The sequence below is a fragment of the Somniosus microcephalus genome, chromosome 14 (assembly GCF_052327205.1).
Source record: "Somniosus microcephalus isolate GS21.2 chromosome 14, FLI_Smic_1.0, whole genome shotgun sequence".
NCBI classification, from domain to species: domain Eukaryota; kingdom Metazoa; phylum Chordata; class Chondrichthyes; order Squaliformes; family Somniosidae; genus Somniosus; species Somniosus microcephalus.
Genome location: NC_141000.1, coordinates 10,870,965 through 10,942,197, shown reverse-complemented (window position 1 = coordinate 10,942,197; position 71,233 = coordinate 10,870,965). Strand labels below are relative to the sequence as shown.

At 45.7% G+C, this 71,233-nt stretch overlaps 3 protein-coding genes across 5 annotated transcripts in view; 1 reads left to right on the top strand and 2 right to left on the bottom strand.

Moving 5' to 3' along the window:
• The window catches only part of ccdc191 (coiled-coil domain containing 191), a 73,342-nt gene extending 60,453 nt beyond the window's left edge, over positions 1–12,889 (bottom strand). Inside the window, exons 1-3 of the mRNA XM_086006239.1 lie at positions 12,751–12,889; positions 6,646–6,684; positions 6,392–6,533 (exon numbers count right to left, since the gene is read on the bottom strand). Of these exons, the coding sequence (XP_085862365.1) occupies positions 6,392–6,533; positions 6,646–6,684; positions 12,751–12,837 (268 nt within the window). The 5' untranslated portion in view covers positions 12,838–12,889. The remainder of the gene's footprint in view (positions 1–6,391; positions 6,534–6,645; positions 6,685–12,750) is intronic.
• Positions 12,890–16,694: 3,805 nt separating this feature from the next.
• On the bottom strand, positions 16,695–17,920 carry polr2k (RNA polymerase II, I and III subunit K). The gene has a single exon (XM_086006238.1). It carries the CDS (start codon positions 17,702–17,704, stop codon positions 17,528–17,530), a length of 177 nt encoding a protein of 58 aa, XP_085862364.1. The 5' UTR covers positions 17,705–17,920; the 3' UTR covers positions 16,695–17,527.
• A 41-nt stretch (positions 17,921–17,961) lies between these two features.
• On the top strand, positions 17,962–66,993 carry qtrt2 (queuine tRNA-ribosyltransferase accessory subunit 2). 3 transcript variants are annotated; one of them, XM_086006234.1, is made up of 10 exons: positions 17,962–18,038; positions 22,033–22,362; positions 25,052–25,107; positions 25,712–25,788; positions 27,057–27,266; positions 42,521–42,720; positions 52,742–52,893; positions 58,931–59,038; positions 62,313–62,412; positions 64,571–66,993. In XM_086006234.1, the coding sequence occupies exons 2-10, from the start codon at positions 22,109–22,111 to the stop codon at positions 64,800–64,802; spliced, it is 1,389 nt and encodes a 462-aa protein (XP_085862360.1). In that variant the 5' UTR covers positions 17,962–18,038; positions 22,033–22,108; the 3' UTR covers positions 64,803–66,993. The 3 variants fall into 3 exon arrangements, with proteins under 3 accessions (XP_085862360.1, XP_085862362.1, XP_085862361.1); XM_086006235.1 differs by lacking the exon at positions 17,962–18,038 and having other exon boundaries at positions 21,121–22,362; positions 58,934–59,038; XM_086006236.1 differs by lacking the exons at positions 17,962–18,038; positions 58,931–59,038 and having other exon boundaries at positions 21,120–22,362.
• Positions 66,994–71,233: the final 4,240 nt, after the last annotated feature.

Here is a 71,233-nt window from a genome sequence, read left to right as displayed (position 1 = left end):
AACTACTGAAACCATTTCAGATTTGATGGTCAGATTCAGAAGCACATTCCAGTGTGAGGGAGAGAAGCTGTCCAGTTATCTGCTGAGAATAGACAAACTGCTGCATTGTATGTTACGAAAAAGAGGGATTGAGTTGCCTGAAATGAATCGGTTCCGCATTGAACAGGTTGTGCGAGGTGCATTGCTCGAAGACGTGACTGCTCTTCGCATACGCATGACCCATAAGTTGCAAGATCCACCTACCTTCACTGAGCTGCTAAGGGAAGTCAGAGAGGAGGAGGATATGCTTCAGGCCCGGAATGTAGCAAAGAGTGCTGTGATGTCCAAGCTTGTGACTCATGTTACAGTTCCTACTCCTAAGGGTGATGTCAACCTTGAGATGGAACAGCTGAAGAAGGAAATAAATGTCATGAGAGCCGAGATGGCATATTTTCGGTCTAAGCCCAACACAGAAAGGGATGACGCACGGGTGCAAAAGGTTGAACACCCTGCGAAGTCTAACAGCAAAATGAATGATTCCTCTAAAGGATATCCCCATGAAGGAGATAGACCTGGAGTCTTTTGTTATAACTGTGGAAAGGATGGACATTTCAAGTGAGAATGTAGAGGTGAGGAAAATCTAAAAAAAGTAAATGACCGTCTCATAAAACTTACCAAGAAGTCGGGAAACTACAAAAGGGGCACAGTAACGGAACGGCCTGCTGTCCCTGTAGTTAAGACACGTTCCGCTAAGTGCAATAATAGACGAGGGGAGAAGAAAGTCATCGCAACAAAGGTTCTTGGAACAGTAAAGTGGTTCAACGTACGAAATGGCTATGGATTCATCAACAGGAATGATACAAAGGAAGATGTATTTGTACATCAGACTGCCATAAAGAAGAATAACCCACGGAAGTATCTACGCAGTGTTGGTGGCGGTGAAACTGTGGAGTTTGACGTAGTGGAAGGTGAAAAGGGTGCAGAGGCGGCAAACGTCGCTGGTCCAGGTGGAGTTCCAGTTCAAGGAAGCCGATATGCCGCGGACCAAAATCGTTGCCGTCGCTACAACCCTCGCCGCCGAGGGCCACCACGTAATTACCAACAGAACATTGACGCAGATGCTCTGTCTCGTCGCCCACACTACCAGAAACCAGAGTGGAAAGATGTTGCTTCAGCAGATGTGAAAGTAATGTGTCAGATGTCCGTGGTATCTGGACCAAAGAATTCATTTCATGCCCGAGAGATTGACCACTTGGGAGCGTCAATGCATGCTGTTCCCCAGGCATTTTGCAACCTTTCCAGTTTGGATGTACACAACTTACCCATGTTGTGTTCATCTGAAATATCCAAAGTACAACAGGAGGATCCCTGTATTCATGAGGTGTTTTCAGCTCTCCGTCTGGGTGATATTACACAGATCGACAAATCAAAACATCCTGACTGTCGTCTGCTCCTAAGAGAATGGGACCGCTTGGAAATTAAAGAGGGAGTGTTGTGTAGAATCACTCACCCACCAACTAAACCATGTCATTCAGTTGGTCCTGCCTGAAAAGTACAGGGAAATAGTGATGAAGTCTTTGCATGATGACGCAGGTCATCTGGGAGTAGATAAGACCTATGGGATGGTCAAGGACAGATTCTATTGGCCGCGTATGAAGTCTGCGGTTGAGGAGTTCTGCAAGTCCTGTGCACGTTGTGTCCAGAGAAAGACTTTACCTAAAAGAGTTGCTCCTCTGTTTCACATGCAAAGTGACTAGGAGTGCCAAGTGTAATGATAGCCCCTACGGTTCGATATGTTACCTCCCTTTATACATGGTTGGGAAGCATGCAACCACTTATGTGTAAAGTTCATTAGTCATGGGGACATGCCTATATTTGGTAGGGGGGGGGGGGGGAGTGTAATACCCACTGGAAATGTTATGTACGCTAAGTATGGTTATCAATCTTTAACTTAGACACTGTATTATCATTGTTATAAATCCCTGGGTTAAAGTTGCCATGTGAAGGTACGGCAAGAACTTTTAAGGACACAATGTGACTAAGAGCAGACTTTCCATAATTCCGCACCAGTATCAACTGTTGCAGACAGTGAGGCTGCGCAGTCTCCAGGCAGAAACCCCAGGAGGAAGGGGTGGAGTCGGGTTTTTCGAGCGGGAAAAGCTGCAGAGAGCGACTGGAAGAGGAGAGGGCAGGAGCTCTGAAAAGAGGGCTCAGGAGGCAAATGGCTGCCTCATCCCGTCCCGGGCTTCCAAACTCGGCCGCCGCCCTTCGTATTAGTAGCACTGCATCCTGAACTGGCTGGCTGCAAGTCACCAGTACCGGGGGATCGTCGTCTGAACCCAGATCTGCAAGGCAGAGGTCTGGGGAGAGCTGCTTGCCTCGTGCTGATGGGGAGCTACTTGGAAAAGCTGCAGAGAGAGAGAGAGAGAGTCACCAACTCCAGCGGCTGCTGTGTGCTCTGCATCCAGAACTCAAAGTGGGATTCAGTGATCGTGAAGAGAATTCAACGAAGGGGTTCGGAGTCGTAAGTCTTGCAGACATTATACATACCATGAGCTCCAACTTAAGCGCGCCAACGAAAGAGTGCACTCGAATTTGGACACAGGGACAGTCCTTTGAATCCATGTAAATGGAGAATGTATGTTTATTATGTCTAGAGTCATTCTAATGTATGCAAATGTCTAATTTAGTTCATTGACCTGTAATCTTCTTATACTGTCTGATGTTAAAACTATAAAGTAAGATAGTTAGAATTAAGCCATTGTAGTAGTGATCTCCTTACTGGACTATAGAATACTGTCTACAACAGAGACCACATCTCACATATATCTAAAGAACCGTGAAGGGGTTACACTAATAAGTATGATTATTTTTAGTGAATGGGGTTTCATACTGTCAAGTTGAACCTCTTGGCCATGTCTACTATTCTGGAAGGTGCAGTTAGATGTTCATTACTCAATATCTATTCGATAAACAGACTCAAAAATATTTTTGGAAAGGTTGTGGAGAAAAAGTGACGGAAGCAGACTCCATAATAGCTTTTAATGGCCATTATTTATCCCTCAACCAACACAGATTAACTGGTCATTTATCTAATTTTCTGCTTATGGGACCTTGACGTGTGAAAACTGGCAGCTGTCTTTGTCTACATTTACAAGTAACTTGAGGAAAAGCTCGAGGAACAGCATCTCATCTTTCGATTAGGCACTTTACAGCCTTCTGGACTCAACATAGCGTTTAACAATTTCAGACCATAACCTCTGCTCCTATTCTGTTTTATTCCATTCATTTTTTTACACAGCTCATCTAGAGCCATCTTTTGTTTCTTAGCTTGTCCCATTACCATCTCCTTTTGCCTTGCACCATCTCTTAATCTCTCCTGCCTTCCATCCTATCACAGACCTTCCCTTTTGTTCTTTCCTCCCATCATCCCTTTCCCTGCCCCTGCACTTGCTTAAAAACCTGTTCCATCTCCAGCTTTTTCCAGTTCTGACGAAGGGTCATCGACCTGGAACGTTAACCCTGTTTCTCTCTCCACAGATGCTGCCTGAGCTGCTGAGTATTTCCAGCATTTTCTGTTTTTATTTTAAAAGTAACTTGTTGGCTGTGAAGTGCTTTGGGATGTCCTGAGAATGTGAAAGGTGCTATATAAATGCAAGTATTTTTAAAAAAAAAGTGGATTTAAGAAATAATTGTTTTAAGTGAATGGGCCTAAATGGAGTTCATTGAGAGAGCTGTAACAGCGTGCTGGGCCAAAAGGTCTTCTTCTGCACTCCAGAACTGTGTGATCTATAAAGTGTGGGAAACTCTTACATGTTCTCCCAAGTTCTACTGAGTAGTGCTAAAAGTTTCAACGTTAATGTAATTGAAAAATCAAGTCACATGACCCACAATTTATTACTGAAATCAATAGTACCTTTCAAAATGAATAATTCCAGGAAAAACCATGGTTTAATCCATTTTGATAAGCTATTTAAATGTTTGCCAAATTCAATGATAATAATGTGAATATTTTAACAATTTTGACAAGCATTAATATACTGTTTGTTAATAATGGGCTGGATTTTGTGGTAAAAATAACGGTGAGTCCAACAGCGCTCACCGTTATTAATGTATAAATTGGACAGCAAGTTCCAGCGACCGCACATGTGCAGTTAAATGTGTAAATCAGGAAGTTGCTGTCAGAGATGCCCCGCTCCTCTAACAGCAGTGCAATAACGATATCTCACCATCTGACTTGCCGCTCAAATACACTGAACGCCGTGAGGTTTCTGTACTTACCTGATATATATACACAAAACTCGCCAGAAAAAGTTAGGGCTTGTCCATTCCAGTACAAGTACCTTTTAATGCCGTAAAATGTTTTAATTACTGCCAAACACCCTCTCTGGCGCTGAAAATTAACTTTAACAAGTGTGGAGTCTCATTCCTTCAGATTTAAATGATTGTTGCAGATTTTTAAAAAATAAACATTTTAAAATATTTTTTTTTAACTTTTTAGTTGTCTCTTTTATCTCTCTCTCTTAATCCAATCTTTCTTTCCCCCTCTTTATTTTGCTTTCTGTACCTGTTTTGACTTTAAATTAAATGTTCCAACTGACACTTCCTGGTTCAGACTCTGCGCTGCTCATTAACAATTCTTCAATCTGATTGGGTAAGGAGGTACACTGTTGCGTGCCCTGTTCACACAGGTCCCAGATACTCTGTAGATGGTGCTTTTTCAATAGATGGCCGAGAGGAATTCCACTACAAAAGCCCATAGAAAGTATATGGGTAGGTGCAAGTGTAACGAACGGCTAGCGCCATTTGTTCGCCACGGACCACAAAATCCAGCCCATTATCTTTGTTCAAAGAGCTACAGTAATCTTTGTAACATAAACATCAAAGCCCCAGCTAGGTGGTGCTGGCAAAATCTGGCTGGACATGGCTAGGTGAAAGTGTACTGAATTGACTGCCTGAAATCGTGTGGTCAGGTCATTTGAATAATTAGCATAAGCTCACAGCTCAACTTTGGGCTTGCATCAGCAGGTAGCCTAATGAGGGATGCAGAAAATCTGACCCTGTTCAAATTTAAAGGGATGTGCCTGTGTAAATGTAAGTGGCTGCATATGTGGCAAATATCATTACAGTCCTTATTAAGGGTCAAAATGGATTTTGAATAATTGTCACAAAATGTCAAGGGGGTAGTCGAAGCTCCAGATAAAAATTTAGTGAAAGGAAACGCAACCAAAAGGCATGAAACAGAATCTGTTGGGCAAATGATGGAGCGGCATAGTACCCCTTTGCTTGTTTGATGGAAGCATAATGGACATGCTGCTACATGAGATAGGTGCCACTTCAGGGCACCCTCAACAGAAGACAGAAGTGCACCTTGCTAGTCAGGAAATGGTGCCAGGTCTAACTGTCTGCACAGTACACAGCTGCTATCCACCATGCTCTGCCCTCCTGGGAACCTTCCCGCCCAGGAAATGTGTTGTGCTCTATCAAGGTCATGCCTCCTTTCCATAGGCAAAGTGATGAATGTGAGGCTCTTTGCAAATAAGGCATCTGTCACTTACTTGATGCATCTGTGGACATCCCAGTCGTAAGCTGCTGATAGCAGCTGGAACAATCTGCTGCTGCCAAAATTTAATATAGTAGTGACCTTTATGCCCATGGAAAGAGCTATCTGCAGGTTTGCCTCCACAAAATAGTAGAGCTACCTTTGTGAAATGTAAGCCCCAGTCGGGCCTCTTGATATGCCCAGAAAGGACTGGGCCAATAACTGCAGATCCAGGGGTGAAGTTATAAAGTGTGTAATATAGTCAGACCTGTTTGTCTCTTCAAGAACTTCGCCTCTTCCAAATCTAAGGATAGCACTGGAACTCCCGAAGGAATTTCCATCTTACCGAGTTGCAGCTGGCAGTAAGACAGTTTTAAGAAAAGTTGAAAATTAAAGGCTTGGAATGCAAAAACTTAGGCCTGCACAGCAACAAAAATTAATGCACCATTGAAAATGCAGATAAAGCAACATTATAGGCAATAAAGATCTAGCATTCCAACCAACAATTTATAAAGTGTTATCCACCTTTAAGAAGCCTACTCCTATAGGGCAGGCCATCCACGCTCTGCACCCCTACATAATGGCCGAGCAGCACTATTAGCGAGAAAGCTGCTAAACCCAGCGTGGGGCCTATTCGTGTCTTTGATGAAGCTTGCGCTGGTCCAAAGCCGTGACATGTAGTGTGCTGCAGATCGCGTGTGCTAAACTGAAAACGTGATCTTGTGGCTTGATCTCACACTTAGCAAGGCCCCACACAACCAGTGGATCCTTGAAAATTGGGGCTGTAAGAAGTACTTTACAAAACCATCTCGCCTTTTGTGATTTAGTGAGAGGCTCATCACGGAGCCATACAATCAAGGGTGACCTTACCTTCAGAATAGGCATCATCATGATCATGAACCTGATCAATTGTCTCCATGGCCATAACATATCCACTGGCTTTTGGATTTGTTTTTGACTTTTTTGAGGGAAATACTTCTGCGACAGCACATTCAGATGCCCGCTCAACTTTCTATTAAAAAAAATGCATAATTTAACTAGTATTGTCCACATACATTTTTTTCCCAATTACAGTATTTAAGCAATTCACTAAACCATATTTGCCATCATGAATTCATACTTACTTTAATCCAGTCTTGGATATCATCATGATCCATGTTTGGCTACAGATAAACATAACAGCATTGTCAATATCTGTACAATAATTTAACAGATAATGTATATATACTGCAAACCAAGTGTATTTTAGCCCTTTTGTAATCAATTTTACTTTACTAATGCTAAATTTTGTAAAGTTAGTGATGAGAGAGACTCCATCGAGAGTAAAAGCTCTAATATTTTTGAATTGCATTGATATTTGAGGAGACTTAGCCCAGGTCAAATGTTCACAGATGAAAAATATAGCCCTGCACACTCAGATGACCATTCTTTACCTGTGCTGCAATCCTGGATAGCTCTGATTATTAGTTGTTATTAGTGCAAAGGGGAACTGAATCACCAAAACCAAATTTATGATCCAACTCCTTCTTTGGCACTATAACCTGAAAAGTCAAAGCACTTGGAGTAAAAGACCCACACCAGGTTTCACTTAATTCAAGCCCTCTAAATGTGGAGCTTCTGGCAGTACATGCGTTGGCTGGCTCCATTCTGGAATCTGCATGGGTGAATGAAGATATCTACCACTGGCCACCTGCCTAGGTGCTCTTCAAGCAATTTCAATCAGACCTATTTTTTTTGTAGCTACTCTTCACTCTCCATGTGGCTGGCTGAAATGCATGTAGTCTTCATTATTGTTAGGTTAAGAACGGTATCTGTTAAATATTCAACTGTGCCCTCCTATCAATTGAATTCAGCAGACTAACCTTGTCATTTTAACCTGTGTCGATGGATGTGCTTTCAGACTGCGTGTCGTTGTGCTGGTTTGAATGATGGTCTAGCATCTGTGAATGAATTGCTGGAAGTATTTATTTCGGCCCAGCTGGTAAATTGTGGTATAGGGTTGGTGTTACTATCATGGGGTAAAACAGCACAGTTGCTTTTATGTTATGAAGCTTGATGGACGATCCCAACTTCAAAGAGGACAGTATTTTTAAAAGAGCATTGTGTTTCCAGCATATTGGTGACGTTCTTGGTCTCAAAGTGTTGGGAGTAAGTAATGAAACCTATGGCAGTCACATGTCCCAGAACCAAAAGACTGGGCTTCCATATGTTTGCTGGCAACACCTGCTCTACCTCTCAATGCCATACCACTCTGTGCTGTCAGAATACCTGTCCAACATCATCTTGGATAAGTCACAGCTTCCTCCAACTGAACATCAGGAAGACCAAAACCATTGTTTTTGGTCTCCAACTTGCCACTGACTTCTTCCGCCTTCCTGGACACTCACAGGCTGAACCAGACCATCCGAAAACCTTGGCATGCTGTTTGACCCAGTGCCGTGCTTCAAAGCACACAGCCTATTCTTCACCAAGACTCGCTATTTCCATTTGCACAAGATCGCTGGCCTCCGTCCCTACCTCACCTCTCTGCCAACGAAACCATTATCTGTGTTTTTGTCACCTCGAGATGCGATTTGTTCAAATGCAGTCCTTGCCTCCACAAACTTCAACGCGTTCAAAATTAAGTCACTTGTATCTGGACCTCGTGCCCATCAATCTGATTCTCACTGACCTATACAGGCTCTCTATCTCTAAAGGTATTAAATTTAAACTTTTCATCCTTGTCTTCTAATCCCTCCACGGCCTGCCCCATCCCATCTCTGCAATCTCCTCCAAGCTTATATCCCCTCCTGCACCTTTCATTCTTGACTCTAGCCTTTGTGTGTGTCCCCTTACTTTGCTCCATCGGTTACGGCACTCTCTTCAACTCCCTCTCCAAGCCCTTTGCTTCTCCGCTTTTCTCCCTCCTTTCAAAATCTCTCAAAACCTATCTTTTTAATGAAACATCTCATTACACAGCACCTCTCTTCCCTATCTGTTTCCATTTGTGAGGTGCCTTTGGGACTTTTTTTATTTAAGTTGTAAAATCACTGCATAAATGCAACAGCGCTCGCCTTTCATCATGCTGACAGCTGCCCACAGACTTTTTGCGGGCTTTTGAGCGGCAACTTGCGTTATTTAGAGATTCTTTCCAGGGGATCTGTGGCGTGTATGAGCAAGAAAAGCAACAGCGTGGCTCTTCAACCAATCAGATTGAAGAATCCTCAGAGTCACGCAGAGCTGGATTTTCTCAGCGGTGTCGGGATGGTGGTGGGAGAGCTGGATTCCGGCTTCCGGGTTCCAGTCCCGCTCTCAGCTGCAGCCACTCTGTAAACGGGATTTTCCCGTGATTGGCCTTGTTAAGCCCGCCATGCGGGCTTCCCGGCCAATTAACAGGAAGCGGGTCTGATGACATCATTTGATGACACGTCATCAGCCGGTTTCCTTAAAGGGACCACGGCCACATTGAGTTTGACAGTTGTTCTGTCATTGAGGTGCTGCAAGCACTGACGAGCACTGCACAAAGGTGGACGCTTGCACCCAGGCTCTCCAATGACTCCCTCCATATGCTTATGGAGGGAGTCACAGCAAGCAGGAAGGTTCTCTTCACTTCCAAGGGCGGAAGAGACCTCCCCAGGACACCAACGCAGCCTGGTTGCACATTGCACAGGAGGACAAAAACAGGGATGTCGTCAGGGGTCCCTGGCTGTAGTGGCACCAACCTTTCAATGATCTCACTGAATCACGAACCGTTACTGCAAAGCCACACTCAACTTAAGTCACCCTGCTGTGCCACTCAACACATCCCCATCACTCTGCCTTCCACATACCCTTCTCCTGCACATCCTTACTCACACCACCTCCACCCAACCCTCTCCTATCTACATTATCACTTCCCCATCTCACTAGCCACCCCTCACACTCACCCTCACCCTCATCCCACTGCAAGCATACCAACCAACAACACACAAGGGTAGGCACTTGAAAGGTTTAGCCAATGTCCATGTGAAGTTTCTGGTAATGTGTTGTCATACAGTGAAATCTATATTTTCAACACTGCCCCTTATTGGACCGATCTGTGCCCACCTTGAGAAGTGTCTTATTGAGTTCCAGTGAATGATGAGACATAACTACCCCTCCCCCCCACCCCCACTATAGTGATGAGTGTGCATGGAATGACTTGGACATTAAAGGGATGCATTACGGTGCTGGTGTGGGATGGTGTATACCTGGCGCATTATGTGGCAGCCAGGGTTTACACCGTCAAGTGAAGTAAATCTGGCCATGGTGATGCCATCGCTGGCCTCCCGGGCAGCAATGCTGTGTGGGGCCGATGCCCTGTGTCCTATGCAGCATCAGGTGGTGGCAGAGAAGGTTGGTGATGTTGCTGGTGAGCCTGGAGATGTTGGTGTTGGGGCTGATTATGGAGGGATTCAGAGGACGAAGGTCTGATTTTTTCAAGGGCACCGATGTTGCTGCAATAGATGGCAGCTGCAGGTGAGATGACAGAAGCGATCGGTCAATGGCGAGAGAGGTTGTTCCAATGAGGTGGCATCCGATGTCAATCTTTGCTATTTTGACAATGGACCCGCCTCCAAACACACCCTCTGAGCGCCAGCAAAATTCCTCGAGACCGGTGGGCGCCGCGGGGACTGGAGTGCATCATCACCCCGGCAAACCAAATTTTAGTTTAATTTGTTAAGTTTTATTAAGTTACAGTTAATTTACAGGTAATTTGGTTCAATAAAAAGAGGACCAGCAAAATTCTTGCAGCAGAATCTAAACCAGGAAGCACAAATTAGATTTAGACAGAAAGAAAAAGTAAAAAAAAAAGTTTAAAAAAAATCTCCAACACTAAATTCTGAAGGAATGAGGCTTCACACTTGTAAAATTTAATTTTCAGTGCCAGAGAGGTTGTTTGGCATTAATTATGACTTATCGCGCTGTTAGAAATTCACGTACACCTGAATGCACCAGCCCTAACTTTTTCTGGCGTGTTTAGTGGGTAACAACTGCAACTTCACGTCACGGCGAGGCACCAGTATAGTGCAGCCTGTGAAGGAGTGGGGTAACTCGGACAGCAATTTACAGATTTCCACGTTTAATTGCACATATGCGGACTCCAGAAGTTGCTGTCCAATTACTCCATAATAACGGTGACGCTGATAGCCTCACTGTTATTCTCAATGCAAAATCCGGCCCAATGTCTGTCCGTCTGACACCTGTCCATTTTGAGCCACCTCATTAGTCTGTAGTAACCATGTGACTGGTTATCAGGTACCAATCAGTTCAAAGTGCTCTGTTCCCCAGCCCGCCTGTGAAGCATTACCTGACCCACCTGTGCTAAACTACCAAGCCCCCATGACTCACTACCTCGTAGGCAGTTTCTCTCCTGCCTGAACATCTTGCACAAACTCCCAGGTGTGTTAACTCGGATTTGAGCCATAGCTCCAGGTCTAGCGCGACAGCAACTTGAAACATCATTTGACCCAGGGTATAGCACAAGCCAGTCCGCTCATCTACCTCAGCCTCCTGCTTAGACCCGGGCTGCCCTATAACCTCCATAGCCACATTCTCTCCTTCATATCCGGGCAGAGCTAAGATTATTTCGACAGCAACCAGCAGTCAGAGCCACGTCTCCGCCTCCAGGTCTCTGTGGGAGACGAGATGGAAAAGGTGATGACGAGAAAGGGAAAGAAAGTAGAGACCTACAGAGAGAGAAAACGCAAGTTTCTGACAGGCAAAGAGTGAGAAAAGAAAGACTTGCATTTATATAGCGACTTTCACCACCTCGGAATGTCCCAAAGCGGTTACAGCTAATGAAGTACTTTTGAAGTGTGGTCACTATTGTAACATAGGAAACACAGCAGCCAATTTGCTCACAGCAAGCTCCCACAAGCAGCAATGTGATAATGACCAGATGATCGGTTTTAGTGAAGTTGGTTGAGGGGTAAATATTGGCCAGGGCACTGGAGAGAACACCCTGCACTAATTTGAAATAGTGCCGTGGGATCTTACATCCACCTGAGAGAGAGCAGACGGGCCTCGGTTTATTATCTCATCCAGAAGAACCACTGAGGAAGGAAAGATCAACAGAAGGAATGAGAAAGGGGAGGCAGCAAAGATATGGCTGGCATTGATGTACTGCCTTTAACATGGCAAAGAGAGCAGGAGTACGATAACCAAATACTGCAGATGCTGGAAATCCGAAATAACAACAGAAAATGCTGGAAAAACTCAGCAGGCCAGGCAACATCCGTGGAGAGAAAATAGAGTCAACGTTTCGGGTAAAACCCTTTGTCAAGACTGAAGAAGCACAGGAAATGAAATAGATTAAAAGGCCAGTATGGGGGCTGGGAGAGAACAAAAGAGAAGTGAAGAGACATTAAGAGGTATTCAAAACGAGACGAGATGGTGATAGGACTAGTAAAGAGACAAAAGACGGCTCTAGATTAGGTGTGAAATGCGCTGGCAGAATGAGACAGCTACCATGTGGGAGAGAAAAAAAGGGGGGGGGTGGGAAAGGGCCAAAACAAAGGTGTGGATAAAAAACATAAGTAAAAATGTAATGGGGGTCGAGGTTATGATCTGAAATAGTTGAACTCGATATCTAGTCCGGAAGGCTGTAAAATGCCTAATCGGAAGATGAGGTGCGGTTCCTCGAGCTTGCGCTGAGTTTCCGTGGAATAATGCAAGAGTACGAGTACAGTGAGGTCCGAGTGGGAATGGGGCGGTGAATTAAAATGACAGGCGATCGGAAGCTCGGGGTCACCCTTACGGACTGAACGGAGGTGTTCCGCAAAGCGGTCACCCAATCTGCGTTTGGTCTCCCCAATGTAGCGGAGACCACATCGTGAGCAGCGAATACAGTATACCAGGTTGCAAGAAGTACAAGTAAATCGCTGTTTCACCTGGAAGGGGTATTTGGGGCCCTGGACAGTGGGGAGGTATAAGGGCAGGTGTTGCATCTCCTGCGCTTGCACGGGAAGGTGCCGGGCGAAGGGGAAGGGGTGCTGGGGGTGATAGAGGAGTGGACTAGGGTGTCTCGGAGGGAGCGGTCCCTGCAGTATGCTGAAAGGGGAGGGGAAGATGCATTTGGTGGTGGGATCACTTTGGAGGTGTTCTGCAAAGCAGGAGTGTTTGGGGGAGAGAAGGCCAGACTGACGGGTGTGGGCAGAAAGTACATTAAAAAAACAATGAGTTGCACTCGGTTTCAAAGTTGGTGCGTTTAACGAGCGCTGCTAAACTACCTTGGGTCCATTTTTGTTCTTAGTAAGACGCTTCCAGCGGAAAAGCCCCGACCTGCCGTGCTCCATCGCCGTGTCCTGAACCAACATGGTCAGCTTATTGATTGCCGGCGGGCCACACTCCGCCGATCACCCCGGGCCGCGCTGGGAGTTGTAGTTCTCTGGCTGCCGCAGCCCGCTGTCACCGCTCGGCAGGAGCCGGCGGAGAACTACAACTCCCAGCAGTCAACGCGCCCAGTCCGGGTTGGCGTTCGCCGAAGGGCCAGTCGTCGCCATGGCAACGGCCAACGGCTGCTTTGCCGCATCAAAAAAAAACATAAATATTTAAATTTAATCCGGTAAAACGGCCCATGGCAATAACTTGAAATCGAAATCTGTCAGGGTGAATCTGGTTTTCACTGAAATTAATACATATATTCTCAGGTGTCAGCTCTCGCCTGAGTCAGAAGGTCAATGGGTTCAAGTCCCACTCCAGAGACTGGAGCACACAATCCAGGATGATTTGGACAGGTTGGGCAGATGCAATATAATGTGGATAAATGCGAGGTTATCCACTTTGGTGGCAAAAACAGGAAGGCAGATTATTATCCGAACGGCAATAGATTGGGAGAAGGGGAAGTGCAACGAGGCCTGGGTGTCCTTGTTCACCAGTCGCTGAAGGTAAGCATGCAGGTGCAGCAGGCAGTTAAGAAGGCAAATGGTATGTTGGCCTTCGTAGTGAGAGGTTTCGAGTACAGGGACAAGGATGTCTTGCTGCAGTTGTACAGGGGCCTTGGTATTGTCTGCAGTTTTGGTCGCCTTATCTGAGGAAGGATGTTCTTGCCATGGAGGGAGTGCAGCGAAGATTCACCAGGCTGATACCTGGGATGGCAGGAATGACGTATGAAGAGAGATTGGGTCGATTAGGTTTATATTTGCTAGAATTTAAAAGAATGAGAGGGGAATCTCATTGAAACTTATAAAATTCTAACAGGACTAGACAGACTAGATGTAGGAAGGCTGTTCCTGATGGCAGGGGAGTTCAGCACCAGGGGTCACAGTCTGAGGATAAGGGGTAAGCCATTTAGGACAGAGAGGAGAAATTTCTTCACCCAGAGAGTGGTGAACCTGTGGGATTCTCTACCACAAAAGGCAGTTGAGGCCAATTCATTAAATATATTCAAGAAGGCGTTAGATATATTTCTTAAGGCTAAAGGGATCAAGGGATATGGGGAGAAGGCAGGGACAGGGTACTGAATTTGGAAGATCAGCCATGATCGCCTTGAATGGCGGAGCAGGCTCAAGGGACCAAATGGCCTACTCCTGCTCCTATCTTCTATGTTTCTATCCAGGCTAACAATTCAGGGCAGCAAGGAGGGAGTCAAGAGGTACCATCTTTCAGATGAGTCATTGGCCCTGAATTTGTGCTCGGAGGCCGACCCCGCAAAATATTTCCGAACTTCCCCTTTTGGGCTTCGGAGACTTCGGGTCCCTGGGTCGGCAGGCATACGCCTGCGTAAAGGCCCACGGATCCCAGGCAGTTCGAAAACCGTGGCTGGGATCACCGGGGGCATGTAGAGGAGGATTCCACTGCAGTCATTTCCAAACGGAATCCCCACATAATTAAAGAATTTAGACAACTCTGATAAAAAATAAATGTTCTCATTTTCAAATTTAATTAAAAGTCCTTTCAATATAAATACAATAAAAATGTAATTTTTTGAAAAATAATTTTAAACATTTTAATCTAGGCCAAAATTTTAAGTGTGTGTGTGCTTAGTTTTTAGTTTTAATGCAAGATCTAGATTAACCCATACGCTGGTGACAGCAGGCCCTATGCCTGCTTTTACCAGCCGTAAGAGTTTCGTGGGCAGTAGTTGGGCAAATAACCCAACTCTGCCAGCAAAAGTGATTGCTCAGTCGGTCAGTCAAGGCGTACCTTGACAGATCGCAAGTTCTGGGTTTTCGCGCACGTGCAAACCCGGAACTTGTGGGGCCTTTCAGAAGGCTTACGATGGCAGATGCCGTCATCGGGAGCGCAAATCCCAGGCCATTAAACTGTTAAAAGATCCCACGGCACGACAATGTCAAAGAACAGCAGGGAGTTCTCCCCGGTGTCCTGACCAATATTCATCCCCCCCCGCCAACACCCCGAAACAGATGATTTGGTCATTATTACATTGTTGTTTGCGAGACCTTGAATGTGCACAAATTAGCCGCTGCATTTCCTGCATGAAAAAAGTGACAACACTTCAACAGTAGTCGCTTAGTAATCTAGGTGCTGTGTGACATCCTGAGATCATGAAAGGCACTATATAAGTGTAAGTTATACATGGATATCCACACTAAGGTATTCCTAGAGGGCTGTTTTAACTATATTTAAAATAATAAAATCAAGTGTTGTCAGCACTGGTTACCCCACCGATAAATCAGGATGATACAGCACAGCAGATGGCAATTAAGCCCTGGTGCCTGTGCCAGCTCTGAGCTATCCACTTAATCTTATTCCTCTTCCTCATAACCTTTTTAAATGTTTTAACTATCTTTCCACTTCCCTGTTAAAACCTTTAATAGATACTTGTCCACCATTTCCGATAGGGATTGTTAAGAGCTGGAATGACCCGATAACCTCTCCCTTTGGTTTGTTTTTGGTGGTGATCCAAAATTTATGTCTTCTCGTTACTAAGAAACAAGTGGGAATATTTTTTCCCTATTTATCTTATCAAAACCCATCATAATTTTGAACACAAAAGCAAAATACTGCGGAAGCTGGAAATACTCAGCAGGTCAGGCTGTGGAGAGAGAGAGAGAGAGACAGAGTTAACGTTTCAGATCGATGACCCTTCATCAGAACTGGAAAAAAGCTGGAGATGTAACAGATTTTAAGCAAATGTTGGGGGGGGGAGGAAAGAACAAAAGGGAAGGTCTGTGATCGGATGGAAGGCCGGAGAGATTAAGAGATGGTTCAAGGCAAAAGGAGATGGTAATGGGACAAGTTAAGAAACAAAAGACGGTTCTAGATGAAGTGTAAATGGCACTGGCTAAATGAAGGACAGCTGCCACATGGGAGAGAAAACATTTTTTTTTTTTTTTTTGAACACCTCTATTAGACGCCCTTAACCTTTCCTGTTCTAATGAAAAAAGAGCCCTAGTTTCTCACCTGGGGTATCAACCTAATGAATCTCGTCTACACTCTCCCCATAACCTTCTTACCAAAGTACAAATGCAGAATTGTAACTGGCGAGTGTCGGGGCTTAAATAACTTGATATTTCTTATTTAAAAGCAGGCTTAAAGATGCTCAAACCTTCTAACCCACAAAAATAAAATCATGTTTAAGAGATATGTTGGCAAGTTGATGCAAATCAAGCCAAGCATTTATTTTCATACATTAATTTACATGTTTTACTTCCCCATATTAAAAATCCACAACCTGACGTGTCAACTTGAACTTAAAAACTGCAAACTAGGAGAAATTAGTATTTACTGCCATTATCAACCACAGAGAAAAGAAATCAGCCAATTTCAGAAGTGGGTAGGTTTAATTTGCACTCTGAGCTCCTCTACTATACATACTCCGACAGGCACACACGTCACTTCTCAATGTCTCGCTGACCTCAGCATCTCAAAACATGAAAATCAGTGACGTTAATCCATGTCCTATCAGTACAGCATGCTGCCATGCATTGGGCTATACTTTGCAGTTTTAAAGATTAAATTAGTGTACCTAAGTAAGATGGTACCCTTTGCATCTAGATAAGAGGGGGAAAAAAAAAATCACACCACTCTTTGACAACACACCCACAACCCATGTTCTGGAATGGGATGGGCAATTACTTGTTTACATAAGAGGACCCAAACTTACCAGTACAAAAGCCAGTTTCTGTCAAGGCTTGAGTTTGCAGCTTTTTTTTGATGTTGTACTAAAGTCATACTTTGAGTTCTGGACAAGTGCATCACACAACACAGGTTATGCAACAATACATTTTATTACTGAAGACTGGAGCCATTTTCACTGCAAGTTAGTTATAACATTCTTTTTAAAAATCTGTTAAAAACATAACTTGCATTCACTTGTTGCAATATATATTCACACAATACATTGTCATTCACTGAATTAAGACTAGTTTAAGGAAAGTCGGGACACTAGGGCACATTCTAATCAGTATGTAAAACAATTATATCCAAACAACTTCTCGTCTTTTAACACGGAAAAACACCACAGGCCAGTAAGGGTTTGTAAATAAAGTATGTGAACTTGGGTGTTTTCTGTAGCGAATATCTCCAGTTTTACACATTCTGTATTGTGAAGTAAAGCAAATCATTATTTTTTTTAGGTGAAGTCTGCAGAGCACAGTACAAAAGTCATGAAAAGTTTGCACGGAACTACACAGCAAAATGTTTCCTACATTTCAACAGTGACTGCACTTCAGAGCTGTAAATCGCTTTAGGACGTCGTGAAAGGCGCTATATAAATGTATGTCTTTCTTTATGTACAATTCGGGAAGGCCTGAAGCACTATAGGAAACATGCTGACAACATATACAGCTTTACTATTAACTTAATTCATCGTCTTCCGGATGCCTATGCCAGAACGACACCAGTATACACACAGGCACGTTTTATCACCAATGTTAAGAGTCAATTAGACGCTAATGTAAATGCGGGCTTTTGAAGTAAACAGAGTTAACGAAACGAGACAATACGGCAAAAGTAAAGAGGCGATGCAGTCAGTGTGTTCACGATGTCCAGTCTCAGCAGGAGCATTGGAGGAGGAGGAGGAGGAGGAGGGAGGGGTGCCCGTTACCGAGCATCAAACACCACCAGCCTCTTGGTCCTCTTCTTGTACATGATCCGGTAGCCGCACTCTCTGCAGCGGATCGGGTCTCGGGATTTGATTTCGTTTTCAGTGTGGCACTCTCCGCAGATGTACACCATGGGCTGCTGCTTGGGCGGCTGCGCGTCCTTCTGCGCCTCCATGGCACCGATTCACTAATCCCTGGCCCGATGGACCGCTGCCTGCCCGGCCTGCCGCGTGTGTGTACGCCGGGGTCCGATTCACAAATCCCTGACCCGATGGACCGCTGCCTGCCCGGCCTGCCGCGTGTGTGTACGCCGGGGTCCGATTCACAAATCCCTGACCCGATGGACCGCTGCCTGCCGCACGCGCTCGCTGCGGGATCCGATTCACAAATACTCAAGGCCCGGATCACGTGGCCAGCCTCCCAATGACGCCATCACGGCCGGGACCGCTTCCGGCCGTCTGATTGGTTGGGCGCTTGGAGTGACTGCCATTTCCGGGTAACGTGTGCAGGTGAGCGGTGGGGGGATCTGTATTCGGGGATGTTGCTGGTTTGGTACTCCCGGCAGGAGATGCACTTTTATCGTTCGCCTTTAAATTTAGAGAGTTGCGAGCATCTGGCATCGAAAAGAGCCCTCTCCCCCCCTAGCGCTTCTGACCAGCTTAATGACAGGGTCCTGGGTATGTCCCACTGCACTCAGGTGGGCAGATTGGGAGCTGGGCATAGTTAGAGTTGGTGAATTCTGCACGTTTGGGATCTGAGCCCACGCCCAGCAGGGGCCTGTATACTCTTTTTGATGCACACTTAAACAAAACATACTGGAACAGTACCCATGGATTGGAGGGTAGCTAATGTTACCCCACTATTCAAAAAAGGGTGGTAGAGAAAAAAAAACAATTATAAACCGGTAAGCCGGACATCGGTAGTGGGGAAAATGCTAGAGTCCATTATAAAAGATGTAATAGCAGAGCACTTGGAAAACAGTGACAGGGTCGGACAAAGTCAACATGGATTTACAAAAGGTAAATCGTGCTTGACTAATCTACTGGAATTTTTTGAGGATGTAACTAGTAGAATAGATAAGGGAGAACCAGTGGATGTGGTGTATTTGGACTTTCGGAAGGCTTTCGATAAGATTCCGCATAAGAGATTAGCATGTAAAGTTAAGGCACATGGGATTGGGGGCAAGGTACTGACTTGGATAGAGAACTGATTGGCAGACAGGAAGCAAAGAGTTGGAATAAACAGGTCTTTTTCCGAGTGGCAGGCAGTGACTAATGGGGTACCGCAGGCATCGGTCCTAGGACCCCAGCTATTCACAATATATATTAGATCTAGACGAGGGAACTAGATGTAATATCTCCAATTTTGCAGACGACACAAAGCTGGGTGGCCGTGTGTGCTGTGAGGAGGATGCCGAGAAACTCCAGTATGATTTGGACAGGTTGGGTGATTGGGCAGAAGCATGGCAGATGCAATATAACGTGGATAAATGCGAGGTTATCCACTTTGGTGTCAAAAACAGGAAGGCAGATTATTATCTGGATGGCAATAGATTGGGAGAAGGGGAAGTGCAACGAGACCTGGGTGTCCTTGTGCACCAGTTGCTGAAGGTAAGCATGCAGGTGCAGCAGGCAGTTAAGAAGGCAAATGGTATGTTGGCCTTCGTAGCGAGAGGGTTCGAGTACAGGAACAAGGATGTCTTGCTGCAGTTGTACAGGGCTTTGGTGAGACCACATCTTGAGTATTGTGTGCAGTTTTGGTCGCCTTATCCGAGGAAGGATGTTCTTGCCATGGAGGGAGTGCAGCGAAGATTCACCAGACTGATACCTGGGATGGCAGGAATGACGTATGAGGAGAGATTGGGTCACTTGGGCTTATACTCGCTGGAGTTTAGAAGAATGAGAGGGGATCTTATTGAAACTTATAAAATTCTAACAGGACTAGACAGACTAGATGCAGGAAGGATGTTCCCGATGGCCGGGAAATCCAGAACTAGGGGTCACAGTCTAAGGATAAGGGGTAAGCCATTTAGGACAGAGATGAGGAATTTCTTCACCCAGAGAGTGGTGAACCTATGGAATTCTCTACCACAGAAGGCAGTAGAGGCCAGTTAATTAAATATATTCAAGAAGGAGTTAGATATATTTCTTAAGGCTAAAGGGATCAAGGGATATGGAGAGAAGGCAGGGACAGGGTACTGAATTTGGATGATCAGCTATGATCTCATTGAATGGCGGAGCAGGCTCGAGGGGCCGAATGGCCTACTCCTGCTCCTATCTTCTATGTTTCTATGTGATTATCTCTCTGTCGAGGTGTGATCAGTGGCAGTTAGAAAGGTTACCTGTAATCATCTTTTAAAAGAACCTTAACAAATTAAATTAAAATTTCATTGGCTGGGGTGATGATGCACTCCAGTCCCCACCGGTCGCGGAAGGCCTCGAGCGTGCCGGCGGACACCGCGTGCTCCATCTCCGGGGCCCACCCGGGCGCGAACGTGGCCGCGGAAGAAAGGCAGCAGGCAGTCGGGCCGAATGACTCCCCTTGACCGCCTGCTGCCTGGACCAGTTCAGAGGCCTGTGTATATCGTAGATCACTGCCAGAAGAACTGTGAAATAGGAGTACACGCATGAATTTAAAATCAGCATATTTCCTAATCGTTCATTGTTGCTATAGCACACTGATTCATTGATATAACCAGGTGGAGTAGTGGTTCGGTTACTGGGCAAGTAATCTTGAAAATGTGATTTCAAATCCCACCACCGCCTACAAATGGGGGAAAAAATGTTCAGACTGTAACTAAAAGATACAGGGCATAATTGTTCACAATGTTCCCAAAGAATATTAGTTTGAGACAATTACTGATTTATTGTAGGAGCTAAAAGGAGCAGAAGAGATTTCTGTCAGTTGAATCATTTCCACTGTCGGACTGGGTCTAAGAAAACCTTTGTACTGTCGGACCAGACAATGAATTTGATGCAGCCTCAGGGTTTTGAGATCTCAAGGCACACAGCTTGAAAAAGTTAAGTTTATTTAGCATTGTTCCATGTCCTAAGGATATCTCGAAGTGCTTAATAGCCAATGAATTACTTTTGAAGTGTACTTGTTTTGTAGGCAAGTGCAACAGCTAATTTGCTCACAATAAAATTCCACAAACAGCAATGTGATAAATGACTGCTCAGTCTGTTTTTGGTGGTGTTGGTTGAAGGATGAATGTTGGCATGGACACTAGGAAAAAACTTTGGGGAAAAACTGCCATCGGATGTTTTACGTCCTTGACTGAAGGAATGTTCCAACTCCACCTCTTTAATGCTTTTTCCAAATTGGACAGCGTCAGGCAACAGTATAACTGCAGCTGCCCACATAGCCCCATTTAGTAATGTTCCCCCTACTGCTCTGCTTGATTCAGTCCAACTGGAGTATTGAAAGAGTTATAGCTTAACAATCAAATCAAATCAAATCAAATCAACTTTTTATTGTCATTGTTAGTGCACAAGTGCAGTACAACGAAATGTAGGCTTGCGGCTCCCGAGAGTGTACAGTTTGGATTAGGACACTTAAACATTTCAACATACATTTGTACATATATATTAGCATAAATATGACCATAATAATCTGCAAGTATTCACAAATAGTAATTAAAGAATTTGAGTTAACTGTTGTTCAAATAGTAAATGCATTGCAAACGAGCAGTCCTATCTATATTTCTGGTACGGAACTTATGTTCCATGAATGTCTTTGTAGAAAAAGCATATTGTTTGGGGTTGTCAATAGGAATTCTGATTAGATTTAAATAATTTGCTGTGCTTTTAACCAAAGGATAGAACATTCAAGTTCCATTACTGGTCACACTCCAATATTTTAGTCTGAAGGACAGATTCTGCCAGTAAGCCCGATATGGAACTGTTATTTGCAGAAAGCAATAGGTAGTGACAAAATGTGTCAAAAAATGGCGTCTGAATTTGATTCCATTATTATAACTGAGATACCTGTTTTTTATTTGAATAATAATAATGTCTAGTTGATTTATTGATATTGTGTTGGGTTTACTTATTGGAGCATGGAACGAAGGGTCATCGACCTGAAACGTTAACTCTGTTTCTCTCTATACAGATGCTGCCTGACCTGCTGAGTGTTCCCAGCATTTTCTGTTTTTATTTCAGGTTTCCAGCAATCGCAGAATTTTGGTTTTGCTCTGCTGAAGTGGGAATAAGGCATTTGTCGGGACAGTGCAGGAGTCTTGCCCTTCACCTGGCCATGTTGTACCTGACGTGGGTGTTCTTGGATGGCGACACAGAAAATGGTCCTGTTCCTCGGTGCTAACATACTTGGCCCAGATAGGCACAAAAGTTCCAACCCCTCCCCCGCCTCCAACGTTGCTTGGTGATTGCTGAAAAAAGGGCGATCAGTTTCACTTGATGTTTGAAAGTCAGAATTTACTCTGGATAATAGCAAGTAGAAAAGATGTAGTAAAATACGCTTTGGTTGCCCTTTATCTTTTCACAGAAACTGCAGCACAATTGTGCATTTTTCATGGGCTATACAAACACCTGCTAGCCAACAGATTTAGTAGTCTACCTGCATGAAAGATCTGCCAGTCGGAACTGTGCTCAGACTAGGCGTTTCAACCGGAAAGATGAAGTTAATCCTCTCCAGTGTTGTAAATGGATGTCGCCGCGGCAAGCTGACTGAAGTAGGACGGAATGGCGGTAAAAGCCTCGACATTCCCGGTTGTCTGCTTTATACCCGGACAGGCACCGCTCCACATCTGACCCATGACACACTCAGCCTCATAGAAGGAGTTCCTGAACCTGTGCACCTGACATTATCTACACTGTATGTGCAAGTATAAAACACTTTTTCTTTTGCCCTTGGGTTGTACAGTAGTGTAAATACGGTGTTGGGTACCTGTTAAAATGTAGCGGTATCCCTTTTGTAGAATAGCATTCAAAGATCCACGTTGACCTGGTTTGGTTTAATTCAAGAGTGTCGATCAAAAGAAGTTCCTTTGACTTCAGTGTTAGTCAGTCCTGGACCAGTAAGTATGGAATGTGATGTGTAATCAGCAGATGTAAGTTATACTGCCGATTGTATATTGCTACAGGTCACACTGTTGGCAGTGAAAAAGTACCAGTGGGCATGTGCCTCGCTTGGCATCTCCATTGTAATGTTGGGTGTACATGGGTGGGAGCACCTGCATTCTTCTCTAACATTGAAAAGTAAGGTATCAGGCCCTGCCCTTTCCCTGTACTGGTTTATATTCCTCCTTTTCAAACCCTTATCAGTTCCTTTTTAAATGATATAGTCTCTACCTCAATAGCCACTTGTAGTGAAGCATTCCATGTTCTAATACCTCTCTGTGTGAAAACAATTCTTCAAATCTAGTGTTAAGTCTAAATCAATGCTGCTTAGTGATCAGTTACACTGTAGCTGACATGAACTCAGGCGGGTGTGAGATGATCTCCTGGAGGGAGGCCTCGCACCACTTGTGCGTAGGATTGGGACCTAACTAAGTTATACTGCCAATTCGATGTGCATCAAAACCACTTTGTGTTCACACCAGTGGGGCATTAAAACTGCATATTAATTTTAAATTTGATGAAGTTGATAAACCAGCCATTTTTTTAAAAAGAGGTGCAACATAAAAATAGCACAATGCAGATGGTTTATTATCCTTTCTTTGTCTGCCACTTTTGCTCCCCTTCTCTCCCAGTAACATTTGAATAGTTGCTGACTTACAGGTCCACGGGTGCCAGGGATCTTCTAGTAACTAAAGGGATCAAGGGATATGGGGAGAAGGCAGGGACAGGGTACTGAGTTTGGATGATCAGCCATGATCGAATTGAATGGCGGAGCAGGCTCGAGGGGCCGAATGGCCTACTCCTGCTCCTATCTTCTATGTTTCTATGTAATTCACCCAAGTGAGAGCCTAGACGTTGATTATTGGCAGACTATTCGACTATGGGAGCCATTACAGTGAAGCCCAATCCTGACCTCAGCTGACTTACACACTTTCAACTGGGTCGGGATCAGCAGCTGGAGTGTGGCCAATTTTCCCCTCCCTTAGGTATGAGGTAGAAGATCAGCCATGATCTTATTGAATGGCGGAGCAGTCTCGAAGGGCCAAATGGCCGACTCCTGCTCCTATTTTTTATGTTCTTACCCAGGAGTGCGACTGCCATACTGCCTGATCAGCTAACCCAGTGCAGATCAGGAAATCGAAACCGGGGCCTCCCTGACCTGTATGACTATACAATTTGTAAAAACATTGTACAAGAACAAGAAGTACAGTAACAACCTGCTAATTATATGAAAACATTTCTAAATGAGAAACATGTTCAGTGTGGACAACAAAGTACAAGTACACCATTACTTGCATGTGTTGTAACCATGATTGGACTACATTGTATCAGCTCTTAGAAAGAACTGCCTTGTAAATGACCTGCTCGAGGGCAAAAAACAATATAAAAAAACACAAAGCAGAAACTTAATACTTAAAAAAATTTGAATCATCAGACAATTCAAATTAAGTGAATTGGAATTAAGAGTTTACGGCAAGTATAACTACATTAGTCTGATTCACTATCTAGACCCTGGTTCCTACCCTGGCTCTAGGTAGGAAGAAGCCTCCTTTGGAGCAACACAGTCCTGGAAAAGCCCATGGTTGTACGGCCTCTTCTCCTGGCTGCATGGAGCCATATAATGCTTGTGAAAGAAACCAGAATAGAATAAAATAGCTGATGTGCTCCGACCAGCTCTCTAGTTGCTGTAGTCTATAGTAGGGTGAACCCACGTGAGCTAGGTATGATCATTGGATTAGTGAGTAAATTATATTTACTTGACGCACCCTCTGATTTGGTGAGTTAGTTTCTCGCACTCTGTGAATGAGGTTGTGAATTGAAGCTGTGCTGAGACTATTGATGCAATTTGCGGGCATGACTCTTGAAACCAGTAGACGAAGGAGGCCTCTATCTGGTAGCAAAATACTGCAGATGTTGGAAATCCGAAATAACAACAGAAAATGCTGGAAAAACTTCTTTTGTTTCTTTTATTCTTTTGTCCGATCGCAGCCCTGCCTTCGATCTAGTTTCTTTTCTTTCCAGTTTTGAAGAAGGGTTCGACCCGAAACGTCAACTCACATTTCTCTCCACGGATGTTGCCTGACCTGCTGAGTTTTTCCAGCATTTTCTGTTGTTATTGAGGCCTCTATCTGCTTGGATTCATATCCAGTGCGGGTGTTCTGATCTGTTCCACCACTCTGTTCTTGTTTCTTTATTAAATTCCTGCCATAAAGCACTGTGATCAGTCGCAGTCCTGAAAGCTACCTTGAAAGTTATATTTCTCAAAACTTGCAGTGTTTGTAAACTGGGATTTTACCAAGTTTGCATTAACAATTTATAGATGTTGAATAAATTGATCCAAGGGTGTGGTTTTACTAAATATTTGCTTATCAAATATCTTAATGTTGGTTATCTCTGGTATTATTCTGCACATAAATTTTATTTGTTTATTTTTTTCCCTTCAGTGCTGAGCACCATGAAGTTCTGGAGGAGTATAAAGAAGGCATTGGAAAGTTCATAGGTACTCATTGTGATTTGTAGGCAAACACGTTTGCCCCAGGTGAAACTAGAATCTGTTCCAGGCTGTCTACATATTATTTGTTCATATCTAGTTTTGCGACGAGTGCATGTAACAGTGTATACAGTGGTGTAGGTAAATCCTGTTTTGGTGTAGGTAAATCTCATATTGAATAGTTGTCAGTGAATCCCCTTTTCATTAAAAAAAAAAGAATAATTACAAAAAAACTGAAGGTGAACGCTGGTAAGAAAAAAATGCTGGAAATCTGAAATGAACTCTTGAAACACGAACCTCGCTCTTTCAGATGTATTCTTTTTACAAATCTGTCTGGCACAGTATTCATTGTTTTAAATCCCAATGCATGTTCCACACCAATTGTACTGTCTTAATCCCTGTAAAGCTTTACCCTTTTGAATTTTAATTGTAAGATCGTGCTGTCACTAGTAAAACCGCTGCTTTGTTTTGGGTAAAGTTCCGATATCACTAATGCCACTGCAGATTCCATTGCAGCCACGTGATGTTTCAGCTTGGTGACTGGTGGTGTCGGACTCCACTCGATTGATCAGTTTGAAAGAAGTGTCATTTATTTCATTCTGTTTTATCACAGGCATGCCAGACTCGGTTCTGTACTGTTCTTTGCACGACCCAGCTAGCCCATGTCCGTCAGGGTACAACACAAACAAAGTAGGTTATTTACAAGTGTAGGAACAGAATTTCGGGGATACTTCAAGGTATTCCTCTTGCCTTGCTTTTGGTTCATTTCTTTTCTTGGCTGTCAGCAGAGTGGCTCATTATGACTGTAGCTGGATTTGACTTGCGAGCAGGGCAAATCATGGAATGCAGTACTGATGTTCTCTTTTACATTCGAAAACAATACATTTCTCTCGGTTATTTAAGAATCAGAACAATTGGGGCTCCACCATAGCTGTGCTGGTAAATTTACCACACAGGATGGTTCTTTTGTTTTGACGTTTGTTTCGATGATCAATGGTTGGGTGGGAACTGTAGATTGTACGATTGGCTTCAACATTCCTGGGTGAGAAAGAAAAATCAACCAGGATTCTCGCTCCTGATCGTGACTCCTGCTGCAAAGTGAGCGTGCATGTATGTACATCAAGTAAGGTGAGCTGATCTCAGCAATGCTCAGCTGTGATATCCCGGCCTCTACTTACTGTCCAGGCTTATCAATGAATAATGACCATCTGGATGAGTGAGTGGAGGATTACTAGCATCTGCGGAACAGTACCCAAGCATGAGTCACTGCGTCAGGAAGAGAGCTGATTGTAAAATTCTCATCCTTTTTTTCACATCTGTCTGTGGCCTCACCCCTCCCTCTCTCTCTAACCTCCTCCAATCTTGCAACCCTCCGAGATCTCTGCGCTCCTCCGATTCTGGGCTGTTGCACATCCCCGATTTTATTCGCTCCACCATTGGCGGCCGTGCTTTCAGCTGCCTGGGCCCCAAACTCTGGAATTCCCTCCCTAGACCACTCCGCATCTCTATCTATCTCTCTCTCTCTCCCTCTTTTAAGACTCTCCTTAAAACCCACCTCTTTGACCAAGCTATTGGTCACCTGCCCTAATATCTCATTATGTGGCTCGGTGTCAAATCTTGTTTGATAATCGCTCCTGTGAAGCGCCCTGGGACGTTTCACTACGTTAAAGGTGCTATATAAATGCAAGTTGTTGTTATCAAAAACTATGGGGAGGGGGCTGAAAACTGGAACCATTGAATTACAAATCTGACGTTACTGCATAATGTAAAGTTGAGGTTTGCACAGTATAATTTTGAATTGTGTAAAAAAAAATTGGATATTGGATTCATTCATTCATTTTTTTGACATCCTCATTATTAGTGCAATAAAATCCATCACAAATCCATTCCTGACTCTCTCTCTCTTGGTGCCTTCAGGAACTAATGCCTCTTTTGTTTCTATTATCCCAACTGAAAAGACCGTATCAGTATGGGGTGGAGGGGGACGAATTGAACTAACTTCGTCAAAGTTCATGGCAATACAGCAAGCCTTCAAACCCGACTGGTACCAGTGCATGGCCGATGGAGAGCCTCTGCCTCCAGGAGCTCCCAGGAAGCGGGTCAAGAAATCAGTGGATCGGACTCTGGGCTTCTTGGATGATTGCCTCAAGGTGCATCAGAATTCAGAGGTAAGAAGATGTTACAGCAAGGATATCCTTAATGCAACACGTCTCCAAGGGCGACCGCCTCTGTACTTTATGTGTAGCAAAACCATAAATGTTTTTATAAAGATTATAAATAGCGAACAAGAAATTTTCTTCTTGTAAATGTGAGAGCACAGCTTTGTCATATTGTAATCATTTCTTGTGTACTTTTTCAAAAACAAGAGTGTTTTTAAATAGAGAGAATCCTGCATAGGATGTTCCTGATGACAATGTATATTCCACAAGTCACGGAGACTCCACACGAGCATGGCTTGTGAGTAATGCAGGCCTCCTCTAAAAGTGGCTTAAACATTGTACTCAACAACTTCCGATGCGGTATTCTTCTGATACAATGGCCCCGATATTTACAAGGAGGCGTAGGGAGCGCGGTAGTGCGTCTAACATAGAAACATAGAAGATAGGAGCAGGAGTAGCCAATTCGGCCCCTCGAGCCTGCTCTGCCATTTAATGAGATCATGGCTGATCATCCAAATTCAGTACCCTGTTCCTGCTTTCTCCCCATATCCCTTGATCCCTTTAGCCTTAAGAAATATATCCAACTCCTTCTTGAATATATTTAATGAATTGGCCTCAACTGCCTGTTGTGGTAGAGAATTCCACAGGTTCACCACTCTCTGGGTGAAGAAATTCCTCCTCATCTCTGTCCTAAATGGCTTACCCCTTATCTTTAGACTGTGACCCCTGGTTTTGGACTCCACTGCCATCGGGAACATCCTTCCTGCATCTAGTCTGTCTAGTCCTGTTAGAATTTTATAAGTTTCAATGAGATCCCCTCTCATTCTTCTAAACTCAATATAAGCCCAATCGACCCAATCTCTCCTCATACGTCATTCCTGCCATCCCAGGTATCAGTCTGGTGAACCTTCGCTGCACTCTCTCCATGGCAAGAACATACTTCCTCAGATAAGGCGGCCAAAACTGCACACAATACTCAAGGTGTGGTCTCACCAAGGCCCTGTACAACTGCAGCAAGACATCCTTGCTCCTGTACTCGAATCCTCTCACTATGAAGGCCAACATACCATTTGTCTTCTTAACCACCTGCTGCACCTGCATGCTTACCTTCAGCGACTGGTGCACAAGGACACCCAGGTCTCGTTGCACTTCCCCTTCTCCCAATCTATTGCTGTTCAGATAATAATCCGCCTTCCTGTTTTTGCCACCAAAGTGGATAACCTCGCATTTATCCACATTATACTGCATCTGCCATACATCTGTCCAATCACCCAACCTGTCCAAATCATACTGGAGTTTCTCGGCATCCTCACAGCACACACGCCCACCCAGCTTTGTGTCGTCTGCAGACTTGGAGATATTACATCTAGTTCCCTCGTCTAGGTCATTAATATATATTGTGAATAGCTGGGGTCCTAGCACCGATCCCTGCGGTACCCCACTAGTCACTGCCTGCCACTTGGAAAAAGACCCATTTTTTCCAACTCTTTGCTTCCTGTCTGCCAACCAGTTCTCTATCCAAGTCAGTACCTTACCCCAAATCCCATGTGCTTTAACTTTACACGCTAATCTCTTATGTGGGACCTTATCGAAAGCCTTCTGAAAGTCCAAATACACCACATCCACTGGTTCTCCCTTATCTATTCTACCAGTTACATCCTCAAAAAATTCCAGTAGATTAGTCGAGCACGATTTACCTTTTGTAAATCCATGTTGACTTTGTCCGATCCTGTCACTGTTTTCCAAGTGCTCTGCTATTACAGCTTTTATAATGGACTCTAGCATTTTCCCCACTACCGATGTCAGGCTTACCAGTCTATAATTCCCTGTTTTCTCTCTACCACCTTTTTTGAATAGTGGGGTAACATTAGCTCCAATCCATGGGTACTGTTCCAGATTCCATCGAATGTTGGAAGATGATCAGCAATGCATCTACTATTTCTAGGGCCACTTCCTTAAGTACCCTAGGATGTAGATTATCAGGCCCTGGGGATTTATCGGCCTTGAATCCCGTCAATTTCCCGAACACCATTTCCCTACAAATACTGATTTCATTCAGTTCCTCCCTCTCATTCGACCCTATGTTCCCCGACATCTCTGGGAGGTTATTTGTGTCCTCCTTTGTGAAGACAGAACCAAAGTATGTATTTAATTGTTCTACCATTTCTTTATTCCCCATTATAAATTCCCCTGATTCTGACTGCAAGGGACCTACGCTTGACTTCACCAATCTTTTTCTCTTCATATATCTATAAAAGCTTTTACAGTCAGTTTTTATGTTCCCTGCAAGCTTACTCTCATACTCTAATTTCCCCCCTCTTAATTAATCCTTTGTCCTCCTTTGCTGAATCCTAAACTGCTCCCAATCCTCAGGTTTACTTCTTTTTCTAGCCAATTTATATGTCCTCTCCTTAGATCTTATGCTATCCCTAATTTCCCTTGTTAGCCACGGTTGAGTCACCTTTTTTGTTTTATTTTTATGCCAAACGGGGATGAACAAATTCTGTAGTTCATCCATGCGATCTTTAAATGTTTGCCATTGCCTATCCACCCTCAACCCTTTAAGAAACATTCCCCAATCCATCCTAGCCAACTCGCGCCTCATACCATCGTAGTTTCCTTTATTTAAATTCAGGACCCTAGTCTCTGAGTCAACTACTTCACTCTCCATCTTAATGAAGAATTCGATCATATTATGATCGCTCCGCCCCAAGGGGCCTCACACAACAAGATTGCTAATTAATCCTTTCTCATTACATAATACCCAGTCTAAGATGGCCTGATCTCTAGTTGGTTCTTCGACATATTGGTCCAGGAAACCATCCTGTATACACTCCAGGAATTCCTCCTCCACAGTATTGTTACTAATTTGGTTAGCCCAATCTATATGTAGATTAAAGTCACCCATGATAACTGCTGTGCCCTTATTGCACGCGTCTCTAATTTCCCGTTTGATGCCATCCCCAACCTCAGCATAACTGTTTGGGGGTCTGTATACAACTCCCACTAACGTTTTCTGCCCCTTGGTATTTCTCAGCTCTACCCATACAGATTCCACATCATCAGAGCTAATATCCTTCCTTACTATTGTGTTAATCTCCTCTTTAACCAGCAATGCTACCCCACCTCCTTTTCCTTTTTGCCTGTCTTTCCTGAAGAGTGAATACCCCTGGATGTTGAATTCCCAGTCTTGGTCACCCTGGAGCCATGTCTCCATAATCCCAATTATATCATATCCGTTTACATCTATTTGCGCAGCTAATTCATCCACCTTATTACGAATGCTCCTCACATTAAGACACAAAGCCTTCAGGCTTATTTTTTTAACACCCTTAGACCTTTTAGAATTATTATTTACTGTGGCCATGTTTGATTTAAACCCTTGATTTCTCTGACTGCCACTTTTGCTTTTCTCCTTCCTGTCTTTTGTTTCCCTTTCCTCTGTCTCCCTGCACAGGTTCCCAACCCGCTGCCATTTTAGTTTAAACCCTCCCCCAGAGCACTAGGACATCGTTCCCGGTCCTGCCCCGGTGCAAACTGTCTCGTTTGTACTGGTCCCACCTCCCCCAGAACTGGTTCCAATGTCCCAGGAATTTGAATTCCTCCCCCTTGCACCATTCCTCTAGCCACGTATTCATCTGAAATATCCTTCTATTTCTACTCTGACTAGCACGTGGCACTGGTAGCAATCCTAAGATTACTACCTTTGAGGAACTGTTTTTTAATTTACCTCCTAACTCCCTATATTCAGCTTTTAGGACCTCATCCTGGTTTTTACCTATATCGTTGGTACCTATATGCACCATGACAAGTGGCTGTTCACCCTCCCCCTCCAGAATGTCCTGCAGCCGTTCCGAGACATCCTTGACCCTTGCACCAGAGAGGCAACATACCATCCTGGAGTCTCGTTTTCGGCCGCAGAAACGCCTATCTGTTCCCCTTACAATAGAATCCCCTATCACTATAGCTCTCTCGCTCTTTTTCCTCCTGACCTGTGCAGCAGAACCACCCATGGTGCCAGGAAGTTGGTTGCTGCTGCCTTCCCCTGATAAGCCATCTCCCTCAACAATATCTAAAGCGGTATATCTGTTTGAGAGGGGGATGGTCACAGGGGACCCCTGCACTGCCTGCCTGCGCCTACTACTCTGCCTGGCGATCACCCATTCCCTTCCTGCCTGTGCAGCCTTTACCTGCGGTGTGACCAACTGATTAAATGTGATATCCACGACGTCCTCAGCATCGCGAAAGCTCCAGTATGTATCCATTCACAGCTCCAGCGCCGCAATGCGGTCCGCCTGTAGCTGCAGCTGGATACACTTCCCGCACACATGGTTGTCAGGGATCTGGGAAAGGCCGGAGATGCGGAGGTCCTGTCGATATTAACGGCAGGACCTCGTTAGCATTTGCTTCTTCCGTTTTCCACCCGCCCGGCCCGGCAGCCGACCAGATCGACGGGCTTGCTGGCTGCCGGGTGGGAAAAGCAGCAGCAGGAGTGCTCTTAAAAAGCACTGACCCACTGGAGCCGACCGCTGGAGCCTCCGTTTCGCTGCCAGGTTTCCTGAGCCCTGGGAAACCCGTCTGGCAACTGTTAAACTTAAATCAGGCTCCCAGTTGCACCGTGAGAGCACCATTTTAAGTATGTTAACAACATGTCCCGCCTCTCCAAGATGGGTCACACGCAAGTCTCGCAACCCGCCACCCCAAAAATGGCGGCAGGTGCGTACGGGGCGGGCTGGGGACGCCTTCCCTAATTTTTTGATTTTTAACCCAACTCACCCACCCAAACCCCTCCCACCCATCATTTGGGGGTGGTCCTCTTTTAGCTTGAACCAATTATCTGTAAATTAATAGAACTTTAAATAAAAATTATCAAATTAAATTAAAATTACATTGGCCGGGGTGATGATGCACTCCAGTCCCCGCGGCGCCCACCGGTCACGGAAGGCCTCGGGCGTGCCGGCGGACACCGAGTGCTCCATCTCCAGGGCCACCCCATTGCGAACATAGCCGCGGAAGAGAGGCTACAGGCAGTCGGGCCGAACAACCCCCTCGACCGCCCGCTGCCTGCACCAGTTAATGGCCACTTTGGCCAGGCCCAGGAGCAGTCCCACGAGGAGGTCCTCCGACCTGCCCTCTCCCCTCCGCTCATTTGGAGGTGGTGGGTGGGGGGGTGTGCAGGGTTAATTTTAAGGCCAATATGTCTGATCCAGTTTCATGTAAGTTTGTTAAACATTTATAATACGCTTATCTTTTAGTTATCATGGCGGAGTTGCTATGGTTACAACTGGTGCTGCTGGCTTGTGGGAGAGTCAATTCCATGTTCCAAGTGTGTGAGATGGCGAGCTTGTACCACATGGTGTTGCTAAGCACATATTTTGTAAAAACAACTGTTGATTTTATATTAAAGAAGCTTTTCTGGGGTTATGACAACAAATGATCGGCCCATTCAAAAGAATGTTATACCTTTATTGATATTTGAACAGAAGGATAACTTTTTTTTTGTAAGGGCAGGAGTAATTCAAAAATCGATGTTGAAGCCACTTTTTCTGACATTCGGATAGGATTTATAGAGCTGGCGATGCAGCTTTATTTTGATAAGATTTCTTTTTTAAAAACATTCTCATTCTCTTTGGCATTTTTCGGTGTGATATCGATCAGAGTGAGGGATGTTTGTTCTGGGGCACCTCACATTTTGGGCACCCATTGTCAGTATCAAGCTCTCTCGGGTCAGGTGTGGCGCAGTAAAGCTCCCTCTATTTTGCCCCAAAAGTCAATCTCGGCCCCTAGTTTAGAAGAGCATTCCATACTACACCAATGTGGCATTTTTTCATTTTCTACAACAGTTTAAGGGCAGTTTTCTGACCCCATGCTGACTAGGAAGTGGATTAAGATTGTCAACCTTAGCAAAAAGGCCAGATTTACTCTGGGATTGCTTCTGACTGTGAGACCCAGGCACCAGGAGCTGGTGACCCAAGTACCCTGCGCAATGTAAAAAACGCTTGTGTGTCTGCTAGTTTCTAAGTCAGGTGGGATTAGATTAAACCGTGTTACTCCTAACCGTGTAAGTGTGTAGCATAAATCAAACCAGATTGGGCCAGAAATTCGGGTCGGGGGGCTTCCTGTGGGTGCAAGCCCCCGACCTGCACTGACCTAGCGCGCCGGCCGTTGTGCTGTGGGCCCGCGTGGGATTCCGATCCTGGGCCTGCTCCAACTGCCGGCGCGCAGTGCTTGCGTATCCCAGGGGCGCAGTTAGTTCGATGCGTCCCCTGGGATCACGTGGGCCATGGAGTGCCAATGGTAGCAGGGAATCTCTATTCATAGATTTGACAGGAAGCCCTGTCAAATCTATGAATAGAGATCATCGCCAAAACCTAACTAAAACTTCAAATAATTTTTATTTTTTTTAAATCACATTTTTAAAATAACTATAAATTACATAAAATAACTATTTTAAACAATAATTTAAATTTTTGAAAAAATTAATTAGTTTTTAACGGGGCTAAAAATAACCTTACCTTTATTTAAAGTATTTAAAAATAATAAACCTGTGGAAAAAATGTTTTAATTTTACTTAATTCACCACTTACCTTGTTAAAAGCAGGCCCTACGACTGCTTTTTATAAGCGTAGCTCCTGGAGACTTACCCTCCCGGAGAAAGCTGTAAAAAAATCGGAAGTTCCAGGTGTACGCGCTGCCTCTCCGCCGCACGCGTTTCACCTGTGAACCCCTTCCTTCAAGGGAACGGAAGTTCCGGTTTCCAGCGCATGCGCAGTGCATGCACAAAACCGGCACTTTCGTTGGCCTTAGGCGTGAATACCCAGCGCGTACTCACCCGTGGGGACCCGAAGTTCTGGCCCAAGATTGTGCATTATAGTGAAAGTTTACTTCTGATTGGTAATAATGTGCTTCTAAACTTCCAGATGGCATAACATTTCCATTGTAAACTACTACTCTGCAATAACTATTGCACCTTATACTTTCAACTGACACTTTTTAAATAGAACTGTAATTAACTTAAAATGCTTGAAGTTTGAAATGTTTGGCATTCTAGTTTAAGGGCTAAAAATTGAGTAGCGCCCCCGCGCCGGATATTGAGTGATTGCACCCCAAGAGGGAAGCGGGGCATTACTGGAAGCGCCCCGTATCCCCCTTGGGGCGCTGCGAGTCAATATCGCGGCGCTACATGCCGCGGCATTGGAGGCCTTCCTCTCCCTCTTAAAGGGGAGGGGCCTTGCGCAGCGCGACCCGGGGCCCAGCTGGGCCCACGGGGATCGGAGTGCTGGCAAAAGAGCCCGGCACTCGAGAAGTGCTGGGCTCTTGGAGCGCAGCCGGCACTCCGTGGGGTGGGGGCGTTCAGGAGGCCGGGGACGGCAGCGGAGGCAGGTGCTGGCAGGTGGCCAGCAACAAAAATGGCCGGCCCTCACCTCGCCTTTAAATAGCGCCTCCCCGGCCGCTGGTAGGCCCCCCTGACCCTGTCGGACATAGCGCCCAACGGTAAGTCGGGGCACTCCCGAAGATCGCGAGCGGGGCGCTGCACATGTGATGATGTCATCGCTGGTGGCGCAGCGCGCGGGACGCTACTAGTTAGCGCTGTCGCTACCGGTTAGCACCGCCGCTAACCGCCTGCTTAATTTCGCGGGCGGCGCCGCGCCCAGGCGCTAGATGCTTTACGCCCCGTTAGCGCCCTCCTTAGGGCACTAATGGGTGGCGCAAAGCAACCCAATTTTTCCCCCTAAGCCTCTATCTTGGTTGATGAGGGATCCAAAATGGCAATCAGAGGGATGCAAATGCAGTCAAAGGAAAACCAAGAAATGTTGAAAATGCACAGCAGGTTGATTAGCATCTGGTAAGAGCAGTTACTGTTTCGGGCATATACCTTCATCCGCATGCAAATGTCCATTAAAACTGGAAAAAAACAGGGACAGTGCCAGAAGAACCGGAAGTGTGTCCATGCAGCAGTGTTGAAGTTAGAAGAAACTAGAAGGGAACAAATGAAGCCTCAAGGCTTTGAGCTCTTCACAGTCTGACAAGAAATCTTCCATCAGTGAGCAGAACTTGGCAAAGGTGTGTTGTCTTCGGAGCTTTCAGTACATTGTTTGTGGCAAAACAGTAGGGCCAACGGTAATTGGTTTGATGTTCCAGAAGACGATAGCTTGAATGGAGAGCTTCGGTGTCATAGCTCAGGGTCAAACATGACAGTTACACTCTAAAAGGGAGCTAGCAAGCAATGGGAAACCTTTATTGTCTTGTCTGGGGAGGAGGGCAGTGTTGAGAGGATCTAATTAAATACATATTTTGGTTCTGTCTTCACAAAGGAGGACACAAATAACCTCCCAGAGATGCCGGGGAACATAGGGTCTGATGAAAGGGAGGAACTGAAAGAAATCAGTATTTGTAGGGAAATGGTGTTCGGGAAATTGACGGGATTCAAGGCCGATAAATCCCCAGGGCCTGATAATCTACATCCTAGGGTACTTAAGGAAGTGGCCCTAGAAATAGTAGATGCATTGCTGATCATCTTCCAACATTCGATGGAATCTGGAACAGTACCCATGGATTGGAGGGTAGCTAATGTTACCCCACTATTCAAAAAAGGTGGTAGAGAGAAAACGGGGAATTACAGACCGGTAAGCCTGACATCGGTAGTGGGGAAAATGCTGGAGTCCATTATAAAAGATGTAATAGCAGAGCACTTGGAAAACAGTGACAGGATCGGACAAAGTCAACATGGATTTACAAAAGGTAAATCGTGCTTGACTAATCTACTGCAATTTTTTGAGGATGTAACTGGTAAAATAGATAAGGGAGAACCAGTGGATGTGGTGTATTTGGACTTTCAGAAGACTTTCGATAAGGTCCCGCATAAGAGATTAGTGTGTAAAGTTAATGCACATGGGATTGGGGGCAAGGTATTGACTTGGATAGAGAACTGGTTGGCAGACAGAAAGCAAAGAGTTGGAATAAACGGGTCTTTTTCCGAGTGGCAGTCAGTGACTAGTGGGGTACCGCAGGGATCGGTCCTTGGACCCCAGCTATTCACAATATATATTAATGATCTAGACGAGGGAACTAGATGTAATATCTCCAAGTTTGCAGACGACACAAAGCTGGGTGGTCGTGTGTGCTGTGAGGAGGATGCCGAGAAACTCCAGGATGATTTGGACAGGTTGAGTGATTGGGCAGAAGCATGACAGATGCAATATAACGTGGATAAATGCGAGGTTATCCACTTTGGTGTCAAAAACAGGAAGGCAGATTATTATCTGAATGGCAATAGATTGGGCGAAGGGGAAGTGCAACGAGACCTGGGTGTCCTTGTGCACCAGTCGCTGAAGTCGCATGCAGGTGCAGCAGGCGGTTAAGGCAAATGGTATGTTGGCCTTCGTAGCGAGAGGGTCTGAGTACAGGAACAAGGATGTCTTGCTGCAGTTGTATAGGGCCTTGGTGAGACCACATCTTGAGTATTGTGTGCAGTTTTGGTCACCTTATCTAAGGAAGGATGTTCTTGCCATGGAAGGAGTTCAGTGAAGATTCACCAGGCTGATACCTGGGATGGCAGGAATGACGTATGAGGAGAGATTGGGTCGATTGGACTTATACTTGCTGGAGTTTAGAAGAATGAGAGGGGATCTCATTGAAACTTATAAAATTCTGACAGGACTGGACAGACTAGATGTAGGAAGGATGTTCCCGATGGTCGGGGAGTTCAGAACCAGGGGTCACAGTCTAAGGATAAGGGGTAAGCCATTTAGGACAGAAATGAGGAGGAATTTCTTCACCCAGAGAGTGGTGAACCTGTGGAATTCTCTACCACAGAAGGCAGTAGAGGCCAATTCATTAAATATATTCAAGAAGGAGTTAGATATATTTCTTAAGGCTAAAGGGATCAAGGGATATGGGGAGAAAGCAGGGACAGGGTACTGAATTTGGATGATCAGCCATGATCGCATTGAATGGCGGAGCAGGCTCGAGGGGCCGAATGGCCTACTCCTGCGCCTATCTTCTATGTTTCTAAGATGTTGACCAACATCTGCTTTATGTTGGCGGTCAAATAAACAAAATAGCCCCAGGAATAATTATCATTGGGGTTGTTGTAGAAGTGGCCTTGCTTTTGATCCTGAGTAAACATATAGTTAAAACCACTTTCCCCCTTGAATTGTGATGTCATTTCTACACCGTCAATTTATACAGCAGTGGGATTTCCAAGCAATGAAATCCATCCCTTTCACTGCAAAGAACATGAAAGTGAACTCAAACTGTTGATTTTGGTGATGGATTAGTAATTTTTTGGGGCAGAGGTGTTAATGGTTTTAACCTTAAAACCCTACGTCTACATGCACAAGAAAAGTCTGTTGGAAGCAGTGGCAGTAACGTGAAATTCTTCACAACACAAATGAGTGACTGGCCTGGTATATTGGTATGTTCTCTTCAATGCTGCTGCAGTCTGTCTTTATAGACATTGTAAGGGGGGGGAAATGGTGCAGTTTTTTCCTTTCCCATTTACTCCCAGTCCCCTCCTCCTTGCTGCAATAACTACTACTTGCCTTTATATAGTGCCTTTAACATTAAGAAATGCCCCAAGTTGCTTCACAGATGGGCCTAAATAAATGAATTCCAAGCTAGGAAGAGAGAGATTAGATGGGGTGACTGAATGTTTGGTTGTAGATAGGTTCTGCGAAGGTTTTTAAAGGTGGAAGGAGATGTGGAGAGGTGCAGGGATGGACTTCCAGAAAATTACACCAAGTTGGCTGAAGGCTGTGCCTGTCGCTTGTGATGGGGTGAAAGGAAGACGGGGTGCACAGAAGGATGGAGTTGCAAGAATGGAATGTTTGAGAAGAGATACAGGGCTAGACAAAATTGCAGACATAGTGTGGGCCAAGACCATGGAGGGATTTAAGGATGAGGATGTTCCATTTATTATGCTACAAGAGCCATTGTAGATCAGCGGGGGGATGAGGGTGATTGGTGAGCAGGTCTTAGTGCCGGGCAGGATAGGGGCAGCAGGGCTTTGGACAAGTGTGAATTTACTGATGTCAGAGGATGGGAGGCTAGCAAGGAGAATTTCAGAGTAGTCATGAACATAAGAACATAAGAAGTAGGAGCAGGAGTAGGCCATACGGCCCCTCGGGCCTGCTCCGCCATTCAATAGGATCATGGCTGATCTGAACCTAGACTCACGTCCACTTCCCTGCCCTCTCCCCGTAACCCCTAATTGCCTTATCTGCTAGGAAACTGTCTATCTCTGTTTTAAATCTATTTAATGTTGCAGTTTCCACAGCTCTCTGGGGTGGCAAATTCTATAGATTTACTACCCTCTGAGTGAAGAAGTTTCTCCTCATCTCAGTTTTGAAAGGGCAGCCCCTTATTCTTAGATTATGCCCCCTAGTTCTAGTCTCACCCATCAGTGGAAACATCCTCACCGCATCCACCCGATCAAGCCCCCTCACAATCTTATATGTTTCGATAAGATCGCCTCTCATTCTTCTGAACTCCAATGAGTAGAGTCCCAACCTACTCAACCTTTCCTCATAAGTCAACCCCCTCATCTCCGGAATCAACTGATGACTGGAGGTGGCAAAGATTTGCAACAGTCATGAGGGGTTGGGCTGTGGGAAGGTAGAGTGGTGGAGTCGGGCAAATTCAGTAGCAAAGGAGCAGAGTTTGTGGCAAGGCCGAAGACGACGATTTTGCAGAGGATGCAGTTTATAGTAATCCTGAGGAACTGGGCTGTGGGTAGGTGGAGATCTGCTTGCTTCCACCCTAGGATGGAAAGGGGAGGAAGCATCGGGTATATAAGCCAAAGTTCTAAGGGAAAAAGAGAGAGGCAAAAGGTAGCTGTGTTTATAATTGTGTAGCTCAGATACTGCTTATTATTAAACACGTTCTGTTCCACATACAGTTGTGCTTGGTGATTCTTTGAAAGAAGTTTCCTGTTACAGGAAACTCGTTTAAACGGCACCTAAATAACCGGAATTCTCTATTAACCGGCAAAATTCTCGCTCCGAAAACAACACCTCAATAACCGGAAATGTTGCCGAGTCCGAGTCTCCCGCGGTGGCCGAGTTAGTCAGTGGGGGTAGTTCTCCAAACTGCCACTACTCGGCTTTTTGGCGCTGTCGGAAGTCCGAACACCTCAATAACGGGAGTCTGACTCTCCCGCGCTGCCGGGAGTCTCTTCCGATCCGCCATTTTTCTGTTTACTGTATAAGTTTTGTTTTACTGTTAAGTAATTAAAGAGTTATGGATTACCCTCAACTGGCAGTACTGTACTTAATCAAGCATCGTCCACCATCCATTTAACACAACATTCTGTAGGTAAGTACCCAATTACTGTATACTGCACATTTCTAGATTTTTAAAATTTTTGTTTGTTAAAAATAGCCTCGGTAGATAACCCTCTCCATCATCCGGAATTTTTAATCAACCGGCACCATCCTGGTCCCGTCAGTGCCGGATACCAAAGAGTTTCCTGTATCTGGTGCTGTATGCAGGGGAGGGGGCTTCACATTTATCCCAGGATGGATGGAGGCATATTCACCTTCTCACAGATCAGTCCCGCAGAATATTAGCAGATTCTGCGAATGGAAGTTGCCTTCTGGTATCTTACCCAAGTGGCCATGCTTGTGCGAGCCTTCACAGCGAGCGCTGGCAGACTGTTTGACCATGGAAGATGTTACGGCCAAACCCAATCCTGCTTCACCCAACATTCACACATTCATACTTCCAGTTAGGGGGAGTACAGAATAGAAATCAGGAGCAGGAACATGGGACGATTTTTCCCTCATTAAGACAGGAATGGCATTTGTAAAATGGCCTCTTGGCTGAGGTAACAGAGGGCTGCTGGTACCTGTGGAACTGTATTGCAGCAAGAGTTTAGCAGCTTCAGGTGACGGTGGGTGGGGATGAACATTAACACTATGGCCTAGAAATTCAGTATAGCCACGTTTGGGGCGCTACAGCCGGGCGGCCGCTAAAGTTTGCGCCTGGCGCAACTTCGCGCCACCTTCGCCGATATTCAGTGGCATCGCCCCAAGAGGTTGCTGCTGCGCTAAAACAGGCGATGCACGACTATCATTAGGTGCTAAGCCGGTGGCCCGGGGCGAAACCCCCGAGGGCGGGCGCAGCGCAGGTGCGGCGAGCTGCTGATTGACGGCAGACACTCTGGCGCCGGTGAGCTCTTAAAGGGGGAGGGTGGATTTGTTTTTTTGAAAGGCCGAGACTAGTGTATTTGTGTTTTTTGAAAGGCCGAGACTGCTCGATTTGTGTTTTTGGGGGGGGGGGCTTCTCTCCATTAGTTTGTTATGTGGGAAGGGCACAGAAGTATCAAAGTAATAAATGTTCTTAAATCGCACTGTCCATGCTTTCTTTTGGAAGTCCTGGTTGCCCTGCTTGGCTGAGGGCTTGTGGAGCGGCTACATTCATCTTGTGCCACAAGCCATTCCCTGAGAGGGGGCCTAGAACCGACGTTCAATAAGCCGCCGACGGGCGGCCCTTGCACTTTCTGCCTCCCTCCTGTGCTGGTCCTCCTCCTCCTCCTCCTCCTCTGGTGGTCCTCCAATGTCTGGTGGCAGTGGCTGAGTCCTGCGGATAGCCAGGTTGTGCAGCATGCAGCACACGACCACGAAATGGGAGACTCGCTCAGGCGAGTACTGTAGGGCTCCTCCGGAACGATCCAGACAGCGGAACCGTTGCTTCAGGACGCCGATTGTTTGCTCAATGAGGTTCCTGGTTGCTTGATGGCTGTCATTGTATCCCTCTTCAGCAGGGGTGCTGGGCACACGGAGCGGGGTCATCAGCCAGGAGCACAAAGGATAGCCTTTGTCCCCGAGAAGCCATCCTCGTGGGTGAGGCTGGGCCTGGAACATGTCTGCCACAGAAGTCTGGCACAGGATGAAGGCATCGTGGCTGCTGCCTGGAAAGCGGGCATTGACAGCTAGGATGAGCTGCCTGTGGTCACACACCAACTGCACGTTGAGCGAATGGTAGCCCTTCCGGTTGCGGTAATCCTCGGCATGCTCTAGAGGTGCCCGCAAAGCCACATGCATGCAGTCAATGGCGCCCTGCACAATGGGGAAGCCCGCTAATGCTGCAAAGCCCATTGCACGCTGTTGCTGCTTGACAAGGGCCATGGAGAAGGAGATGAACTGACGTCTCCTTCTGAAAAGGGCATTGGTCACCTGGCGGATGCAGCAATGTACGGCAAACTGGGAGATGTTGGAAATGTCCCCAGCAGCGGATTGGAAGGAGCCGGTGGCATAGAAGTTGAGAGACACCGTCACCTTCACTGCCACCGACAGAGACGTCCTGCTCCTCAGCTGTGGCTGCAGATCTCTGCGAAGCAGGTGGCAGATCTCAGTGACCACCGCCCTTCGGAATCGCAGCCTCCGAACACACTGCTCGTCACACATGTTCAGATATGAGAACTGCTGGCGGTATACCCTGGGTGGGTAAGGCCTCCTTAGCCGACGCCTGTTGCCCCTTCTCCCTCTGGCCATGACTGCCACTCTCTCACGGCGTCTCTGAGCCCTTTGAATGCAATGGAGAAGGCCAACGTTTGCACCCATTGCAGCCCCCATTATATGTTTCCAATCAATGCTATGGCTCTGAAGTTAAAGACAAGTGCAAAGCTGTGGCCTGAAGCCACAAGTACCTGTGCGAGTGTTGAGCCAAACCAGAAAGCTCTCTACCTTTGTCTCTCTGAAAAGATCCGTCTCTCACAAAGAAGGAGTGTTGCAAAATGGCTGCCATTTCTACTGCAGGAGGAGTGCCCTTTAATTAGCGCCCCCCGCGCCCCGCAGCGACTGGGAACCATTCCCCTCTACCAGTCGCTAGGGGCGCCAGGCGCGCAATAGGCCGGCGCCACTGAATTTCCGGTTTGGGGCGCACAAAGGGCATTGCACGATGAAATGACGTCGGGATCTGCGCGCGCAGCTGAGCGCGCGCAAAGGCTTTGCGCCGCCACTAAATCTTTACTGAAGTTGGGGAGAGGCGCAGATCGCGCGGCGCCCGGCCGCTAGCCGCCTAGCGCCCCACATCTCCTCCTCCTAAGGCGCTAGCGGCTGGCACAAACAACTGAATTTCTAGGCCTATCAGTTTTAAAGTAATTCAATGTAAACAGTAGCCCCAAATTTAATTTATGTTGGAATATTTCGTAGAATTGCAATGCTGTTTGCAAAAGTTGTGTTGCGATAAATTGCAGCAAAGTTAACACCTGTGGGGCACTTGGTTGGTGTTCAGTTTGAATATTTATCATTTTGTGCCAGGTGCTGAAGAACACGGAGATCATAGGTGTAGTGGAAGGAGGAGACATTCTGGAGGAGAGGCTGAGGTCCGTCAGAGAAACTGTAAAGCGGCCTGTTGGCGGTTTCCTTTTGGATGGTTTTCAGGGAGCGGACATGCCCAATGACTCCAAACTGAACTTAATCTCCTCGGTCACAGGAGAACTGCCTGAAGACAAACCAAGGTAGGGGAAAACATAAAATGTGGCAATCGCCGTGTCTTAGTTAAACAAGTATTACTGTAGTACGCAGCCTAATGTTTGCTTCCAATTTCCACCCTCCCTCACCTTCACATGGTCCATCTCCGACTTCTCTTTCTCGAATTCTCTGTCTCTAATTCTGGGGCTAGGCTATCGACCAACATAAGCCCACGGACTCCCACAGCTACCTTGACTACACTTCCTCCCACCCCACTTCCGATAAGGACTCTATTCCATTCTCCCAGTTTCTCCATCTTCATCCCATCTGTTCTAATGATGCCACCTTCCATACCAGTGCTTCCGATAAATCTTCCTTTTTTCTCAATCGAGGATTCGCCTCTACCGTGTTTGACAAGGCCCTCGACCATGTCCGTTATATTTCCCGCATTCTGCTCTCACCCCTTCCCCTTCTTCCCCTTTTAGCATTCCAAAGGGACCGTTCCCTCCGCGACACTTTGGTCCACTCCTCAATCACTCCCTCCCCTTCCCACGGCACCTTCCTGTGCAGCGCAGGAGATGCAACTCCTGCCCTTTTACCTCCTCCCTTCCCACTGTCCAGGGCCCCAAACACTCCTTCCAGGTGAAACAGCAAGTTACTTGTACATCTTGCAATTTAGTATACTGTGTTCGCTGTTCACGATGCGGTCCACTCTACATTGGGTAACCGCTTTGCAGAACACTTCCGTTCAGTCCGCAAGCCTGACCCCGAGCTTCTGGTCGCCTGTCACTTTAATTCTCCGCTCCACTCCCACTCTGACCTTTCTGTCCTCGGCCTCTTACACTGTTCCAACGAAGCTCAACGTAAGCTCGAGGAACAGCACCTCATCTTTCTATTGGACACCTTACAGCCTTCTGGACTCAACATTGAGTTCAGCAATTTCAGACTATAACCTCTGCCCTATATTTTCAGCTGGCAGCTGTTGATGATTCTGCTATTTCCATTTACACCTCTTCTAGACCCATCTTTTGTTTCTTTACTTGTCCCATCTCCTTTTGCTTTGTACAACCATACCTTTTGTCATTTCATCATCCCTGCCTTCCAGCCTATCGCAGACCTTTCCTTTTGTTCTTTCCTCCTCACCCGCCTTTCCCTGCCCCTGCACTTGCTTAAAACCTGGTATAGTTCTGACAAAAGGTCATCGACCTGAAACGTTAACTCTGTTTCTCTCTCCACAGATTCTGCCTGACCTGCTGAGTATTTCCAGCATCTTCTGTTTTTGTTTCAGATTTCCAGCATCTGCAGTATTTTGATTTTGTATTAGTGTCCATCCACTGGATGTCACCAGCGCTCTTATTTAAAAGCAGACTAGCGACATCTAGGAGCAGCAAACTGATACTGCATGTCTGTCAATTGGAATATTTTTTCAAATTCAACAACGTTTAACCTGACATCCACTCTGCATCCGGCAGTCTAAAGTTCGAGGAAGGATTCCATTTTTGAGCGCAGGATTTCCTTTCTCATTGGCTAGTTTTTACCTTCAAGGCAACACTTAAAATGCAGATCCATTGTAGAAAACATCCTCAAGTCACAGGCACATAAATTCTTCTCCATCCTGTGATTTCTTATACGGCCCCACGACTTGGAGTCTGTGGTGGGCGCTCTCCTTTTCAGAATGAGTCCTGCTCCTTCCATCGTAGTTTACATCTCACATATTGAGTAGAATGGGCCTATACTCGCTGGAGTTTAGAAGAATGAGAGGTGATCTCATTGAAACGTATAAAATTCTTAAGAGGGCTTGACTGGGTAGAGTAGAAATTTCTTAACTCTTTGGATTTCAAGACTGAGATCAATAGAATTTTGGATTCTTAAGGGAATCAAGGGATATTAGTGGAAACTCGCCATGGTGATTAATCAATCCAGATTTGTGGGCGGGGCCGGCCTCTAGCGCAATGTTTTTCAAACTAGCGCAATAGATCGCGGAAACTCCATTTGCGCCGGACGTCATTTGCGATTGAAATTCCGCCATCTTTTGCGTTGGTTTGGCCGATTTCCGGGTGAATTGCGCTGAAAAAGCCAACACAACCTAATGGAAACTCCTGCCTCACATGTTTTATGAGCATTGCTCATGTTTCTTTTCACTGTAGGGGGGGAAATGATCAGATTTCAAACAGGTCTCTGCTGAGGGCATGTAGAAGGCAGCAACATGAAGTAACCTCTGTTACCAAGTTATTTCAAGACAATTGTTTATATTACAGTTAAAGAAAAAAATAACTTGCATTTATATAGCACCTTGCATGACATCAGGACATCCCAAAGCGCTTCACAGCCAATGAAGTACTTTTGAAGTGTCGTCACTGCTGTAATGTAGGAAAGTAACAACAACAACTTGCATTTATATAGCACCTTTAACATAGTAAAACGCCCCAAGGCGCTTCACAGGAGTGTTATAAGACAAGAAATTGACACCGAGCCACGTAAGAAATGAGGGCAGATGACCAAAAGCTTGGTCAAAGAGGTAGGTTTTAAGGAGTGTCTTAAAGGAGGACAGAAAGGCGGAGAGGTTTAGGGAGGGAATTCCAGAGCTTAGGGCCTTGGCAGCTGAAGGCACGGCCACCAATGGTTCAGCGGTTATAATCAGGGATGCTCAAAAGGGCAGAATTAGAGGAGCGCAGATATCTCCGGAGGGTTGTGGGGCTGGAGGAGATTACAGAGATGAGGAGCAAGGCCATGGAGGGATTTGAAAACAAGGATGAGAATTTTGAAATCGAGGCGTTGTTTAACTAGGAGCCAATGTAGGTCAGCGAGCACAGGGGCGATGGGTGAACAGGACTTGGTGCGAGTTAGGACACAGGCAGACGAATTTTGGATGACCTCAAGTGTACATAGGGTAGCATGTGGGAGGCCAGCCAGGAGTGCGTTGGAATAGTCAAGTCTAGAGGCAAAAAGGCATGGATGAGGGTTTCAGCAGCAGATGAGCTGAGGCAGAGGCGGAGACGGGCAATATTATGGGGATGGAAATAGGCGGTCTTAGTGATGCTGCGGACATTTCAGGGTCAAATATGACACCAAGGTTGCGAACAATCTGGTTCAGCCTCCGACAGATGCCAAGGAGAGGGACGGAGTCAGTGGCTAAAGAACGGAGTTTGTGCTGGGGACCGAAAACAATGTCTTCGGTCTTCCCAATATTTAATTGGAGAAAATTTCTGCTCATCCAGTACTGGTTGTCGGACAAGCAGTCTGACAATTTAGAGACGGTGGAGGGGTCGAGAGACCTGGTGGTGAGGTAGAGCTGGGTGTCGTCAGCATACATGTGGAAACTGACGCCGTGTTTTCAGATGATGTCGCCGAGGGGCAACACATAAATGAGAAATAGGAGGGGTCCAAGGATAGATCCTTGGGGGACGCCATAGGTAACTGTGCGGGAGCAGGAAGAGAAGCCATTGCAGGCGATTCTCTGGCTATGATTAGATAGATAAGAATGGAACCAGGCGAGTGCAGTCCCACCCAGCTGAACAACGGTGGAGAGGCGTTGGAGGAGGATGGATTGGTCAACCGTGTCAAAGGCTGCATTCAAGTCAAGAAGGACGAGGAGGGATAGTTGACCTTTGTCACAGTCACAAAAGGTGTCATTTGTGACTTTGAGGAGAACTGTTTCGGTACTGTGGCAGGGGCGGAAACTGGATTGGACGGATTCAGATATGGAGTTCCGGGAAGGATGAGCAAGGATTTGGGAGGCGACAACATGTTCAAGGACTTTGGAGAGTAAAGGGAGGTTGGAAATGGGGCGGTAGTTTGCAAGGATGGAGGGATCAAGGGTTGGTTTTTTTGAGGAGAGGGGTGACGACGGCAAATTTGAGGGAGAGTGGGACAGTACCTGAGGGGAGAGAACCGTTAACCTTGAGGTGGCTCACCACCACCTTCTCGAGGGCAACTAGGGATGGGCAATAAATGCTGGACTTGCCAGCGACACCCAGATCACATAAGCGAATAAAAAAATAAAAAAAACAATATCAGCTAACATGGGAACCAGAAAAGGAAGTTGGGTGGTCAGCGGTTTAGTGGGAAAAGGGTCGAGGGAGCAGGAAGTGGGTCTCATGGACAAGATGAGTGTGGAGAGGTCAAAAGGGGAGATCGGAGAGAAACTGGAGAAAGATGTGAGTTCAGGGCTAGGCAGGGGGGGGAACCTTAGAGGAAGTTTGGCCCGGTGGGCTAGGGGAAGGAAGGGAAATGGCAGAGGCAGCTGATCTGATGGTTTCAGTCTTCACGACAAAGAAGTCCATGAGCTCCTCACACTTGTTGTTGGAGGTGAGGGTGGAGAAGACAGGGGAGAGGGGTTTAATAAGATGGTTAGCAGTAGAGAATAGAAGCCGGGAGTTAATTTGCATTCCAGAATGATCCTGGAATAGTGAGCAGTTTTGGCGGACAAGAGCAGGGCCCGATAATGCTTTATGTGGTCCAGCCAGTTCGGGCAGTGAATGGTTAAACCAGTTGTCCGCCATATCCGTTCGAGTCTGCATCCCTTGGACTTGAGGGAGCGAAGATGTGGGCCCCAGGGGGAACGGCCGGGGTGAGAGAGACTTGGGCATCAACGGTGGTGGTGAGGGTGTGGTGGAACAGATCGGTAGCTGCAGAAATGTCATGGTGAATGGAGGGCCAAAGGCTGGACAGTTGGGATTTCGTAAGTGCAGCTGGAAGAGAGATTTTTCCAGGGGCGGACACAGAAGGAAGTAGGGTTGGATGGGGGAAGGGGGATGTGGGTGGAGAGCGATACGAGGAAATGGTCAGAGATAGCCTTATCTGCAATTGACACGATGGGAGTAGCAAGGCCACGAGAGATGGCAAGGTCGAGGGGGTGGCCGTGAATATGGGTTGGGGAGTTCACATGGAGGGAGAGATTAAGGGAGGATAGGAGGGTAGTGAACTCAGAGGAGAGAGAGTATGATGAATTGTGATGGAGGTTGAAATCACCGAGGATGAGAAGTCACTCAGTGCAGAGGCTGAGGGAGGAGAACAGTGAAGATATCTCGGTAATAACATTTTTATGGTACTTGGGTGGATGGTAGAGAACGAGAATTTTAAATGAGAGGTGAGAGGGAATAAGGTGAGATGCTCAAAGGAGGAGAAACTGCCGGAGGAATAGGGGGACAGACCCAGGTGTGATTTGGTGATGAGAGCCACCACCACAGCAGTCTGAGCGGGGCAAGTGGTGGAAGGTACAGCCAGGCGGGGAGGCTTCATTTAAGGGTAAGGTGTCATCACCCCTCAACCAAGTTTCCGTCAGGGCCATGATGTCGATGCAACCACCCACGATAAGCTCATGGATGGCAAGGGCCTTGTTCGCAAGTGAACGGACATTCTGGAGGGAGAGTGGAGTGAGTTGGGGATGGCCGATCCACTGCCAGCATCCACAGGGTCAGCGCTGGGAGGGGTGAGTTGGACAGGGAGGAGATTGGCCAGATTAGACCCCTGCAGGCGCGCTGGGCGGGAAGGTCAGCGAGAGATTAGGATGGGACGGGGGGTTGCTACTCATGAAGAGACAGCGACGAGTGCCACGGTGGGCCCTTCGGAGGATGCTAAGTGAGGCACTGAGGGAGGCTGTGGGCTTATCTAAGGGGGAGTAAAGCCTGGGACAGCGGTAGCAGAGTAGGACGGTCGAAGAGTAATGAAGGGTTGGAGTAGGGATTTGGGAGGGCTGAGTATCCGAGAGAGGAGAGATGAAGGGCGGCATGCCGACAGGAGAGAGCGGTCTGGAAAAAAAGAAAGACTTGCATTTATATAGCGCCTTTCACGACCACCGGACATCTCAAAGCTTTTTACAGCCAACGAAGTACTAGTTGAAGTGGAGTCACTGTTGTAATGTGGGAAACGCGGCAGCCAATTTGCACACAGCAAGGTCCCACAAACAGGGAGGGCTGGAGAGAAAAGAAAAAGGGGGGAGAAAAAAGTGGATGGCTCGGGTCCGGAGCGGCAGCGAAAGTGCGCACGCAAATGGACACACGGAAGAACTCAAGTTACGTAGGCCTGGTTATGTAGCAATTATAGGGATGCATATTTCCTGTTAGGGAATAGATTTGTGACAATAGTTGGAAGTTCAGAGTTAAAGTCGGAGGTCTTGTGGAGGGAAAAATTTGACATAGGTAGGATGGAGTCGGAAAAGAAAGAAAGACTTGCATTTATATAGTGCCTATTATGAATTCAGGATGTCACAAAGTGCTTTACAGCCAATGAAGTACTATTGAGGTGCAGTCACTGTTGTAATGTAGGAAACGCGACAGATAATTGCACACAGCAAGCTCCTGGTGATAACAACCAGACAATCTATATTTTTATTAATAGCAAAATACTGCGGATGCTGGAAATCCGAAATAACAACAGAAAACGCTGGAAAAACTCAGCAGGCCAGGGCAGCATCCGTGGAGAGAGAAACAGAGTTAATGTTTCAGGTCGAAGACGAAAGGTCATTGACCTGAAATGTTAACTCTGTTTCTCTCTCCACGGATGCTGCCCTGGCCTGCTATATTTTTATTGATGTTGGTTAAGGGATAAATATTGTCTTGGACACCGGGGAGAACTCCCCTGCACTTTTTTGAAATAGTGCAGTAGAAATGCGGCAGAAATTTGCACACAGCAAGGTTCCACAAACAGCAGTGAGCTAGATGCCCAATTGTTTTAATGATGTTGATTGGGGGATAAATATTGGCCAGTTCATCAGGAGAACTCCCCGACTCCTCTTCGAATAGTGTAATGGGATCTGCCTGTGAGGGAAGATGGGGCCTCGGTTTAACGTCTCATCTGAACGACGGCACCTCCGACAGGGCAGCACTCCCTCAGTACTGCACTGGAGTGTCAGCCTAGATTATGTGCTCAAATCTCTGGAGCAGGGCTTGAACAAATGACCGACTGACTCCCGAGGCGAGAGTGCTAGCACTGAGCCACGGCTGATGCAGGTGACCTCCGTGTCCTTGGATGAGGGAGGGAGAAATCGGGCAGTGTTGCTGCTTCTGATTACTATCCAGTGACTCCTATTGGAAAGTACATGTGCCAGTATCGGGTGAGAATAAGAACAGGCTTGGCTGTGTTGCTGCCATGGTCCTTAACCTAATGCTCAGACTTTGTCCAGGCTTGCGTATGAAGGCGGGCCACTTGGGTACAGGGTACATAAGGACCTCCGCACAAGTCAGTATCTTCAAGAGATGGGGTAGAGAGTTTGAAAGGAAGAACAAAGGTTCTGCAAACTATTTGGATTTGATTTGTCCCTTTCAGAGACAGGACCCATGGGGCTAAAAATTGAGTACCCGAGTACCTCGGCGCTAACGGGCCACAAATGACTTTTCTACCAGGTGTGGCCCCGCTAACGACGCCCGCTAAATTCAGCGGGAGTTTAGCGCCGGCGGTAACTGGTAGCGCCCTGCTCCGCTGCACAGGCGATGATGACGTCATCACCATGCGCAGCGCCCCGTTTTCGCTCCGCCTGCAAAATTGGCCCGCGTCCCCTGAATCTGCGCCGGGCAATGACGGCGACCGATTCAGGGGGCGGGAAATGGAGCGGCAGGAGGCTCGCAGGGCGCTAAGTAAAAGGGAGGTGGCGGGCGGGGGGAAAAAAAAATCGGCTGACTTGTCGCCAGTTGCGTCTTTGAACGTGGGGTCCGTGCCGTGATTTGGCAGCACAGCACTCCTCTTATGTTCCGGGCTGCTGGCACGGCTCCCCGGTGGTCCAGGTAGGGCCCCACAGAGTTGTGGGTTTGGACCCTCCCCTTTAATGAGGGGAGGAGCCATTCCATGCAGCAGCGCTACATGGCCCAGTGCGTAGCACCGCAGAACGCATCGCCCCGATATTCGGGGTTAGCGCTCTAAGAAGGAAGTGAAGCGCTTGAATTAACGCTCCACCTCCCTCTTGGGGCGCTAAAACCGAATTTTGCAGTCGCCGGCGTTAAAGCTAGTGCCCAGGCGATGTTAGCGCCCCAAAATGGTCGATACCAAATTTTTCCTCCATGATGTTGATGGTGTGCATCGATTTCTTTAAAATCATTGTTGAATAGCCTTAAGGGAAGTTTGTTTATAGGCAAGTTTAATTAATGTAAAATAGTATACAGGGTTTTTAACAGTACAGAACACCTTTCAGAATTGTTTCAGCAACATGGCGCTGCCTGATCTGCTGAGTATTTCCAGCATTTTTTGTTTATATATATATATATATTTGCTTTTAATCATACTTCTTTAACTAGGCTAACTGGATTCTTCCAGAGCCAGAGTGTTTTGTTACACCTCATCATTCTTTTACATAGATACATAGATACATAGAAGATAGGAGCAGGAGTAGGCCATTCGGCCCTTCGAGCCTGCTCCGCCATTCAATGAGATCATGGCTGATCATCCAAATTCAGTACCCGGTCCCTGCCTTCTCCCCATATCCCTTGATCCCTTTAGCCTTAAGAAATATATCCAACTCTTTCTTGAATATACTTAATGAACTGGCCTCCACCGCCCTCTGTGGCAGAGAATTCCACAGGTTCACCACTCTCTGGGTGAAGAAATTCCTCCTCATTTCAGTCCTAAATGGCTTACCCCTTATCCTTAGACTATGACCCCTGGTTCTGGACTCCCCGGCCATCAGAAACATCCTTCCTGCATCTAGTCTGTCCAGGCCTGACAGAATTTTATAGGTTTCAATGAGATCCCCTCTCAATCTTCTAAACTCCGGTGAGTATAAGCCCAATCGACACAATCTCTCCTCATACGTCATTCCTGCCATCCCAGGTATCAGCCTGGTGAATCTTCGCTGCACTCCTTCCATGGCAAGAACGTCCTTCCTCAGGTAAGGTGACCAAAACTGCACACAATACTCAAGGTGTGGTCTCACCAAGGCCCTGTACAACTGCAGCAAGACATCCTTGTTCTTGTACTCGAACCCTCTTGCTACGAAGGCCAACATACCATTTGCCTTCTTAACCGCCTGCTGTACCTGCATGCTTACCTTCAGCGACTGGTGTACAAAAACACCCAGGTCTCTTTGCACTTCCCCTTCTCCCAATCTATTACCATTCAAATAATAACCTGCCTTCCTGTTTTTGCCACCAAAGTGGATAACCTCACATTTATCCACATTATAGTGCATTTGCCATGTTTCTGCCCAATCACCCAACCTGTCCAAATCGTGCTGGAGTTTCACGACATCCTCCTCACAGCATACCCTCCCCCCCCCCCCCCCCCCAGCTTTGTGTCGTCTGCAAATTTGGAGATATTACATCCAATTCCCTCGTCCAGATCATTAATATATATTGTGAACAGCTGGGGTCCTAGGACCGATCCTTGCGGTACCCCACTAGTCACTGCCTGCCACTCGGAAAACGACCCGTTTATTCCAACTCTCTGCTTTCTGTCCGCCAACCAGTTCTCTATCCAAGTCAATACCTTGCCCCCGATCCCATGTGCCTTAATTTTGCACGCTAATCTCTTATGCGGGACCTTATTGAAAGCCTTCTGAAAGTCCAAATACACCACATCCACTGGTTCTCCCTTATCTATTTTACCAGTTACATCCTCAAAAAATTCCAGTAGATTAGTCAAGCATGATTTACCTTTTGTAAATCCATGTTGACTTTGTCCGATCCAGTCACTGCTTTCCAAGTGCTCTGCTATTACATCTTTTATAATGGACTCTAGCATTTTCCCCACTACCGATGTCAAGCTTACCGGTCTATAATTCCCTGCCTTTTCTCTACTACTAGAATGTAATTTTTTGCATTAAAATATATTCCTTGATATATATGAGTGGTAACCTGGTGCAGTTTTATTAATGCAGCTGAAAATGGGTTTATTACAAAAAATAAGCATTTTTAATCAGAGTGTCTAGTCCACTACCTGTGAGTAACCTAATTTGAATGATGTTGCCTGACCTGCTGAGTATATTGAGCATTTTTTGTTTATATAGATGCTTTTAATCATAGTTCTTTAACTAGGCTAACTGGATTCTTCCAGAACGAGTGTGTTTTGTCGCAACTCATCATTGTTTTATATTGTAATATTTATTCAAATTTTCCCTCTTCCCCCCCCCGCCAACATTAGGTTGATCCACGGAGTTGGAAAGCCAGATGAAGTGCTGGCATGTATATCAAGAGGGGTGGACTTGTTTGAGGGTTTCTTTCCCTATCAGATGACGGAGCAAGGAAGAGCACTGACATTCAATTTTAAATACAAGATGGACCTAGAGACAGAAGGTACCAGTTATAGACTGTTAGTGTACAGTGCATAAACAAAGGTGTAGCCATAGTTGTGTGTCCATACAGGAAACTCTTTTTTATCCGGCACCGACGGGACCGGCGTGGTGCCAGTTTATCAAAAAGTCCGGATTACAGGGAGTTATAGTTAAAAGGTACGAGAGCTCCGTACACAGCAACAAATCCAGGCTTCCCTGTTGCTTAGCAACAGCTGCAGGAACCCCGGCCACAGACCAAGCGTCCCTGTTCCTTAGCAACAAGTGCAGGAACCCCCGATTACACAGCTAAGAATCAAGAAACGGCCATTAATATGAAGAAAATCTTACCTGAACCTACTCCTGAATTTTGCCGGTTAACCGAGATTTCCGGTTGTTTGGGTGCCAGGAAATCGAGAGTTTCCTGTATTATTGTTCGTGGCTCGGCATTAATGGGTTCTCGTGTGCCCACGCACCCAGATCAGGCTTGTGGGCAGCTAGAGTACTTGAGGCACTTGTACAGTGGGCAGGCTTCATTTTCTCACCACCTGCCTCGTGTCCTTCGCCATCTTATGTGATGCAGTCCAATCCAGAGATACAGTAAGAACTGTCCAGGGCCCCAAACACCCCTTCCAGGTGAAACAGCGATTTACTTGTACTTCTTGCAATTTAGTATACGGTATTCGCTGCTCACGATGCGGTCTCCTCTACATTGGGGAGACCTAACACAGATTGGGCGACCGCTTTGCGGAACACCTCCGTTCAGTCCGTATGGGTGACCCTGAGCTTCCGGTCGCCTGTCACTTTAATTCACCGCTCCATTCCCACTCTAATCTCTTTGCCCTCGGCCTCTTACATTGTTCCAATGAAGCTCAACGTAAGCTCGAAGAACAGCACCTCATCTTTCGATTGGGCACTGTACAGCCTTCTGGACTGAACATTGAGTTCAACAATTTCAAACTATAACCCCTGCCCCCATTTTTCATGCTGTATTATTTTGCCATTCCCATTTGCAACATTTTATCTTTCCTACCTCTTACATAAGCACAGATTATTCCTTCAATTCCTTCCTCCCCTCCCACACCCCCCCCCCCCCCACACACCCCCTGTCTCTGCATCTGCTTAATATCTGTTACATCTCCAGCTTTTTCCAGTTTTGTTGAAGGGTCCCAGACCTGAAACGTTAACTCTGTTTCTCTCTCCACGGATGCTGCCTGGCCTGCTGAGTTTTTCCAACGTTTTCTGTTTTTAATACAGTAAGACCATCCTGGGAAACCACACTGTGCCATTTACATTACGTTCGTTCAGCATTTGTGTGAAGGCAGACAATCCCAGCATGACCTGATTAAGTGGACCCCACTAAATGTTGAACTAAAGATGCTAATTTTAAAGCGACACAGCCAATTTTCCTGTATTGTTTAACGTTTTTTGATGTTTGTCAAAGTGAGGGATGTTAGTGCTGGGGCACGGAACACTTCCCATTTTCAAGAACCCAGTGTTGCATCAATCGGTCCCAGTTCACTACAGAGTAAAGCTCCCTACACTTTACCCAACAATCTGCCTCAGCCACAATCTCAGGAGACGACCTCCCACTGCAGCAGTATGACATTTTCCATTTCCTGCACCAGTACTCCATGTAGATGATCTAAATTACCGTCAAAGGAGTACCACTGAGCATTAGCTAATTATCATAATCCCAACTAGGAATTGTGCAAATACTGCTGTCCCTTACTGAACAGTGTACCTTTGACATTCAGTGAGATAATCAATCTTTTTGTTAGCTTGCATTTTAACATTTCTAACTCAAATTCACAGTTTTTGGTGTCACCTGGCACTGCTGCCAGTTGTACAGTTGGATGCATCTGAATGTGTTGGATTGGAGATCTGTATTTTTTGCAACCACAAAGCCTCAGTATTTTTTAATATTTAGTTATGGAAGTTCAGAATTTGGCAGTATTCAGAGAAGTTTACTTTCTGGAAGGTCTGTGTTCCCAGGTGCGTATCCAGAAACCACTTCAAAAAGGAACGTGCCACCTCTGATAAAGGCAGCTTGTTTAACAAGTATCTTGGATAACTGCGATTGAGAGAGCTGGTCAGCCCACCACCCTGGGAGAGGGGGGCGGTGTAGCCTGTTTCACGGCTGTCAACTTGGCACCAGGCTTGAACCCTAGTTTTGATTTAACAGCTTTATTTAATTGTGAAAGCGGCCTATTGACATTTCTTTGTCTCAGTTGGGATTTCAAGGCAGGAAGTGGGTATAATTATTGCCACAATTTATGGTGTTTTCATCCATTTCCGCTTTGGGGCGATTGGAACTGTTACAAATCCGGGCCTGCCGCAGGCTCTCTGCTGGGGCTCAGTGGTGCCAGTCGCTTCCTTATGCAGTCTGGTTGTCTGCTTTTGTACAGAAGTTAACTCACGCTGCCCCATTATCTGCTAGCGCGGTAACAGGACCCAGAGTCTAACAATGAAATTCCCTTGTGATCTGGACCACATCTCCCACGTCCTCAGGGCTTGTGATCCTTTAATCTCTCCAAATATGGGCCGTGTTAACACTGGGCAAGACGTGGTTTGGTTTTGTAAACTGCTTTATTCTAACGTTGGACAAAAAAAAAAAATCACTGAATATGATGAATTTCATTTAGTACAATTTCTGTTAGAATCCTAGAATCTTGGGGGCATAATTTCAGAATAAGGGGGCCTTTTAAATCGGAAATGAGGAGGAATTTCTTCTCTGAGGGTCGTGAATCTTTGGAATTCTCTTCCCCAGAGAGCTGCGGAGGCTGGGTCATTGAATATATTCAAGGTGGAGATGGACAGATTTTGAATGGTAAGGGAGTCAAGGGTTATGGGGAGCGGGCAGGGAAGTGGAGTTGAGGCCAAGATCAGATCAGCCATGACCTTATTGAATGGCGGAGCAGGCTCGAGGGGCCGAATGACCTACACCTGCTCCTACTTCTTATCTGAGCACAGAAGGAGGCCATTCAGCCCATCGTGCCTGTGCCGGCTCTCTGAAAGAACCGTCCAATTAGTCCCACTCCCCTGCTCTTTCCCCCATTAGCCCTGCAAAATGTGTTCTCTTTAAGTAGAGACACAATTGCCTTTTTGAAAGTTACTATTGAATCTGCTTCTGCCACCCTTTCAGGCAGCGCATTCCAGATTACAACAACTCGCTATGTAAAAAAAAAAAAAATCTCATCTCCCCCAATTTCTCTTCAGCTCCCCTGTATTATTATTTAAAAAAAATTAAGAACACACATTCCAGACTACTTTAGGGAATTGTACCTCGATGTAAAAAGGATAGCCTCTGCTTCTGCTACCTGTTCTTGCAGCCAGTGCACTGGTTGCTTCTCCCTTGAGCCTTTCTGCTCTCCGACTGACTTTTGGCGTCTTTTGATTTAAAGAAAACTTCTTTCAATGACTAGCAAAGATTGTCAACACCAAGGTGCTAGATGTCTCCTGTGCGACCATACGTTGCTAATGAATGGGCCATTGTTTGGAAACCCGCCCTTCATTTAAACATCTTTAGTCTGCCGCTGGATGGGTAACTCTGCATGGGACTGTCTAGCGCACTAACCATTTTTAGGCACGCACTTTTAGACAGCTCAGGTCTAGGTCCTATTTGTGGAAAAAATGGTCGCAGAATCACGAACTGTGTAAGGAACACTCGATGAACTATCCAGTTTCATGCAGAATAAAGCCTTAGGCAAAGATAAAGAATAGGGAAAGCACCAATCAGCAAGTAGCAAACAGGAAGGAAAACATCAATCATGAAATTTAAATAACAATGAATAAAAATCAAGAATCAGCAACAGCCACCAATAAACACGGTTGAACCATTCAAATTGCTCAAAAGCTGCCATTTTGTGTCTTCCATCTTTCGGATGAGATATTAAACTGAGGCCCCGTCTGCTTTCTCAGGTTGACATAAAAGATCCCGTGGCACTATTTCGAAGAAGAGCAGGGGAGTTATCCCTGGTGCCCCGGCCAATATTTATCCCTCAATCAACATAACAAAAACAGATTATCTGGTCATTATCACATTGCTGTTTGTGGGAGCTTGCTGTGCGCAAATTGGCTGCCGCATTTCCCACATTACAAGTGACTACACTTCAAAAAAAAAAGTACTTCATTGGCTGTAAAGTGCTTTGAGACGTCCGGTAGTCGTGAAAGGCGCTATATATATGCAAGTCTTTCTTTCTGATGGCTACGTGGAAGTTTAAAAAATACAATTTGTTGCATAACTAAACAAATACTTTGTAAAAAAAAAAAAAAATAGTTTAGCTTACCCATAAAATAACCCAACTTCTATTGGAAATGCTTCTGTTAACGTTTATCTGCTAAGGCCTAATCTTTGTCAGGGGGCTGGTGTTTGAGTTTGACTCCTGGTATGACCAGCTCTGTGTACAACACCAAGCAAACAAAACCTACTTTTCTTTCTAGCATGTTGTTTCCATCCCTACCAACCAATTCCATTTTCTCATGTTCTCCACCAGCCCAAGTGCTTTCCTGCTACCTTCCTTGCCTAGCCTGAGTCCAATCCCCACCATCGAAATGCTCCCTTTCACCCCAATTCCTTCCACACCCGCCCCAAGTCTTCCCACATTACCCTGAATGCTTCAATTCTCTTCCATTCTGATTCCTTTCTTTCCATCCGAGAGTGGAACCTATTTTATTGAAGAGTGTTGTTTTGAATGTAATGAGATTTCCTCTAACTCTTAATCTTCATTAGAATTGTTTGAATGAAATGATTAGCGTTTTGAATGAACTACACAAATGTCGACACAATGAACAAGTTTACAACACAAGATTTTTCCAAAGGGGTAGGAAGTTGACTCCATTTTCTGTTTGGGGGGGGGGGGGAAACCATAGAATTGGCTGCAGAGCAAAGATTGAGTGCTCAATGCAGATCCTGACTATAGAAAGCTCAGATACAGTAAACAATCATAATTCATCCATCACTCAATAACTATTAAAATTATATTGTTAAAAGTGATTAAACTTAGCATAAATGCACCCATATCGTGTGGTAAAATTTCCAGCTAATTTCTGGGGCCTCGAATTCATCAGGATGCCAGTAGGCCTTGGTACCAGAGTGTGCACAATCTGCGAGCAATGCCACAGTAGATATACAGGTAGACTATCCTTTATCCGAAAACCTTGGGACCAGCTGTGTTTCGGTTTTCGGAATTTTTCGGATTTCAGAAGGTTTTCATCTCCGTATCTGACAACAAACACTGTTGCTTAGCAACAGCTTGTAAACACTCGGGCCCTGCCTTGGAAGCGTCTCTGAAGCTGTTGCTAAGCTACAGAGACTCTTTCCACAGCCTGACTGTTTAAAAAAAATGCTAGGGGAAGAAAAAAAAACGAACAAAACGGCTGCTGATTTCTGCCGTTAGATCGAGGTTTCCGGCTCCCCCTGCTCCGTATCTGAATTCCTTGACTTAGCGGGATGTCTGGGGCTCGACTGCCGCTGCCAGTTGTGGGAAAGCTGGATATCGGCTGACTCCTACACTAAGCTGGCCCGCAAATCAGGTCGGGGGGTGGGGGAAGGAAAGACTATCGGACGGGCCGCTGCAGCTATCGGACGGGCCGCTGTATTGTTGGGTTCACTCTCCCGGTACCTCCTTCACACTGCCCGGCTCGGCCTGCAATCTCCTACCCAGGAGGGAACTCTGTGACCCTCTGCCCTGCTCACAGGGAAAGGCAGAGCTCCCGGACCACTCCTGTCATGTTTGGCACCACTCGGGTCATGTCGTGCGCACGACTTACGCTCCACGAAAAAACTTTCGGTTTTTAGAGGTTTTCGGTTTTCGGAAGTGCGGATAAAGGATAGTCTACCTGTACTTGCATTTTTTTAAAAAAATACACAAAAATATAAATCTATGTAATTTTGAGGTGAGGGAGAAAAACGTAATTGTAATCTGAGCTCCTAAAAATGAAGGACAAGAGATCAGACATCTAATTTGCAGCAAGCCAGGTACTGGCTGAGAGTTGGGGATCAAGGTACATAATGTACTGTATACACACACACCACGATGAATTACTTTGTATCTCACCAGAAGAAAAGAGTCTTGTAGTACCCTTGCACCAGATACAAGACCAGCAGCTTACATCTGCATGTACCACGATGACCATTGAACAATGTGAAGAGAACCACACTCATTCAAGTAAGTCAGCAGCAACTCAAACTTTGAACAAGTAGTCACTGTTTTGTGTATGTAACCATTTCTATTTTCTACATATTAAAAAATGCATCTAGTGCATTTTGTCCTTCATAAACCACTTTGTTATAGAAGGAAAACAGTTTTAAATATTGTGAAACTTAATGCTGCATGCTTCTGACCCAGAGGCTCAAATTTACAATCATCTCCAATCTGCATAAACAATTAAAGTCTAATTGACCCGCAGCTCTGTTTACTTAACAATAATTGGACTTTGTCTACCTCTGTGCTCATTGCCTGGCCTCTCACTTGACAGTCAAGCTCTATCCTGCCTTCACCTGACATCTACACATGAGCACTTTCCAAAATGGGTTATTGGGTGGTCAATAGTAATGGGAAATAACAACAGAATACGCTGGAAAACTCAGCAGGCCAGGGCACACTCTTGGTTGAACCAAACATAAACAAATAGACTGTAACTAATAAAACTTTAAATAAACCTTAACAAATCAAATTAAAATTTGGTTGTCCAAATCAATTATGCACTCCAGTCCCCGCGGCGCCCACCGGTCGCGGAAGTACTCGAGCGTGCCGGCAGACACCGCGTGCTCCATCTTCAGGGCCACCCGGGCGCAAACATGGCCGCGGAAGAGAGGGAGGCAATCTGGCTGGACGACCCCCTCGACCGCCCGCTGCCTGGACCAATTGATGGCTTTTTTAGCCAGGCCCAGGAGCAGACCCACGAGGAGGTCCTCCAACCTGCCCGCTCCCCTCCGCACCGGGTGACCGTAGATCAAGTGCGTGGGACTGAAGTGCAACCAAAAATCGAGGAGCAGCCCCTTCAAATAATGGAAGAGGGGCTGCAACCTCTCACACTCCGTATATATATGAAAAACGGACTCCTCCAGGCCGCAAAAAAAACAGGTGGCCTGGGAGTCCGTGAACCTACTTAAAAATATATTGCACGGGACTGCTCCGTGCAACACCCTCCAGGCCAAGTCCCCAATAGGGCAGGCTAGGGCAACATCCATGGAGAGAGAAACAGAGTTAACGTTTCAGGTCGATGACCTTTCGTTAGAACTGGAAAAAAGCAGGAAATGGAAAGCAGTTTAAGGGCTGGGAAAAGGGGGAGGGGATGAAAGAACAAAAAGGGACGGTCAGTGATAGGATAGAAAGCAGGAGAGATTAAGAGACATTGAGAGACATTAAGGGATATTCAAGGCGAGAGGAGGTGGTAATGGGACCAGTTAAGAAACAAAGGATGGCTCTGGATGTGGTGTGAATTGCGCTGGCAGAATGAAGGACAGCTGCCACGTGGGAGGGAAGAAGAAAAAAAGAAGAAAATATATATATTGTGATAGGGGCCGAGGTTATGATCTGAAATTGTTGAACTCGATGTTGAGTCCAGAGGGCTGTAGACGAGGTGCTGTTCCTCGAGCTTATGCTCGAGTAATGGGAACCCTGGCTTTCTACCCCCACCCAAACTGCGGACTGCGGCCTGTAGTAGCACCTCATCTACTCTCCTGGCTGAGAGCAGCTTCTTCAGCACGGACCAGAGATTAAACCTGCAACCTTCTTGACCTGTACGGCTAACTGCAACAACTTGTAGTACACTCACTCCGAGTCATTAAGGAAAACCTGATTTGTTACTAACATCGAGCATGTTAATTTAATACAAAAGTATGATTCCTGTTAAAAAATAAATAGAATGTTCTTCTCTGTAAAGGGGAAGGGGTGTAATGAATATGTTTGTAGTACCTTTTTACATTACTTTGTGGCAGCTTGAGGTATTTCAGTTTTGTGATCTGCCTTTGTAATGTTCTTATATAGTTGGCTGCTTTTTGTACTCAAACCATGACATTTACTATTTTTGGTAATCATGTGTCAAAGTGTCTAGTGGAATCTTTGACCTCTGCATTTTGGGGATGTGTGGTGTTTATATTGTTTCTGTGAATGGTGCAGTTAATTTATGAGATTGCAGTTTTGGTTGTTGTAAGGCTCTGTCTGGTGGTGTGACCTAATTGGTCAGTGAGCTGCAGTCCCACAATTGGGGGGGAGGGGGGAGAGAGGGTGAAGTGTTAGATTGTCACATGACGATGTCTTGGGGGGGGTTAACAATGATTAACTAAATGTAATCCGAGTGTTTGCTCGCTGCTCAAGAGGTATGGAACCTTTTTTTTGAGACTGAGGGGCACGGCCTGGCTCAAACACAGAGTTGTCTGACCTCACCACTGTCTGCTTTTTCTTGTCTGTAGTTTTCGGTAGAATTTGTTCACTAACACTCACAATGTCAACATAGAATGCCACTCAATCACAGTCAGGAACTAGGGTTGAAGAGAGCAGCCACCACCGTTTGTAAACCACACAGTACAGGAAACTTCGCGATATCCGGCACCGACGGGACCGGCGTGATGCCGATCTATGAAAACTTCCGGATAGACCAGCGCTAATGTTGAAGAATACGGAGGTTTTCATCTCCGTATCTGACAACAAACACTGTTGCTTAGCAACAGCTTGTAAACAGTCGGCCCGTACCTTGGAAGCGTCTCTGTAGCTTAGCAACAGCTTCAGAGAGGCTTTCCAGAGACTGACTGTTTAAAAAAATGCTAGGTTTTTTTTCTTTTTTTTTCTCTTAACAAAACGGCTGCTGATTTCTGCCGTTAGATCGAGGTTTCCGGACATACAACCTCCGGATAAACCAAAGTTTCCTGTACTTTCATGTGATTTCTACTGGGGGGAAAAAAATGTTTGAAAAGTGAGATCATCTGCATCTTCAATACGAAGGATACTTGAGAGTCACTACAACTAAATTAAATCTCAATTTTTAAAGCCTCAACACACTACGAACATCCTCTTTTTAGTATCCTGACGAATCCGTGGCCTACTTGCTGCTTCCTCAGACATTTCTAAAGGGCGACCATGTTGTTTAACTAAATGTTCAATTAGTTTTTCCATGTTCAACTTCCATATTGGGGAACCTTTCCATTTCTGCTCAGAAACAGGCTTCTAAAGTATCAGAATTCCAAACCGTATCATTCACAACGCACCACTGATTGGCCATTAAACTGAAATTACAGTTTACAGTTATATCACCCAGTATGGCTGACTCAAACTGCCATATGAGAAGTTCAGTGACTCATGCAGTAACTGGTGAAAGCTTTCTTTTAAAGTCTAATTTTACCTGCTGTTAACTTCGTGTGAGACCGGAGCCGAGAGCAGTAGGAGCACATTGTATAATGCAAGATAAAGCTTTTAATAAGTGCTTTGGATTATATTTCAGTGCTGGAAAGGAACGGCTGTGAGGATAATGAGCTTAGTAACAAGACCTCGGGCAGTGAGGGCAAGATGACTCCTTTTACAATTGATCTGAAAAGTGAACAGTAAGTGTGACCGCATTTTTAATTAAGTATGCGGTGGAGAATTCAGTAACGTCTCTCTATAAATGTTGTTTTTCTCAGCCCTATATAACCTTGTAGCAAGAAGTGCACTTTAAGAAAGTGCTGATTTGATTTCTCTCCCGAGGGTTCACGAACAGCGGTTATATTAGTACGGTACAGTATCTTTAATGATCACAGATAGTGGCTGTGAAGAAAAGGTAATTCTCCGATATTAGCAAAGTGGCCAATAATCTGTTAAAAGCTGCAAAATAGAAACAACTAGCCAGAAAATCTACCTGTTTTTAGAGTGAAATTTGGGTCAGTTCTGTACAGTGAACCAAATGGATTGATAAATTTTGTCAACACTGACCATTTACTGAGGCAGTGAACAAAGGATGTTCCTGCTTTTGTTGCTGGTTTCCTGTTGAACATTTTCTCATGTCTGTAAAAGGAATAACGCCACTGATCTCACCTGTGGAACAGATATACTGCAGGAGGATCCCTGTGTTCTATGTCGCTAACGTGTTCATTCCAGTATTGGTTTGTTTCCCCCCCCACTCTTGTTCAGCAGTCCTTTGGTGCTTTGTCCCAAATGGCCATTCTTCATGTGGGAGCCTAGGCAGTGAGTCCGGGCAAACTATTCCACAGCTGAGTCTGGTAGGAATATAGGAACAGGAGTAGGCCATTCAGCCCCTCGAGCCTGTTCGCCATTCAGTTAGATCATGGCTTATCTGTATCTGAACTCCATTTGACCGTTAATACTCTTGCCTAACAAAAATCTATCAATCTCGGATTTGAAATTTTCAATTGACCCCCAGCCTCAACAGCTTTCTGGGGGGGGGGGGGAGAGAGTTCCAGATTTCCACTACCCTTCATGTGAAGGAGTGCGTACTGACATCGCCCCTGAATGGCCTCCCTCTAATTTTAAGGTCAAAGAGCAAAATACCGCAGATGCCGGGCAATCTGAAATAAAAACAGAAAATGCTGGAAATACTCAACTGGTCAGGCAGCATCTGTGGAGAGAGAAAGAGTTAACGTTTCGGGTCGAGGAGCCTGGTCCTGACTTCAATCGCTAGTCTGGCCTGGTTTAGCTGGTTTGCACCAGGCTGCGAGGAAAATCATTTGGTTGGGGGGGGCGGGGGTGTTCCCATTCCCATTCCCGATGGATCTGCAGCCATTAGTGCTGGAAGGTGTATGTGTACACACGTCAGAGGCTAAAAGGTCATCGACCTGAAACGTTAACTTGGTTTCTCTCTCCACAGATGCTGCCCGAACTGCTGAGCGTTCCCAGCATTTTCTGTTTTTTTTATTTCTAATTTTAAGGTTCTGGCCCCTTGTTCTAGATTCCCTCACCAGAGGAAACAGTTTCTCTCCACCTACCCTATCAATTCCATTAATCATCTTAAACGCCTCAATTAGATCACTGCTTAATCTTCTATATTCACGGAAATACAAGCCTAGTCTATGCAACTTCATAATTTAACCCTTTTAGCCTCTGACGTGTGTGCGCATAAACCTTCCAGCACTAGTGGCTGCAGATCCATCAGGAATGGGAACCCCCCCCCCCGCCACAACTGATCTTCCTCGCAGTCCTCCCCGCATAGAGCCCTTACTACGGCCTGGTGCAGACCAGCTAACTCGGCCCAGACTAGTGATTGAACTCGGGAGCTTTCTGCTCTGTACGATTCACAAGCGGCCATTGCACGCACCCACTGAGCCATCTGCCCGTTCTGTTTGCTTATGGCTGGGCGCCTTATAGAGCTCCTTTACTGAGCACTGTAAACAAAGTTATACTTTGAAAAACGAAACTGAATCCTGTGGGGGTAATCAGTGGGTAATTCCTTGTACTCGCCTATAGAAATACCGGCTGGAATTTTCCCATTGGAGAGGGTTTGGGGGCGGGCCAGCGGTTAAAAGCGTGGAAATTGACCGCGTCGGGAACCTGCTGTCACCCCGCCGACTTCCGTCTTTGACTCGGGCATGTTTCGAGGCGTGCGACGGATCCGCTCGGGAAAGGCGGGCGACCTCAATGAGGTACTTAACTGCTCGTCTACAGACTCTTGTGTCTGTTGCTCATTGTGTGTCGTTTAAAAGAACTGACGATTCCACCGTTTTTGGGATGTCTATTTACATGGTGTTTTGCGTGGCTCTCAACATTCAGGTACCGTGCTGACTTCAGCCCCTTGGTGGAGGACTGTTCCTGCTATTGCTGCAAGAGTCACACCCGTGCGTACATCTACCACCTTCTAGTGACAAATGAGCTGTTGGCTGGAGTCCTTCTCATGATCCACAACCTCCAGCACTACTTTGGATTCTTTCAATCTATCCGTGATGCTCTGAGAGACGACAAGATGCAGCAACTTAAGGAGCTCATTACAAAACAGATGGTGTAACAAAGACATAGTTAATACATTGGATATCCATCACCTGCCTGGTTTACAATGTGTACAGTTTCTGGGCAGACGTTGGTCGCCTTCAGATGCTGCATCGAGTTACTTGGATCTACTCAGTGTTGGTCAGTTATTTAGACATTTGATTCTACTGTAGTTGAAACCTCAGGGCTCAGACTCCCGATCTCCTCCATGTTATGTATCATTCACATTACATTAATGTGTGACAGTTGAAATTGCACACAGGGTTTGAAGGCCATGCTTTGATTCATTAATTTTTTTTAACCAGTGCTGTGTGGATTATTTTTTAAGAAAACGGTTTACTTTGAAGTGTATGAATAGAGAAAGTATAGTAACATTCTATTTAAACTGACAGAACTCGGCTCTGATGCGGTGGACTTCTACAACTTGGACTAATACCCCCAACAAACCTGAATTTTCTGATGTCTTTACCATTTTGTTTTTAACATTCCTGTCTAATTGTGAGAGATTGTGTCAGAGATATCCAGAAAATACTTGACAGAATTGAATCATTTTTAACTCAAACCTGCACTCACTGTTTTAGAATTTACATTTTGATGACTGAATGTACAATACAGGAAACTCTCTTTAACCGGCACCTAAATAACCGGAAATCTCTCTTAACCGGCAAAATTGAGTAGGTTTAGGTAAGTTTTACTTTATATTAGTGGCCGTGTAACCGGGGTTCCTGCACCTGTGGCCGTGTACGGGGCTCTCGTGCCTCTGTAATCCGGACTTTATGATCAACCAGCACCACGCCGGTCCCGTCGGTGCCGGATAAAAAAAAGAGTTTCCTGTATATGCACCAACAAGACCTTTACTCTTCATTGCAGCTGATATTAAAGAGACGGGGAGAAATTCAACTTGCAGCCGTTCCATTTTTGCACCTGAGGAACAGGCGGCCAGGAGCTGAAAATCGGGGGCAGGGTGGGCCCATTCGGCCTCAGTGGGCTGGAGGACCCCCCATGCATAATTCCACTACAAGCTCCCTGCCGAGCTACACCAGGTCTTGAGCAGCCTAAGCAGCGGTTTGTAAAGGTACTGCTGAAGGTCGGACAAACAAACGGCCGCAAAACTTTTTCGAAGTTACATTCTCGTGGAGCCGGAAGGAGCAGGTGTACTCCGCCTGGATCCGCACAACGGCTGTGGGCCCCTGCCGGTCTGGGATTGCACCTCCCCTCCCCTCCTCGGCTTCCCCTTTTTGGTAAACAATAGGGTAGGAATTTTGAGCACGAGTCGAATTTCTCCCTCACCGTGTCCATTTTTAGTGCCCTAGTTTACTCCGATCTATCTAAAGTATTATTCCACACTTACTAGCTGCACTATACTTCAATCTTGCTTTCGTGGTTATTTTAAAAATTAAGCCTGTATGAACCAACAAAAAAGGAACCCATTTTATTTAACGCGTCAAAATTGGTTGCCGATATTTTTAGGCTGTAAGATTTGTAGAACTTCATTTGTAATTTAAAATCATTTGAAAATTTTCCCAGGACAACATTTTTATTAAAACAGGTGTTTCCTTTTATCTATTCAGATGCTCGTCTCCATTTTTGCAAATCTGTGATATTTCTAACAAAAGATTGGCTGATCTCGTGTGTGACATTGCTCACAGAGTGAGCGCGGCTGTGGTGTTTAGCTACCAAGGTGGAGCTGTGTTTCACCAGGCCTGTCCCTTTAAGGCCACTGCTTTGATATTGTCTGTGGGGAGATAGTCTAGACAGGCACATCTTTGAGGATTCTGTAAATTGGCAGCTGCTTCTAAATCTCTGTCTCCTGCCTTTGGAGAGAGAGCTGGTTACCAAGTCGAGGCTTTTTAAAAATATAATTTTGACACTTTGAAGTGTGATGGGCGTGTGCTGGATCTTTCATGTACTCTTCTCATTGTGCCCCATTTACAAGTCAGATTTAATGATAATAGTGACCATTTATTGATAAGAGTAGGGATGTTCTCCCAATACTGCTCCTGGCCAATACTTATCACTCAACAAACATCACTTAAAAAAAACCCAGATTAATTAGTCATTATTACATTGCTGTTTGTGGGACCTTGCTGTGCGAATATTGGTCGCTACGTTTTCTACAGTGACTACACTTCATAAATACTTCATTCACTGTAAAGCGTTTTGGGACGTCTTGGTCGTGAAAGGCGCTATATAAATGCTTTTCTTTTATCTATTGAATAAACTGTATAAAGTATTTTAAAACAATTTCTAATAAAAATGTGCTGACGGGGAAATAACATTTAACTAAGGAAGAGCTAGGTGGCAGTGTTATACAACAAAGTTTTCCCTCTTTGGAGTAGTATCATGATGCAGTGTTTATGCTATGGGAATAATAATGAATCAAGACATATATAAACATCATGGGTTTCACATACTGATAAAGAATCAAGTTAAGGGAAAGTTTATGTTTCAAAAGCTTTTAAATACAAGTAATATGTTGCTATTTGATGATAAAGTATCAAAACAAATGCTAAAAAGAGAAATAATAATACAATGTCTTGAAATGGGGAAAAAACCCCACCAGGCTTTCGTTCTCTGAGAAAGTATGGCAGCTACCATTCACCAAACCCTCTGCTGGCTTAGAAACAACAGCCAAGGCCCCTTGCCAGTCCTGGCAGAGAATGCTGTGGTAAATTTCACACTTATCTAAGTCTGAGGACCCTAATCCTGCATTGACAAACTGTGATGCTGATTATTGAGATGTAGCTGTTAAGATTATTCTCCGAATGTAATTTTTTTCCATGTATTGCTTGCTCCTTCAATTGAGGGTTCAAGAATCCAGTTACCAATATGGGGATAACCAAATTACTTACTCGAGGCTCTTGAAGGAATCTGAGGATTTATTGATGATGTAAGCTTTGGGCTACGTTCTTTCAATTCTGTCATTAGCTGAATCCGCACCATAAAGTAGCTGTGTTGTAACTCACCCATCGATAAGTCTCAGTAGGGAAAGCCCATGATAACTATTGGCCTATTATAGGTGCAAACCGCAATTACAAAAATCATGATTGATCATCAGAAAACAAATCATATGGATCAAAAAGTTACAAAGACTAACTTATATTTATGTAGTGTAAAAAATGATTTATTAGTACAAGGAAACTCTTTCTTATCCGGCACCAACGGGATCGACGTGGTGCCGGTTGATCAAAAAATCCGGATTAGAGAGGTATACTTACTAAGGTACGAGATCCCCGTACACAGCCACAGATCCAGGCGTCCCTGTTGCACGGCAACAGGTGCAGGAACCCCGGTTACACGGCCACAGATCCAGGCATCCCTGTTGCATGGCAACAGGTGCAGGAACCCCGGTTACATGGCCACAGATCCAGGAACCCCGGTTACACAGCCACAGATCCAGGAACCCCGGTTACACAGCCACAGATCCAGGAACCCCGGTTACACGGCCACTAATATGAAGTAAAACTTACCTGAACCTACTCCTGAATTTTGCCGGTTAAGAGAGATTTCCGGTTATTTAGGTGCCGGTAAAAAGAGAGTTTCCTGTATTATACAATCACTATAAGTACACTGTTATACTTAAAAAAAAATAAACCAGTTGATATCCCATGGTGTCACTCATGGACAAAATAAAATGTCTGTGTTCCTGCATTACAACAGTGACTACACTTAAAAAGTGGCTTTGGAACATCCTGAGGTCGTGAAAGGCACATATTAAATGCAAGTTTGTTTTTTTCTTTCCACCTGTGCCTCTGCTTCTTTTCTACACTGTAATTCTTCTGGACAATTTTGTGCCGATCCACCATTAGCCTCGGCAAAACCAATAAAGGTTCTCGCCGTGAGGCTCCCTATTCAACTTAATGGCGATCGTGCAATGGCTGGTTTTACGACAATATTAGGAATTAGGGCTGGTAATTAATGTTCCTGGTAATGATGTTATTTATGGTCTTGATATGACACCCCACCTCGAGGCCCAGAAAGGGACCAGTGCACCTGTAGAGTCTCACTCCAGCAGGTACTGAATTGTTCCTGCATGTTTTTTATTCTCTTTATCTATCTTGGCAGTCGTTTTGTGCCAGTCTTGCCCTCCACACTCCTGTTCATTTGGGAAGGCAATAATTTTCAGGACGTAAAGCTCTTTCAACCCTCCGAAGAGGATCACTCCTTCAAATGCAAATTAAATAGCTGTCTTCCCTAAGGAAGGATATACTTGCCATAGAGGGAGTGCACCGAAAGTTCACTAGACTGATTCCTAGGATGGGGGGGACTGAGTACACTAGGCCTATAACCTCTAGTGTTTAGAAGAATGAGAGGTGAACTCATTGAAACATACAAAATTCTTACAGGGCTTGACAGGGTAGATGCAGGGAGGATGTTTCCCTTGGCTGGGGAGTCTAGAACCAGGGGTCACATTCTCAGAATAAAGGGTCACCCATTTAGGACTGAGAGGAAGAGAAATTTCTTCACTCAGAGGGTGGTGAATCTTTGGAATTCTCTACCCCAGAGGGCTGTGGCGGCTCAGTCGTTGAGTATATTCAACACAGCGATCAATAGAGTTTTGAATATTAAGGGAATCAAGGGATATAGGGATAGTGCAGGAAAGTGGAGATGAGGTAGAAGATCAGCCATGATCTTATTGAATGGCGGAGCAGGCTCGAGGGGCTGAATGGTGGTCTACTGCTCCTATTATGTTCTTAAAATAATATTTTGGGATACAGTATATGAGTAATTTGAGACATGACATGCGGGAATTTTTTTTAAAATTTGTCCTGGGATGTGAGCATCACTGGCAAGGCCAGCATTTATTGTCCATCCCTAGTTGCCCTTGAGAAGGTGGTGGTGAGCCGCCTTCTTGAACCGCTGCAGTCCGTGTGGTGAAGGTGCTCCCACAGTGCTGTTAGGGAGGGAGTTCCAAGATTTTGACCCAGCGACGATGAAGGGTCGGCGATATATTTCCAAGTCAGGATGGTGTGTAACTTGGAGCGGAACTGGGAGGTGGTGGTGTTCCCATGCGCCTGCTGCCCTTGTCCTTCTAGGTGGTAGAGGTTGCGGGTTTGGGAGGTGCTGCCGAAGAGGCCTTGGCAAGTTGCTGCAGTGCATCTTGTAGATGGTACACACTGCAGCCACGGTACACCGGTGGTGGAGGGAGTGGATGTTTAAGGTGGTGGATGGGGTGCCAATCAATCTGAGACTCTGAACCCCTGGTTCGAGATTCCCCAGCCAGGGGAAACATCCTCCCTGCATCTACCCTGTCAAGCCCTGTAAGAATTTTGTATGTTTCAATGAGTTCACCTCTCATTCTTCTAAACACTAGAGGTTATAGGCCTAGTGTACTCAATCCCCCCATCCTAGGAATCAGTTTGGTGAACCTTCAGTGCACTCCCTCTATGGCAAGTATATCCTTCCTTAGGGAAGAAATCTGTTTAATTTGCATTTGAAGGGGTGATCCTCTTCTGAGGGTTGAAAGAGCTTTGCGTCCTGAAAATTATTGCCTTCCAAAATGAACAGGAGTGTGGAGGGCAAGACTGGCACAAAATGACTGCCAAGATAGTTAAGTTTCTGATCATTGGTGACCATTGGATGTTGATGGTGGGGTTTCGACGATGGTAATGCCATTAACTGTCAAGGGGCGGTGGTTAGACTCCTGTTGGAGATAGTCATTGCCTGGCACATGTGTGGTACGAATGTTACTTGCCATTTATCAGCCCAAACCTGAATGTCATCAAGGTCTTGCTGCATGCAGGTATGGACTGATTCATTATCTGAGGAGTTACAAATGGAACTGAACACTGCAATCATCAGCGAACATCCCCACTTTTGACCTTATGATGGAGGGAAGGTTGTTGATGAAGCAGCTGAAGATGGTTGGGTGTAGAACACTGCCCCGAGGAACTCCTGCAGCAATGTCCTGGGGCTTTGATGATTGACCTCCAACAACCACAACCATCTTCCTTTGTGCTCGGTATGATTTCAGCCGGTGGAGAGCTTTCCTCCTGATTCCCATTGACTTCAATTTTACTAGGGCTCCTTGATGCTAGACTCGGTCAAATGCTGCCTTGATGTCAAGGGCAGTCACTCGCCCCTCACCTCTGGAATTCAGCTCTTTTATCCATGTTTGGACCAAGGCTGTATTGAGGTCTGGAGCCGAGTGGTCCTGGCAGAACCCAAACTGAACATCGGTGAGCAGGTTATTGGTGAGTAAGTGCAGCTTGATAGCACTGTCGGCAACACCTTCCATCACTTTGCTGATGATTGAGAGTATACTGATGGGGCGGTAATTGGCTGGATTGGATTTGTTCTGCCTTTTGTGGACAGGACATACCTGGGCAGTTTTCCACATTGTTGGGTAGATGCCAGTGTTAAAGCTGTACTGGAACAGCTTGGCTAGAGGTGTGGCTAGTTCTGGAGAACAAGGCTTAAGCACGACAGCTGGGATGTTGTCGGGGCCCA

What these genes read in the sequence shown, in the direction of transcription:
- polr2k (XM_086006238.1), bottom strand. Translation starts at nt 17,704, where the DNA reads ATGGAGGCGCAGAAGGACGCGCAGCCGCCCAAGCAGCAGCCCATGGTG.
- qtrt2 (XM_086006234.1), top strand. Translation starts at nt 22,109, where the DNA reads ATGAAAGATCTGCCAGTCGGAACTGTGCTCAGACTAGGCGTTTCAACC. An exon ending in CAGGGTACAACACAAACAAA is followed by an intron (nt 25,789 to 27,056) that starts GTAGGTTATTTA and finishes CCAACTGAAAAG; the next exon opens with ACCGTATCAGTATGGGGTGG. An exon ending in CTGCCTGAAGACAAACCAAG is followed by an intron (nt 42,721 to 52,741) that starts GTAGGGGAAAAC and finishes CGCCAACATTAG; the next exon opens with GTTGATCCACGGAGTTGGAA.